Genomic DNA, 72,089 nt, shown 5'->3' with positions numbered 1-72,089 from the left:
AGCAACCGTAAGCAAACAGGTGCTGGACGTCGTTCTTGAAGCCAGAAGACCCAGTACAAAAAAAGGGTCTATATTATATATTTGAACTTTATAAACTTCGAATCCCATGTGTTCGACAACATATGATCGAAGTTTAAAAGTTTGAATATATAATTAAAAAAAAAAACTTACCTTAATGGTGCAGTTAGGGAGGCAAGCCCCTATGCTCCCCCCACACCCCCCTACTTAAATATACCAACTCCGAGATAGCAGTTAAGTGCAGAAAAGGGAAATTCTCCCATTCTGCACCGAACGGCGCTGTTAAATTTAACCTTCGAATGCTTGAAATTTCGATTATATGGTTTCGACCATATGCCGTTCGAAATTTCAAGTGTTCGTGGTTCTAATAGGAACACCAAGAAAATCCTATGCTGATAAGTGGAAAAGGTTCTGCTCATGGATTCATTCCAAAGGAGAGGACACACATCTGCCCTCCTGCCACTAATCCTGGATTACTTAGCAGATCTACTCCACAAAGGCCTGGCCTTTTCCTCCATTAAGATGCATGGCTCAGCCATTTCTGCTCACGACAACACTGAGCCACCTGCTTCTCACACCCTCTGATCAAGACAGTTCCTGAGAGGGGAAAACAACTTAAGGCCACCAAGGAGAGCACTCCCACCTCCTTGGGACCTTAACTTTATACTGGAAAAGTTTACGCTTCTCCCTTTTGAACCTAATGTGTCAGCAGAGTTAAAATTCCTCTATTGGAAAACAGCCTTGCTTCTAGCCATCACTTCAGCTAGAAGAGTGTTTGAGCTACAAGCACTGACGGCTGTGGAACCCTTCATTATTTTCCATGCTGACAGTGTTTCCCTCAGGACTAACCATTCTTTTATGCCTAAGGTGGTGTCCAGTGTGACTCTCAACCAATCCATTCATTTATGAACCTTCTTCCCCAATCCTCAAAATAAAGGGGAAAGGATCCTGCACTCCTTGGACGTGCACAGCGTAGATTCTACCTTGATGGGACTAAGCCCTTTGGAAAAATCTGACCAGTTATTAGTCAGCTTCACAACAGGGGCTGAGGGCAAGGCCATTTCAAAACAAACTATTTTCAAATGGATAGCACACTGCATCCATTTCTGCTACAAGCACCATGGGAAACCAACCCCTCACCTCTCCAGCATTTTTCGTCCCTACCAGGGACATCCTGGAAGCTGCTACCTGGAGTTCTGTACACACCTTCACCAAGCATTACCACCTGCCTATCTTTTCCAAATCCAGAGCTGGTTTTGCTACAGCAGTCCTGCAAGGCATACTAGCCACCTCTAACTCCTCTTGACTGCCTCCACCCTTCTTCAGCTTTGGGAATCCACCCAAGTTTGATGACTGCAACAGTGAAACATGAAGAACATAATACAGTTGTGTACACTTACCATAACTGTAGATGTTAGTGTGTATTCACTGTTGCAGTCCTAGTTTCCCTCCCTCCAGCCCCCTGGCTTTCTCGCTCACTCTCCTCTCTATGCCTATTGCTCACCCCTTCTGGGGTTTTGGTATTTACTTTTTACTGGTGGTGTTTTCCCTACCATAATTTAGCTCCCTATTTGGGGGTCTCCGAACATTTGGGGCAAGAAAAACTGATGTGATGGCATTGGTTGCCTGTTTTTATAACCCTGACGATCTGACATCAGTCCTGGAGCGACAGCATCCAACGCATAAATACTAAGTCTCTGGTATTTGGGCCTACTGAGGGCTTACCTGCAGGAGATAACCCAAGTGTGATGACTGCAACAGTGAATACACTCTAACATCTGCATTTATGGTAAGTGTACACTGTACTTTCTGGATGTTGTGGATGATGTCTTTATGGAATCCAGTCTAACTCCTGATACTTTACCTCCTGCTCCCAGGAAACCAGACCGGTATTAGAGTCCCTGACTTGCACAAATTTATTTTCAAGAATCCTACTGCTGACTCAAAAGTCATCTCCCAAGGGCCTAAAGGAGTAAAAGCAACCACAGCTAAGAATCCCACCACCTCGGACAGGGATTCCTTGAGCCTTAGACAAATGGGGTAAAAAGTATATACCTCTGCAACTCTTTCCATTAGAGCATTAAATTGTCAGTTTCACATGTTGAAATACCAGCAACTTACCATGGAACTCATTGAACAAAAGTTATCTACCTTCCCTGACTGTTCAGAAAATATTTACAGGAACATATGCATTCTGCAAGCCAAATCAGTAAGCAATACCCTGCAATGTAGGTTTGACACCCTAGAAGCATCCTGCAGGGCAGCAGTCACAGTTTCTGTACTTGGAAGGCATGCTTGGCTTCAGGAACAGACCTTGCCAGATCATGTCAAATCAAAATTATTGGACGCACCACTGAACAAAGGCAATCTGTTTGGCACCAGAGCAGAAGAGGTTTTAAAAAAGATGGAAGAAAAAGCTAAGTCTATGCAGACAGACTTTTTGCAAGTTCAGCCGCCAAGATTCAGTAGGCATTGCACCTCAAAACATTGGTCCTTTCCAGCCCCCTCAAAGCCACCTCAGACTAGACCTAGGGGAAAAAGACCCCCCTAGACAGCAGTATCAGGGTATGCAGAGATCTAAGCAATGGAGTCCCTCCGCTTCTAAACCAAGGGAGTACTAAGCCTTTACCCCTTTATGGAAGGAATTCACAATGACTTCTTAACTCCTCTCACCTTTGTCTATGTGCTCGTGCCTCTTGGAGGAAAACTTGCCTCCCATGCAAAAAACTGGGCCTCCATCACCAACATAGTGTCCCAGGGGTACAAATTTTATTTCCACACATCGTCAACACCAAAGGGATTCCCAGATCTTCCTCCAAACCAGTGGGCAGAGGCACAAAACCAGGTTCATTTCCATGAGGGCAATTCGGCCTGTTCCTGCATATCAGATAGGCCAAGGTTTCTATTCCAGACTTTTTCTGGTACCCAGAAAAGAGGGCAACTGGCGCCCAATCTTAGATATTAATTCTAAACACCTTCCTGGTGGTACCAAAATTCAAAATGCTCAGACTGCAGCACCTTCTCCCTATGCTGTCCAAAGATGCCTGGTTAGCCACCCTAGACCTCAGAGACCTATCTGCATATCCGAATCAGATATCCTTGCAGAACATATGTACGTTTCAGGGCAGGATCTATGCATTATCAATTCTCTGCATTTCCCTTTGGCTTATCCACTCTCCCAGAGTTTTCACAAAATGCCTGGCTCCAGCCATTGCTTTTTGCAGACAGAAATATTCAAATTTACCCTTACTTGGACGACTGCCTGATTCAGGCAGTCAGTCAGGAAAAGCTGTTACAGCACCTGACATTTGTTAAGGACCTACTAACCTCACTGGGGTAAACGAAAATAAATCCTAGCTAGTACCAGTCAAAAAATTGTATTCCTGGGAGCAAGCCTGGACACAGCATCCCAGATGGTATTTCTAACTCTGGAAAAATAAGCCTATCTGACAGGTTACCTCTCTCCACTGGCCATCAGAACCCAGTTATCTGCAAGGAAATTCCTGCAAGCTGTAGGGTTCATGGCCTCATGCATTCTACTAATTCCATATGCCAGACTGCATATGAGGAAACGTCAGTGGTACTTTAAAGAGCCTTTGGTGTCAACATTCTCAGGACCTGGAAACTATTATACCTGTGAGATACCTTGTCTAAGGAAAGATTTTCGTTGGTGGGCAGCAGCATGCAACCACAGCAAGGACTTCTGTTCACAACCCCACGCCACCCAGACCCTAACCACAGACTCATCAGACTATGGCAGGGTGTTCACCTGAACGGCAGTTGCATTCAGGGGTAATGGAGCCCAAACCAAATTCATCTGCACATCAACCAAAAAGAGATGCTAGTTTTTCAGCATGCTCTGACAGCTTTCAGATCCCTGCTCTCTCCGGGACCTCTACTAATCAAAACCGACACCACAGTAATGTCATCAACAAGCAGGGAGGAACCCACTCTTACCCACACTGCAGGCTAGCCATGACCATTTGGAACATGGCCTCAGCCATGCATATTCACCTGCAAGATCAATTCCTGCCAGGCAACCAAAACTCTCTGGCAGATAACCTAAGCAGAAGGCTCTTAGACCCACACGAGTGGCAATTGAACCACAACACCTTCAGCCTTGTGACCTAAAAATGGGGTACCCCGAAGGTGGACCTATTTGTCTCCCCCAACAACCACCAGCTCAGCAAATTCTGCACCAGGAAACCTCACAGCAAGGCCTGGAAAGTGAATGCCCTATCCTTCCAGTGGGTAAACATCTCAATCTATGCATTTCCCCTCTTCCTCCTTTTACCAGAGTATTACTCAAAATAAGGGCGGAAAGACCAAGGGCAATCCTGATTGCCCCAGACTGGCCACGCCAACACTGGTACCCACTACTGCGCATTCTGCCCCTGTTGCCTGGCACCTTCCCCAGATTCCAACTCTCCTGACTCAGCGGGAGGGAAAGTTCATGCATCCAAAGTTGCAGACCCTGAACCTAGCAACCTGGCTTATTCCTTGACTTCTCCTCCAGTGGCCAGCCTAAGCAAACAGGTCCTGGATGTCATACTTGAAGCCAGACGGCCTAGTACTAGAAACTTCCATGCTGACAAGTGGAAAAGGTATAGTTCCTGGATCTAGACTAAAGGAGGTGACCCAGCACAGCCCTCCTTACCTCTCATCCTGGATTACCTAACAGAACTACTTCACAGGGGCCTATCCTTCTCTTCCATTAAAATCCATGCCTGTGACATCTTTGCACATTACAGCACTGAGCCACCCCTCTTCTCACACCCTCTCATCAAATAGTTCCATATAGGGGCTAACAACTTAAGGCGACCAAGAGAAGAGCCCATACCCCTACTTGGGACCTTAACTCATACACTCTGGAGCAGCTGAGAAAAAGCTGCCGGCTTAATTCCACCATACGAAGAACAGTGCAGCCTGAGCTCATTTTCAGAAAATTAATTTGTAATACCGTACAGAAAACAAATGATCATAACTCTAACTATAAGAGCTAGACTAAAAATGTAAACGCGAAAGTTGTTCAGCGGACACTGACCTTTCCAACAGCGTAAATGTTGATAGTGCATATCAAAATCATTATTAAATATTTGGCAAGGACTGTTAATATTGTGCATATTTTTTACCTTTTTGGGAAAGTAAAGCACAATATCTTGGTCAGTGTACCATGTAGACCCATACAATTTGTATTTAATTTGTTAGTATGAATGTCAGCTTTAAAATACCTTAACCATTACTGTGTGATGCTCCTTTACAGAGATATTCACAGAAATATGATTAATATAATTCTCATAATTGATAAAGCATAATATCTCATCACCTGTAACAGACAGCGAGCCTACATATCAGTGTAGAAGTTGTGCGTCTCAATGTCAGCTTCAAAATGATGCATCATTTATGTCATCACCATGCTCCCTTGCAAAGATATGGGCATAATAATGAGAAGTTTTGGAAAAGTATAATTTTCATAATCCTACAAGACTAACTGTGATATCTGTACATGTGTACAGTGCATAGACAGTGTTTTTACCATGTTGTAAGGAGTAACACTGTCTTCAGAAACTGCGGTAGTGGCGTCGCCTCACAGTAAGACATCCTGTTCGATTCTCAGCTAGAGCATCTTCTGTGTGGAGACGTGTGTGAATGGGCGTACCTTCGTTGAAGGTTGCGCGTCAGGGCCGGCAACTCAGCATGTAAATATCTGCTGCCAATCATTAGCGGACCAGAATTCCGCTGTGGTGACCCCTAACCGGGAAAAGCCGAAAGACACACTGACATGCTCCCTTGCAAAGGTATTTACCAAAATATGAAAAAAAAATCATAATTTTCATAACCTAACTCCAAAACAAATTTTGATATCTCCACATATGTACAGCATACAGGCACAATTCTTTTACCAGGTTGGAGCTATGAATTATGTCTTCAATATGAGGTATTACTTGGCACACTGACTTGTTCCCTAGCAAAGTTATGTACCAAAATATGAAAAAAAATCATAATTTCTATAACCATAAGTCCGAAACAAACTTTGATATCTGTAAAGGTGTACAACCTAAAGGCACATTTTTTTACCATGTTGGAATTATGAATACTGTCTTCAAAATGAGGTTTTAGCACATTCAGATGCTCCTTTGCAAAGTTATGTACCAAAATATGAAAAAAAAATCATAATTTCTATAACCATAAGTACAAAACAAACTTTGATATCTGTACAGGTGTACAACCTAAAGGCACAGTTCTTTTACCATTTTGGAACTGTTAATCCTGTCTTCAAAATGAGGCATTACTTAGCACATTCAGATGCTCCCTTACAAAGATATTTACCAAAATATGAAAAAAAAATAATTTCCATAACCTAAGTCCTAAACAGACTGATGTCTGCACATGTGTACAGCATACAGACGCACTTCTTTTATCATGTAAGTACTAACACTGTCTTCAAAATGAGGTATCACTTGACACAATTGCATGCTCCCTAGCAAAGTTATTTACCAAAAATATGAAAAAAAATCATAAGTTCCATTACCCAAGTCCTAAACAAACTGTACATGTGAACAGCATGCAGACAGACAGTTTGACATCTTGTAAGTTATAATACTGTCTTCAAAATGAGGTATTGCTTAGCATGTTGAAATTTTTCCTAGCAAAGTTATTTACAAAACTATGAAAAAAAATGTCATAGTTTTCATAACCTAAGTCCTAAAAAGACTGTAATATTTCTACATGGGTAAAGCATACACACACTGTCTTCGTAATGAGGGATTACTTAGCACATTGGCATGTTCCCTAGCATAATGCAGTAAATTGTAAAATGAGAGAAAAAAACTAGTGTGTGGGGGTGCTAGAAATGACTCCACATAGACAGAAACACAAATACGGCTTGTGCATTCATCAGTGTGATATTGTCTTCTAGTTATGTGGAGAACAGTATCAGCTGCTGAGAGCTTTATCTGACAAGTGAGAAATGACTCAGTGTTGTACTGTAACTGCACCTATTGTTAATGTGGTAATGACCTGCATTTCATTACTAAAAGATTCTACATGCTCAGACACAGGTGATAATTGCTGCAAATAACCTTTGGAAGAACCCCACTGGCATTTGCCTGCCAAATATTTGCAAAACAACAAAGGGACATTTCAAAACATCATTGTTGGCCAGTCGAGAAGCAGATGACATTCCCATAAGAGGAAGCAGGCAAATAACTAAACCGGTCACCCTAACTGTCTGTGATAGAACAGTACTAAAACCCTGTCCCCATAAGTGGCCCTTTGCCTGACTGTCATACCTGGGATGTCTGTCTGTGATGGTTTGACAGCTGGGCTGACATGGAGCCTCATCTGAACATATAGAAGCACAAACCATCTGAAGACCATATCAGATGTGGTGGCACAGTGATGGAAAACCTGCTAAATGGGTACACTCTGAGTTGTGAAGTCCAAAACCTGGTGTGTGATGTTATGGCATTTACCTCGCTCACACCAGAACTACAAATACATAACAGTAACCACTGTGGCCAAAGTCTGTGACCAGACTACAGAAGGAGAAAGAGATGCATAAGTGGAAGGGGAACCACTGGGCAGACTAATGGAGAAGGTGCACACAACAATAAATAGTGCAGTAACATATGTTGGTACCCTACAATTGAAGGTCACACTGATGTCCATGGACTGCCTCACACAAGTACTAAATAAAACTTGCATTACTACATATAATGCATAACTTGGGACATGCCTAAGAAAAGCCCCTTCTCTAAGTGTATATATTATGTTGCCAAACAACTGGTATGCTATTTAGCTTCATTCATTTCAATGCAACATGTCAATAAAGCAACTACCATATTACAAGCTACTTGGAAAATAAATTTTAAGTCTGTGTACATGCATAATGAAAAATACATCAATTTCCAAGAGCTCCATAAACAGCATTTAAGAATCTGCAGTGTTGCAAGCCACATATATAACTAGCTGAAAAACTTTTAGCTACTTATAAAAGAAAATAAGACAGAACAGTGCAATTAGTTTTTCTTTGTCTCTTGCAAACAGTTTGCTTGGAAATAAAAACCTTGATTTGTCCTCACAAAGTAATTCATTACATATTACTTTATGTGAAGCACCCATACTCACAAACCATCCTCACATTGAAAAGAAAAAAACGGGGGTGTAATACAGGTCAAATGCTTACTGCAGTGTTTAAAATAATCTACTTTATATAGCCGTGATCAACAGCAGACCGGGATCCACAAGTACATTCAGTCTGTGCACTAGATTATTCTAGACTTGATTAAAGCCTCTTTCTGGTCACTATGTTTGCCTGGCATGCGAGAATCCCATTACTGTAAACTTGTCTTCCACCACCCCTCCTATGAATAAACACTTCCAAAACCACAGTCACTTATACCCCCATCCAGCCTCAGCATGGTTTGCATTCCTAAGGCTACTCTAGGCTGTTTATACAGTTCTGAAAGATAACTGTAACAGTCTGATCTTCTCCAAAATCATTTGGCTGCTGCCTTTCTAGAAAAAAAAAGCAACACTATACTAAAACTGTATCCAAAACCATGATTTAACATTTTTAACTATTTTAATGATTCAGGGAAATTAATGTAATTAGAAGCGATACACACATATATATTTTTAAACTTGGGAAGAGCATTTTTAAGAAAACTATGGATTTTAAATCAAAGAAGTTAGCTTTAAAAGTGTGGTGGAATACTATTTTTGGATTTTTTTAACAGCCTGCCTGCAGTTTATTTGGTGGTGTATTGAGGTGGTGGTTGGACCAACAAAGCATCTTTACATTTCGGGACCTGGATTTATTTGTACTTGGCAAAACAGCAGTTGTTTTTCATATCCAAAACCATACCTTCCCAAGCAAACTGTCAAGTTATTGTAACATTAAGTTTCTACTGCCTCACTGCCCAGTTGTCAAGACAAGGAAAACTTGCTAAGCCAAGAATGATGGGACAGAAACTAGACCTCTAAAAGCACTCCCTGGGGCTACAAAATTTGTTTATACCATAGAAGGAGAGACTTCAGGCTTCATAGTTGTTTCCATTAAGCTTTCTCAACACACCAGACAATTTGTTTATGTAATAAAACATGAAAGCCAAACCATCCTATTCAAGAAATTTTAAACAACTAGAATACTGAAAGGTAACACTTGAACCAGTTTACCTTCCCACCATATCCATTACTTTACTGCAATATCCCCCTCAAATCACTATTATGAAATCTAAACTCTAATACTCCTTTACCCAGCAATTTTTCTATACATGCTGAAATATTTGCTGTCCTCCCTGTAGGGAGGCTGAATATTTCTATTCCTATGTTGGCAGGGTGAGGGGCTTCAGTATATATCAAGTATAGAATCCATACTACCAACACAGAAAAGTCAAAACCAGAGTAAACCAACAACCATAAACACTGATAAAAATCTAATACGCTGTAAGCGCACATTCTTCAGGAGTCGCTTGTGTAAAAACAATTTTATTCCAAATGATAGTAAAATAACCTCTGGTTAAGCGCTTTCATCCAGATAGCAATGCACTTCATCAGAACATAAGCATTATACAATTGAATACTTAAATATCCACATTTTTGGCGCCAAAAATTTCTAATGAATTAAAAGCCTGTACTTTTAAAGGTATACACATTGAAATCATAACCATGAATATGTTAGGATGATACAATACATTAATCAACTTTCCCACTCCATATATGCTCTGTATAATAATATAACTGATTATAATAGTAATACTAAAAAACAAACAAATTAAAATAATTTTTCATTTTAAAATTTGTATATAAAATTCCTAATACATTACTCTAATGTGTTGTAAATACATGTCATAGTCACGTGTGTCATTAAACTGTGAGTTGTTTGTAAAACACAGTAACATAAAAGCCTAAATCTTGAGTTGTAAAATAGGCTTAATAATTATATAATCATTCAAACCCAGCTCACTACATGCGTCAGTTACCAGCTGCCATTTGACTTCTCTTTGCCCTAAAGTTGCCTATTAGCTCCCCGTACTTCCAAAGTCACTTGTTCCACTATGGCAAATTTAAATGTGTGCAAGTCCCCATGCCTGTCTATATTTCTGTATAAGGCGCTATTTTTGTCTTTCCGTCTTGTGCAATAGAGGTGATCGTGAATTCTTTTTTTGAAGAACTTCTCTGTTTTTCCTATGTAGAAGCTAGGACATGTCATATACTTGGCTAGATATATGATTTTTCTGGAGTTGCAGTTCCCATGTTGAAAATTTAATAATAATTTTTGTAATTTTGGTTTTATTAATGTTAGCTAGCATGACACCATCTGCTTCCCAAATTGAGCTACACTGACTACAACTCCCACAATGTCTTTTACTTTTATTCTGCTTCTTCATATTCCCACTAATGTCATTTTTTTCAAGTAGAGACTTCAAATTGCAACCCATCTTGTATACAAATACTAGATGATCTCCAACTATATCACCAATTCCTTTATCAACCTTAAACGCGTTCCAATTTCTACTAAGAATTTGTTTGATGTCACTGGCTGGAGAATTATATTCCAAAACACATGCCCTCTTATATTGAACTTCATTGCAAAAACTACTCTCCTTATTGTTCCTGAATTCATTCCCTGAAATGGGTGGGTATTTTTTTACCCCATTCTCCTATAACATACCCACTAGCTTCTTTCAACAAGTGCATGGGATAACCCCTAGAACTAAATAGGGAAGTGATAAAGTCTATCTCTTCATGGTAACTAGAGGTCATTCTTACCGCACTTATACATTGTCCCTTGAATATGTTCTTCAACATTTTCTGGGGTGGTCACTAGTGAATTCCAAATAACTGTTGGAAAAGATATTCTTTCTATATATATGTGAAGTGAACCCACTAAGAGTGATGGAAATGTAGGTGTCCAAATATGCTATACCATCCAGACTCCAAGAATGGGTAAATTTCAAAAAGCTGCTAGTACCATTCAAGTATGAAATTAATTTGTCTATCATATAACTGGGACCATCCCATAAAATAAAGATAGTATCTGATGTATTGAAAGTAATAACACTTAAATGGGTAGATTCCCAGTCCAACATAACTAGGTTGGCATAAATGGGGGCACACGCAGCCCCTATTGCCACCCCTCTGGTTTGTCGATAGTATTCTTCAAAGAAGATGTAGTTGTGGTCAAAGTACTATAGACATAAGTTCCATAATCATACTAATGTGATCCCAGTTTAGGTCTGAATACTGTCTGATACTGTTACAAAATGCTTCCAATCCAGGTACTTTTGGAATACATGTAAATAAATCTATTATGTCAACAGTGATGTATATCAGTCCCTTCTTTCACCCCTGGTGTAAGGTTACTTAAAAATATCCAGGAATCCTTAATTAAGTGTGGGATCTTAGCATATGTATGTTTTAACCATTTATCAATGGTGGTACCCAAAGGAAAAGTTTTAGAATAACTGCCCGACACAATAGGACGGAATGGTGGATCCGTAATACTTTTATGTACTTTGGGAATTCCCACTATTGTAGCCATTAAGGGATGTTCAACCCTTAAAAACGGTATATATCACTAGATATGCGATTGTCTAGCAAAAACTCTTCAGGGTACATGTTCATACGTCTGTATCCATTGTTTATTTCTTTGATGGACACACTCATAATTCCCAGAGTCATGTAAGATCTTAAACCTCTTATTAATATAATCCATGTTTTCACAAAGCACTACTCCCCCCCCCCCCCCGGTCCGGCTTCATAATTCTAATGTTGAGATCTGTTCTAATGTTTTTATCTCTTCCATCGATAAGTTACCAGAAAATTTTTTGTCTTGCATCATTCTTACTTGTAGATCTCCTTAGTAACCGATTTCTCATATAAAGCCACACTAGGGTGGGTAGGTGGCGTATAACTGCTTCTTTTCCTTAAACCATCATTACTACTTGATGTAGCCTTATTTTGAAAAATAAGATCCAAGTTGATTTTCCTTAAAAATAATTTAATCTTCGTTAGACAGTCTACCACCCGAAATTTCCCCTTTGGTATATATTTCATTCCTTTGGAAAATAGTCCAAAATGGCCTTTGTTAATAGCCAAACTTGTATAGTTATAAATGTTAAAATTATCTAAACAATATACTATACCATCAGATGTAATAGTGGGTTCATCCAAAGACTCTACATGTTCTAATATCTCGTGTCCACTTTCCAGTTCTGACCTGTATTCTGTCCCTTTCCCCAAGGTTGTCCGTTCCCTTTCCATCTCCTGTCCTCCTTCCATCCTATTTTCTGTTTCCAATTCCAGTAAAAATGTGAATTGTAACTAGCTTGTGCTTCATGAACTTATCTGCTACCCATGTCTCTATCATCACTCTTATACCCCTTATTCCCTTCATCCTTCCACAAATAGACTGAATTCCGTTTATAATGTTCTAAATCCCTTTTTAGTTTTTTACATTTTTTAAAATAAATATTTTCTGCTTATTTGCCATAGTATATTGCTTACTCTACAGTTTATCTCACTGCATAAATAAGTCATTAACAATTCTATTAAGATTCTCCACTTCATTCATTAAAATACATAATTTCTCATTTTTCTTTATCAAGAGCTTCATAAACTCAAACCTAATTGGTTGAAAAGTGCATTAAATTCACCACATGATGATTCATTCAATGTTATCCCCATAGGTACTTTAAAAAAAATGTAACCCCATGTCAAGCATTTGTTTAAATAGGCATTATCTATTTGTACACCTTTTATTGCATTGTTTTTTTTCCAGACGGATAAATTAATTATTTTAAAGTCCCATTAGTTGGTATATCATCATTCCGTACAGCACTTGCATCAATGTTAATACTATTGATGTTAAAATTGTACCCATCATTATTTTTTAAATAATTGTCTAAATTAATGATGTTCTCTTTAGTTGCCTCCTTTTGATTTTCATTACAATTAACACTAGCTCTAAAACTAGAGCTGTGTGTTATAGTACCATTATTGATGGGATTCACAGAATTAGCCATTAGTTGCTGCCGAGTATGTCCTTCCAGACACAATTCATTTTGGTTTGGCGCCCAAGCGGCGATATTCCTCGTCAAGATAGTGGAGTGAAAAATCAAACATAAAATCGTTGTCCTGCTGCTAGTTATGTTACTAGCAGCCGATGTCCCCAGCAAGTCTCCGGTTCCCTGGGTAGTAGGTAAACCATTATCAACTCCCTGACCATTGGGCAGTTCAAAGTCTAAGATACTTTCAGCTGATGACGTGGTAATGGTGTACGTATACCATACTGAACGTTGGATCCACACTGAGTAAGCAATTCAATGAGGTGGGTAACTTCCCCCTTCAAAATAGAAACGTCGGAATGAAGCTTTTGCAACTCCTCTCATTGAACGGGGGAGTTATGAGTAAGCAAATCCCCATGTGGAATCCATACTGCCAACAAAGAAAAGTCAAAACCAGCATAAACCAATGACCATAAGCACTGTTACATTGAATTGAAATGTTGAATAAAATTGTGTTTTTACATGAGCGACTCCTGAGGAATTCATGCTTACAGCGTATTAGATTTTTATCAGTGTTTATATGTCAAGTATGCCTCTCAGCTGATGAATGCTTCAACACACACACAGTAGAAAATATTTTAATTAGTGTTATCTAATAACGAAAGCCACCAGTATAAAACCTAGCATTTCTGCAAATTATAAACGGTCTGCCTAATAATCTGAGACACAAGCTTGAGCATGTTAGCCAACCTTTTGTGCTTACCTGTGGCCTTAATGAGGCCAGAGCCAACTGCCCGTTTATCAGGTGTATGCTGCTGGGATTGAGTGTTTTCCATATTTAGATAACTGGCTTCTCACCACTTCAGCCAGGTATCTCTTAGAACGGTCCAGGGACCATTTGCTTCAGCTTTGTCACAGGCTGGGCATTTCAGTCAACATCTCTAAATCCAAACTAGAACCAGTACAGAGCCTGGAGTTCAATGGTGTGCTGTTGAACACAGTAACAGAGTCCCACTCTTCTTACACTGTGTGGATACAATCAAGTTCCAGGTACAGCAAATTCTTGTTCATCCTACTCCTCCCACCAGACTTATTCTGTAGCTCTAGGTTCAAAGGCAGCAGCCATAACCTTAACTCCTTTAGCATGTTGCTGTGTGTGTGCTCCTCTGGATTCTAGCTGTTCAGTGGTCTGTTCTACACCATCATCTGTCCTTCCCAGTCAAACTCCAGTGAATATGCAAACATAATTTTTGTTGGTGGATTCTGCTGGATGAAATTTACCTGGGCCTTCCTTTTATTCTACCCCATACTGTGGTCACGTGGACTACAGATACCTCCCAGTTCGGGGGGGGGGCATTTCTTGGGACAGATGGTCCAAGTCCCTCCAAGAGTCCAATTCGTATATCAGTATCCTAGAGAAGAGAGCCGTTATTTCAGCATTGCAGGCCTTTCAAGATGTTCTCCTTGTAGGAACTATTACAATTCAAGCTGCCAATGTCTGTGGTCTGGCACATCAACAGACAAGGGGGAACCCAATCTTACCCCCTCTGTTTAGAAGCAATATGTGTGTGTAGCAGTGGGCAGTCTTCTCCAACTGCTTTCTTGTGACAGCACATGTTCCAGAGAAATCCAGCTTACTAACGGACAAATTCAGCAGGTCCTTTGTTTCCTCACAAGTGGTCTCAGTGAGTGGCGAAGATTTTCCATCATTCGGGCCAGCCTTGCTACAGTTTCTTTGCATCTCCCCACAACAAGTGCAGCAAGTATTTTGCTCTAATCCCTCCCTCAGGGGGGAGTCAGAGTGAGATGCTGTTATGTTTGGCCCTCCAGTCTTCTTTATGCCCATCCCCAGTTACCTCTGATTCCAAAATTCTTTCAGGAAGCATGCCAGTTGAGCTCAGTTATCCTCATTTCCCCTTTCTGGCCTCACCAAATGTTCCTCTTCCTTTGATCTCCTTTCTCTTATTCTCTATGAATACGGGACTCCAGGGAGCCTGTCACATTGGTCAAACGCAACATGTCCTTCACAGCAAATAATCTAGTGGTGATCAACATTTAAATGGCTGTTGCAGTAGCCTAAGCTATATGAGTAATTGTTTTGCTTTAGAGTATGGTAACTGGCCAGCTTTCAAATTTAGGGCACCTTCCACATGTCCAAATAGCAAGTGGCTGGAGCAGAGCCAAATAAAATGGAAGTTGGGCACCATAATGCTTCAGAACTGTCTTGCCACTGGAGTGTTTTTCCTCCATGGAATTCATAGAACTGTCAGTTTGTGATCCTTTCAAGACTGGGCAGATGGGTTCCGCCTTTAAGGGGGGCTTGTTTTGTCACTTTTCTCTGAAAAAAAAATCCTGTTTAATTAGTCCATCCTATCTGACTGGTATTGAGCTGCTCTGGTGCCTTCAGCTCCTGCCGATTACCCATGATCCCTTGTGGACCTTCCTGTCAGGTTTCATTTGACACCGTATCAAAACAATTGCTGCCACCATAGCTAACTACTCTGCATAAAGCTTTTTTTCTATTTGTTGGGTTTTTGGCATCACTTGCCTTCCTTAATAGATTTATATATTAATGGACCTATATTGTAGTTTTCTTTCTGTAACTTCTCTATTTAATTTAGTACCTTAGTATCTCAGCACCTGATGGCTAACTGGCACATCTGATGTCCATTTCATTATGCATTACAAATGGGTATTTGGATCCATCCTCAGATCTATTCTGCCATTTCTTTCAGACATGATCCAAGCCTCAAACTCCTCCCTCTCCCGTAATGCCTCACTCCTCTTCAAACCCTTAGATCTCGTTTGCTGCCTTCCAGCACACACTCGATTTCTGAGCAATTTTTCTCTTTTTTTTTTTTTTCACAAGTTTCTTAAATCTTTATCTTAATTTATAGTTTTTCTGCATTTATAATGTTAACCTCCCCTCCCATTTTAGGTTCTTTTCTGTCAGTAGTTTTCACTGGCATTAGGGACTTTGTCCCACCTTGCCCATTCTTTCTATATCTCCCGATGTTTTTCATGTTTCACTGTTGCAGTCATTACGTTTGGGTTATTTGCCTGCAGGTAGCCCTCAGCTGGCCTGAATATCAAAGACTTGGATTCCTGCGTCAGATGCTGTCTCTTCTTCCATGACGTCAGGGCATCAGGGGTATAAAACATGCAGCCGATGCCATTACATCAGTCTTTCTTGTCGCGCGGTGCCCAAAGCAGAAGCTATTTGTAAGTGCCGGTCGGCCGACTCATGAAATTTTTGTTTTCGAGTTTCAGAACCAAAGTCTTTGAAAAAAGCTAAGTACCCCATTGGGGATCCTTTTTCTTGCTCTTAACTGATGTCAGTAAAAGTTAACAATTGGCTTACCTGTGGAAAGGAAATACCTCATAAAGATTTTCGTTTGTACTGCATTCCTTGCTTAGGTCCAGACCATGATGTCCCTTGCTGTCGGTTTTGTGCCTTATTCAACCCCCGAATTATTCGTCTGTCTATTTTCGCAGCAAATTATTTTGGTACTCTGTTTAACTATCCAAAAATGGTTTTGGTAAGCCATCTGACTACCGATATTCTGACAAAACGTAAGGATAAAGACAGAGACCGCATAGGTCCAAAACTGCCGATGCTTTCGTTAAGCTAGACGCCAGTGTGACGGCACTCTGAGTCACTTTCGCAGCCCCGATACCCGCTACTTCAGATTCGCAGGCCTCTACTGAGACCCATTTGGAGTCCGGTATGCCACGAGATGCTTCTTCGACTGTAGAACCTGCGGATGTGCCTACCTTGGATGGATCCGGAGCCGCTGTGCAGGCACCAGCTTCTGAGGGTGTATTCAGGCCTACAGATTTGCATTTTAAACCAACGCCATCTTTTTCATCAAGGCCTAAAACTTGACCCATGCCTAGAAAACGGCATCCAAATTGCATGGTCAGGCCCATATGCCTTAAAAACAATGCTTGGAATGGCTGAAGACCATATTACTTTAAATAGGGGAACCTTCCCCCTCTAAGAAACCTAGAACTGATTTTCCTTCTAATGCTTCTCATCAGGATTCTGAAATTTCTGTTTTTTCTGTTTACCAGGATTTGCCCTTATCTACCTATGAGGATTCTGATGCAGAGGATTCCATTCCCTCCTCTTCCCCTCCAGAAGATTTTTCTTTTGGTGAAACCTTGCACACTCTTAGGGAGAAAACAGGATTACTCTGACTCCAAAAAGAGGCTTAGGGAATTCTCCCTCAAAACAGGTCTTTAGCTATCCCTCCTGTTCTGGACATTGTAGATGATGCCGCCTTGGAATCTAGCCTGGCCCCAGACACTTTACCTCCAGCTCCCAGAAAACCTGACAGGTATTACAGAGTACCTGTCTCTCACAAGTTCCTCTTCAAGAATCCTACTGTGGATCCAGAGACAATTTCCCAAAGACCAAAGGGCATTAAGGCTACTGCTGCCAAAAACCCCTACCCCCTCTGATAGAGATTCCAGGGCCTTGGACAGACGGGGTAAGAAGGTATGCACTTCTACTTTGGCCATTAGGGCTTTAAATTGATAGTTTCATATGTTAAAGTAGCAGCATGTTTTGGGACTACTTAAACAGAAAATGATGTTGATTCCTGACTGTACTGAATATAAATAATTACAGGATTTAATGCATTCTGAAAAACAAGTTGGTAAACATACTTTGCAATGTGGTTTTGACTCTTTAGAAGCATCTTGCAGGGCTGCTGTCACTGGGTCTGTACTTAGAAGGCATGCTTGGCTTAAGGAGCAAAACTTGCCAGATCATGTTAAAGCTAAATTACTGGATGCTCCCTTAAACCAAGACAGCCTGTTTGGCAACAAAGCAGAAGTCGTCCTTAAAAAGATGGAGGAAAAAGCTAAATCTGTGCAAACTGTTAAAGATTTCCTGCAAGTACAGCCTCCCAGATTTAGTAGGCATTGGTCTTCTAAGAATTGGTCCTTTCCGGTCCTTCTCAGTCCAAACCCAGTAACAGCAGACCACCTAGGTTACAGTCTCAGGCTACACACAGGCCTAAGCAGTGGGGGGGCTCCCGCTTCCAAAGCTGGTAGTAGTACGACACCCCCTTATGGAAAAATGTCACAATGACTTAACCTTAACCCTTCCAAGCCCTGCTTAACTGCTTGCTCCCTTAGGAGGAAAGCTCGCCCTTCATGCAAAAAACTGGGAACTCATTACCCAGGAGAAATGGGTTTTAAATATAGTTTTCCAAGCATGCAGATTCCACTTCCACACCTTACCAACCCCAAATGGTTGGCCAGACCTACCCCCAAATCAGTGGGCAGAGGCTCAACAGCAGGTACTCTCTCTTCTAAGTGTCAGGGCAGAAGAAAGGGGACAGTGTTTTTATTCAAGACTTTTCCTGGTACTCAGAAAAGACAGATCCTGGCGTCCTATCCTGGACCTCTCTATTCTAAACACCTTTTTGGTAATCCCAAATTTCAGAATGCTAACACTTCAACAGCTGCTCCCTATGCTGGGCAAAGATGCCTGGCTGGCAACCGCAGACTTGAAGCTTACCTGCACATTCCAATAAGGGAATCTTGCAGGAAATACATATGCTTCAGAGCAGGCTCCATGCACTTTCAGTTTTCTGCACTTCCCTTTGGTTTATCTACTGCACCCAGGGTATTCACAAAGTGTCTAGCTCCTGCGATTGCATTTTGCAGGCAGAGAAATATTCAAATATACCCATACCTGGATGATTGTCTGATTCAGGCAGAAAGACAGGACTTGCTATTAAAACATCTGGCATTTATAAAGAAACTTCTAACCTTGCTGGGGTACACCATAAACAAAAGGAAATCTCACCTAGTACCCCTGCCAGTAGATTGTATTCCTGGGAGCAAGCTTGAACACAACTTCCTAGATAGCTTTCCTTACGTCAGAGAAACAATTTTGACAGCCTACTTCAAACTACTGGCCACAAAGACCCAGCTATCTGCAAGGAAAATTCTGCAAACCCTGGGGTTCATGGCTTCTTGCATTCTACTAATTCCATATGAAAGACTGCATATGAGGAAATTACAATGGTATCTAAAAAGCCTATGGTGCCAGCATTCTCAGGACCTGGAAACAATGATTCCTATCATTACTTGTATAAAGACAGAGTTCCTTTGGTGGGCAGAGGCCTGCCACCTCAACAAGGGGCTCCAGTTCAATCTACCCCCTACCGTCCAAACCTTAACAGACGTATCCGACTATGCATGGGGGGCTCACTTGGCAGGGCAGTGCATTCAGGACAAATGGAACCCGAGTCGGATGCACCTGCATATCAACCAGAAAGAAATGTTAGCTGTACAGAATTCCCTGATACCCTTCAAGGACCACATCCTTCCAGGGCAATTATTGGTAAAGACAGACAACACCACAGTTATGTGGTACATAAGCAGGGGGAACCCACTCATACACTCTCTGCAGACTAGCCATGACTCTGTGGAACACAGCCTTGAGCTACCAAGTGCACCTGCAAGCTCAATTCCTACCAGGCAGGCTAAATTCACTGGCAGACAGCCTAAGCAGAAATCTCATGGACCCACACGAATGGAAACTGGAACCAAAAATATTCAACCTCTTGAGGAACAAATGGGGGACTCCAGAAAAAGATCTGTTTGCCTCCCCCCAGAACTACCAATTGGACAAATTCTGCACAAGGACTCCCCACAGTCTAGCTTGGAAAGTGGCTGCCCTGTCCTTTACCTAGGCAAGCCTCTCGGTTTATGCGTTTCCCCCTCTGCCTCTCCTCTCGAAGGTTCTGGAAAAACCAAGGACAGTACTGATTGCACCAGACTGGCCATGCCAGCATTGGTATCCCCTCTTGCACTGTATGATACTGCTGGAGCCATGGCACCTACCTAAGACACCTACCCTACTGTCCCAGCAGGCGGACCAGATGCTGCACCTTCAGCTTCAAACCCTGAACCTTGCAGCCTGGCTAATCCCTTGAGCTCGCCAATACCATACCTCAGTAAGCAGGTGTTTGATGTTATTCTGGAAGCAAGGAGTCCTAGCACTAGAAAATCTTATGCTGAAAAGTGGAAAAGATACTGTTCCTGGAGCCACTCTCTGGATGGGCACAACAGTGCCCAGCTTACCACATATTCTTCAGTACATAACAGAAATGCTTCACAAGGGTTTATCCTTCTCATCAATTACAATTCACTCCTCTGCCATTTCAGCACATTATAATACTGAACCACCCCTCTTCTCTCAGCCCCTGCTTAAAGCAGTTCCTCAGAGGGGCCAAAAATTTAATACCCCTCCCCCCAGGCGAGCCCCTCCTCCAGCCTGGGACCTTGACTTTGTATTGGAAAAGCTCACACTCCTTCCATTTGAACCAGCTGCGACTGCAGAGTTGAAATTCCTTTCTTGGAAAACAGCCTTCCTTCTAGCCATCACTTCAGCAAGAAGAGTATCTGAATTACAGGCCCTCATGACAGTGGAGCCCTTCATTATCTTCCATGCAAACAGAGTTTCCCTCAGGACCAATCCTTCCTTTGTGTCTAGTGTGGCCCTAAATCAGTTCATTCATCTGCCTTTTTTCCCGAATCCACAAAACAAAGGTGAAAGAATACTGCATTATTTGGACGTGCACAGACAACTTAGATTTTATTTGGACAGGACCAAACTTCTCAGAAAATCTGAACAGCTGCTAGTTGGCTTTGCTGCAGGGGCAGAGGGGAAAGCCATTTCAAAGCAAACCATAATTTCTGCTATAAGCACCATGGAAAAACTACCCCACAGGGGATAAGAACGCATTCCACCAGGACTGCATCTACCTCTACAACCTTCCTCAGAGGAGACCCTACCAGGGACATCCTAGACGCTGCTACCTGGAGCTCTGTACATACCTTCACCAAGCATTACCACATGCCTATTTTTTCTAAATCCAGAGCTGTTATTTCCACTGCAGTCTTGCAGGGCTTAATAGCTGGTCCTAATGCTCTCTAAATTCCTCCTCCCTTCCTTAGCTTTGGGAATCAACCCAAATGTAATGACTGCAGCAGTGAAACATGAAGAACATGGTACAGTTGTGTACACTTACATAAATGTAGATGTTCGATTGTATTTACTGTTGCAGTCCTGGTTACACTCCCTCCAGCCCCCTGACTTCTCTTGGCTTTACCTTCCTTCTTGTTTGGTGTATTTAAGCTTTCTAGTGTATTTGCTTTTTGTTGGAGGTGTAACCTAACATAGAATTGCTTCCTATTATGGGGGCACCTGACATCTGGGGCAAGAAAAACTGAAGTAATGGCGTTGGCTGCATGTTTTATACCCCTGACAACCTGACGTCATGGAAGAAAAGACAGCATCTGATGCAGGAATCCAAGACTTTGATATTCAGGCTGGCTGAGGGCTACCTGCAGGCAGATAACCCAAATGTAATGACTACAACAGTGAATACACTTGAACATCTACATTTATGGTAAGTGTACACAACTGTACTTTTCTCTTTCACTGTCTATAATAAAAAAAAAATTCCCTGTATCTTTTAGTTTTAGTGTTTTTATAGTTTATAGTGTGTATGTGGCGCTTGTGTGCGCTAGCTTCTATCATGTCTGACAAACTAGATAAGACCTCTGTTTTTGAAAGGTGTGCCTCTTGTGGGCGTAAGATTCCCCAGTGCCCAAAAGAGGTGCGTGTATTGCTGGGTCTGTGGCACTTGGAGATGCCATGTGACATCTGCTTGCCTTCAATACGTGGGCCTTTGCTGATCATTGCAGTAGGCTTATTTTGCAAGGGCTTCTCCTGGCTTCTGGAGCCCAGCCCCCTGTTCTGAAGAAGCGTGCCCCCTCTGTTGCTGTGGAGGCCACATCTTCTTCTCCTGAGAAGAGAAGGAGATGGTTGGATCCATCTTCCTCTTGCTTTTCTTGTATCCAGTGGAGCTGGTGTTGACGGTAAGTCAGCATCTCTGCAGGACCTTCTTAGCACTCAGAGCCAGTGGAGGCTATATGGGTCCACAGCTCTTCTCCAGAGTGGACTTTGAGTCAGATTCACCCAGATTGGAGGTCTCAGAGGTATACTCAGAGGAGGAGTAAATCTCCCTCCCCTATCCAGACTGTCCAGTCCAGAATGTCACATGTTAGATCGAGCCACTCATCTGTTTCCTCGATCTTCTCAGCAGTCCCATACCGATATGGATCGAATGATAAGTTTTCTCAATGCCCAGAACCAGCTGGGGATCGTGCCTTCTCCGACCCATGCTGAATCTGTGAGAACTCCGACCCGCATACTGCAGCCGCCTCCTCCTCCGATCCGATCTTCGATTTCGGAGCTGCAGGGTCTGACACTCCTGAGTGGACCAGCATGAGGGCATGGAATATCTTTTTCCTCTACCATAAGTGTCCCTGACCAGCTCTGCTCCAATTCCTTCGGAGCGGGTCCTGGATCCAAAATGTTGCCTAGTCCTCTGGATTGGTGTCAGCTCTGACACTTTTGGAGCCATCCCTTCCCCTGCGGGACCTTGATCTTTAACAGCTCGGTGCTGGTGCCTTCTGGAGGTGTCAAATTTGGGATGATCTCATTCTTTTCTGCCTTAGCATCTTCTGCCCCTGGGGTGGGGGGGCAGGGTCTATCAGCATCGTCTGACTTCCAGGCGGCAAAGAGGGCATTCTCTACACCTAGAGACATGGTTCCTCTTCTGCCATGCCCTAACCAATCCCCTGCAGATCAGGGCTTTGCTACCATTCGTCCAATCCATGGTCTACCTCTCCCAGAGAGCCTCCAGCCTACCCCTTCTGCCAGGGATTCCCCTGTCTTCCAATTCCTAGCCTGAGTACCCACGGAGGAGGTCACTCAGAAGCACTGGTGCAAGAGGAAGCACCTAGACTACCCTTTGGAGTCTTGGACAGAGGACACTGATTTTGACAAAGGAGAAGGTCCCCCCTTGTCTTTGCCTGGTGATATCACCTTCGGAGATATCTTAGAAGGTCTGAGGCAAAAGGTTAGGTGGTCTTCCCAACCACTTTCCTCTGAGGAGTCAGTGTTCCTGGAGGCATTCAGCACGGACCTGTCTCCATCCTGGGTGACAACCCCCAGTGGACGAGCTCATTGACCTTATCACCTGCCAGGCTTGGAAGGAGCCTGACACGAGAGCCACTTCCCAATCTTGCGGACAAATGTATGTCCTCCCAGTGACTGCCCCTTTTGGAGTAAAGGTGGCCCAGTTGATGCCATTGTGGTGTTGGCAGCTACCAAAAAGGAGCTCACGGAACAGAGCTCCTCTGTTCATTCACCGAACAAGGGCTTTGAACAGGCATGCGAAACGTGTGTATCCATCATCCACCTTTACACTGAGGACATTAAATTACTTGGCACACTTCATACGCCTTCAGAAAGATTTGATTAAGGAAATTTCTACCTCTCCAATTCAGTCCCTGTTAAAGGAAGATTTTAAAAAGCTTTCTCCCCAGCTGACTACTATGTCATCCATAGCTAACTCCTCGATGAGGTTAATCTCCCATGCTGCGGAAGATACCACACGGATGGCTGGTTCAGGTATAGCACTTAGGAAACATGCCTGGATGAGACTGTGCAGGTTTGCAGAACCCTTTAAGGCATTGTTCATTAACGCTCCAGTTGACGGATCCAGCTTGATTGGGCCATCAGTAAAAGAGACTCTTAACTGCAGCAGACAAAAAGGCAAGACCTTATCTGCCATAGGGATAAAGTCCCCCCCCCCCCAAACGGACCTTCTCCATGAACCAACGGAGTGGTAAGAAGATGAGGTTCCTTAAGTCCCAGGGGCATGTTCCTGATTCTCAGGATAAATCCTCTTCTAGAAGCAGAGGGAGGGGATTCAATGGTTGACACTGCCCCAGAGTGTGAGGGGGTCCACAAAAGCAGGGCTTCAGGAAACCTTTCTCTGACAGCCCCTTCCACCGCTCTTGAAGCGCTGTCCTACTCTGGAGGCAGTCGGGGGCAGACTTTTGTTACACCCAGAAGCCTGGACAAACCTAAAACAAATGACGCCTGGGTGTTAAATATAGATGATGTTCATCGTGCATACAGCTGCAGTCATAACAGCCGACGCCATTTTCTTCAGTCTTTCTTGCTGCGCGGTGCCCGAAGCAGAAGCAGTTTGCAAGTGCCGGTCGGCCAGCTCCTGAGATTACAAAAATTTGGAAACCGAAGTCGTCTTAAAAGCTAAGTACCCCGTTGGGGAAACTTTTCTTGCCTCAGACTGATGTCAGACAAAGTTAATAATTGTATTTCTTGTGGGAAGCAAATACCGCATAAGGATTTCCATTCCCTCTGTATACCTTGTTTAGGCCCAGACCACGACGTCTCGGGCTGTCGCTTTTGTGCTACATTCAACAAACGCACTATTAAACGTCGGGCGGAGTTCGCCCATCATTATTTTGGGAAAGCATTTAACTATACTGTTGTCGGATACTCCGACTCCGGTTTTGTCTAAAAAACGCAAAGACAAGGACCGACACATGAGATCCGCGGCCTCTACCGACACCACGCCAAAGCCGACTACACGTGGTCCGGTTCTCAGCGAGGCGCCTACGCAGCCCCTGGCTACCGACGACCTGTCTTTGATGGTGTCTCCTGTGCCCAAGGTCGCAGGCTCCTCGACCCACACCCCGACTACAGATACCGAAGCCACCCTTGGCGTTGAAACTCAGAATGTGGACAGGTCCACCTCCACTCAAGGTGTCTTCAGACCTTCCTCTTCTTTCTCCATCAAGGCTTTCACAAAGTCTAAAGCAACCATGCACTCCAGCTACAAAGGGCCCATCTCCAGGCCCCATGCCTAAGAAACAGATGCTTAAAATGGCTGAGGATTTAATTACGCTTATCAGAGGTTCTCAGCCCCCTCCGGACAAAAGGCCTAGAGTGGAGGAAGATCCCCCCTCCTGTGATCAGGGCTCCATTATTTCAGAGCACTCTGGTGATCAGGAACTTTCTTACTCCCCTTTTGAAGACTCTGATGCGGAGTCGTCCATCCCTTCTGTATCCCCCCCTGAGGATTACTCATTTGGGGAAACTTTGCATACCTTAAGGGAACACTTCCACTGGGAAGGCCAGGATTATTCAGATTCCAAGAAAAGGCTCAGGGAATTTCTCTTGCTTCCTCAGCACAGGCCTCTGGCTATACCTCCTGTCTTGGACATCCTAGATGATGTTTACTCGGAGGCCTGCCTTAACCCAGACTCTGTACCTCCAGCTCCAGTTAAGCCTGACAGGTACTACAGGGTCCCTGACTCACACCAATTTCTATACAAAAGCCATGCTGCTGACCCAGAAACCATCTCACAGGGCCCCAAGGGAGTTAAGGCCTCCATTGCTAAAAATCCATTGCCTTCCGAGAGAGATTCCAGATCCTTAGAAAGGTGGGGGAAAAAGGTATATACCTCGGCTACCTTATCCAGGAGGGCCTTAAACTGTCAGTTTCATATGCTAAAATACCAACAGTTTTTGTTATCACAGTTGAAAAGTAAAATGTCACAACCTGAACAACCAGACTTGAAGGAGTTGCAGGATTTGATGCATAGTGCAGAACAAGTGGATAAGCATACCTTACAATGTGGTTTTGATGCTCTAGAGGCCTCATGTAGAGCTGCTGTTACAGGATCAGTCATACGTAGGCATGCCTGGCTCAAGGAACAAGCCTTGCCTGATCATGTCAAAGCTAAATTACTAGACTCCCCTCTTCAAAAGGATGTACTATTTGATGCTAATGCTGAGGAGGTATTAAGGAAAATGGAGGAAAAGGCTAAATCAATGCAAACTGTGAAAGAATTTCTACAGGTTCAAACCCCACGTTTTAGTAGTAATTGGCCCTCCAAAAACTGGTCCTTTCCTGCCACAGACAGACCCCAAAGAGGCAGATACAGGCGCCCGAGGGGCAGAGGACAATCCCAAGGATCGTATAGAGGCAGACAATGGCAAGCTCCTACACAAAGAGGTGGTGAGGACAACTCGCAATCTTTCAGAAAGCAAACCCAATGACTTTACCCTTTGCATGCCAACCAGGTCTCAAATGGCAGCCCCCTTAGGAGGAAAGCTGGCATTATTTTCAAAAAATTGGCATATTGTCACAAAGGACAAATGGATCCTGGACATTATAAACAGAGGCTACAAATTCCATTTCACACCCTTCCAAAATGAGAGGCATGCCAAACCTGCCACACAATCAAAGGGCAGAGGCACAAAGGCAAATTACAGATCTCATAAACATGAAAGCTATTCAAGAGGTACCTACGCACGAACAAGGTCAAGGTTTTTATTCCAGGCTATTTCTGGTGCCAAGGAAGGGAAAAGATTGGAGACCTATTTTGAATCTATCCATCCTAAACACATTTCTACTCGTACCAAAATTCAAGATGCTCACTCTACAGCAACTCCTTCCCATGCTGGGCAAGGAGTCTTGGCTGGTAACATTGGACCCAATCATTGTCCCAATCGGACAAAATTGCAGAAGGTACCTCAGATTTCTTGCAGGTTCAACCCATTATCAATTCTCTGCATTGCCCTTTGGCTTATCTACTGCGCCCAGAGTATTCACGAAATGCCTGGCATCAGTAATTGCCTACTGCAGACTTCAAGGGATACAAATATATCCCTATTTAGACGACTGCCTGATCCCAGCGGACAGCAAGCACATTCTTCTGAAACATCTGGCTTATGTAATAATGTTATTGAACTCTCTGGGATACGCAGTCAACAAAAAGAAATCAAGGCTAATACCCTCTCAGAAGATAATTTTCCTGGGTGCCAATTTGGACACAAACATCCAGATGGCCTACCTCACGCCAGAGAAGCAGGGGCAACTAATTCAATACTTCAGAGCACTAGCAAATTGCACCAGGCTGACTGCAAGGAAAATCCTGCAGGCTCTGGGATTCATGGCATCTTGCATCTTACTAATCCCATGTGCAAAGCTGCATATGAGGAAACTACAATGGTACCTGAAAAACATATGGTCTCAACACAGCCACAGTTTGGAAACAATAATACCACTAATTCCATGTCTGCAAAAGGAATTTCTGTGGTGGGCTCAAGCATGTCAAACAAACACAGATCTTCCATTCAGCAAGCCTCAAGCAAATCAAGTCATCACAACAGACGCTTCGGACTACGCCTGGGGCACATGACAGATCGGTGCATTCAGGGCAAATGGTCCCAAAAAGAAAAGCACCTTCACATCAATCAAAAAGAAATGCTAGCAGTAATAAATGCTATTATAGCTTTCAAGGACCTTCTACAACCAGGTCAGCTATTGATAACGGACAACACCACAGTTATGTGGTACATAAACAAGCAGGGAGGAACACATTCTTACCCCCTATGCAGACTGGCCATGTCACTTTGGAACATGGCCATGGACTCTAAATGGAACTACAAGCACAGTACTTGCCAGGCAAGGAAAACACGCTGGCAGACAACCTAAGCAGGAATATGACAGATCCACATGAATGGAAGGTGCATCCAAAAGTTTGTACAGAAATAATCCAAGAATGGGGAAGGCCAGACATAGATCTCTTTGCCTCCCACAAAAATCATCAATTGACAAAATTCTGCTCAAGGATCTTCCATCCAAAGGCCTGGAGAGTGGACGCTCTCTCTTTCGGTTGGACATCAATGACAGTTTATGCCTTCCCACCTCTTCCTATGCTGCCCCAAAGATGATCCTCATTCTCCAGACTGGCCAAGGCAGCACTAGTACCCACTCCTGAGGAGCCTGACGCATTCCCCACCATGGACCCAGCCTCTAATGCCTCTTCTGACTCAGCACAGCTTCAAAACTCTTCACAGTCAGCTAAAAACACTCAATCTAGCCACATGGAAGATTCCTTAGCATCACAGCAGGCCCTACTCTCCAAGGAGGTGCAGGATGTCCTTTTGGAGGCCAGAAGGCCATCAACAAGAAAAGCTTACTCTGCAAAATGGAAACGTTTTTGTGTCTGGAATGAGAAAAAGGGTCAGTATCCTGGAAAACTGAATTTACCTCAAATACTACAATATTTGGCTGAACTGCTAAGCAGTGGACTTTCTCCTCCATCAAAATCCATGCCTCAGCCATTTCTGCAGAATACAGCACTGATCCACCTTTATTCTCTCACCCTCTCTTAAGACAGTTCCTCAGAGGGGCTAAGAATTTAAGACCTCCAAGGAAACAACCAGTACCTGCTTGGGATCTTAATTTCATTCTGGAAAAACTGACCTTGCCTCCCTTTGAGCCAGCTGCCTCATCAGATTTGCAATATTTGTCCTGGAAAACAGCTTTCCTTCTGGCTATCACCTCAGCTCGTAGAGTTTCAGAACTACAGGCTCTCATGGCTGTCCAGCCTTTTATCATCTTCCATCAGGACAGAGTTTCCTTACGAACCAACCCGTCCTTTATGCCTAAAGTGGTATCCAGGGTAGCTTTAAATCAGGCCATACATTTACCTACTTTTTATCCTAATCCTCAAAACAAAGGGAGAGATTACTACATTCCTTGGACATCCACAGACAACTGCGTTATTATTTGGACAGAACAAAGCCTTTCAGAAAATCAGAACAGCTCTTTGTGGCCTATGCGGTAGGAGCTCAAGGAAAGCCAATTTCCAAACAGACAATCTCAAAATGGATAGCCCACTGCATACACTTTTGCTATTCCTTTCATGGCAAAACTGTACCTACAGGCATTAGAACTCATTCCACCAGGGCCTCAGCCACCTCTGCAGCCTTCCTCAGAGGAGTTCCTACCAAGGATATTTTGGAAGCAGCCACTTGGAGTTCTGTGCATACCTTCTCCAAGCACTACAACCTACCATTATACTCCAACTCTAGAGCAGGCTTTGTCACTGCAGTCTTGCAGGGCATTTTGGCTCCTCCTAGTTCCACTTAGTGCCTACCACCCCTTTCTTAGCTTTGGGATTCTACCCATCTGTTATGACTGCAGCTGTATGCACGATGAACATAGTACAGTTTTGTACCTACCATAACTGTAGATGTTCAAGTGCTAATACAGCTGCAGTCCAGGTTTCCCTCCCTCCTTCCCCTCTTGGGACAGGCCTATAGGCTAGCACATCCTCATACAACCTGATTGGGGTATTCATTTATGATGTATTTGCTTGCAACTACTGTATTTTGATTATATTGCACTGCATTATTACACAAATTTATGTATTGCCTTCCTTCTGGGGGCACCTGACATCTGGGGCAAGAAAAACTGAAGAAAATGGCGTCGGCTGGTTCCTTTATACCCCTGTCGCTCTGACGTCAGGGAAGAAGCGACGACAACCGACACGGGACCTAGACTTTGGAATTTGGCTGACCGAGGACCCGCCTGACGGCAGGAGAACCCATCTGTTATGACTGCAGCTGTATTAGCACTCGAACATCTACATTTATGGTAGGTACAAAACTGTACTTTCTTCGTGTTTCACTGTTGCAGTCATCACACTTGGGTTATCCTGCTAGGGGTAGCCTTCAGTCAGCCTGAAAGAGCTTAGTATTTCTGCGTCGTTTGCTGTCGCTCCAGGACTGACTTCAGGTCGTCAGAGGTATAAAATCAGGCAGCCGATGCCATTACACCAGTCTTTCTTGCCGAGGAGCCTGAAGCAGAAGCAGTTCGCACAAGTGCCGGTTTGGCCGCTACCTGAGTTTTCATTTCCGAATTGAAGTTGAAGTCTTCTAAAGCTAAGTACCCCGTTGGGGATCCTTTTTTCTTGCTTGTGGAAAACAAATACCACACCGAAATTTCCATTCTTACTGCATCACCTGTTTAGGCCCAGACCATGACATCCCTCAATGTCAGTTTTGTGTTTTGTTCAACACCAGAACAGAACATCATCGGGCCCTTATTGTAGCTAAATATTTTCGCGCCCAGCCCTCATATTCCAGTATGGCTTCAGTAAGCCATCCGACTACCGATCTTCCAAAAAAAACATAAGGATAAAGACATAGCAAGACCGCACAGGTCGAAAACTGCCACCGACGCTACCGTTAAGCTAGTCATCAGTTCTCCAGTCCTCAGTGAGGCGCTTTCGCAACCCCTGATGCCCGCTTATGTGGATTCGCAGGCCGCTACCAAGACCCATTTGGAGTCAGGTATGCCGCGAGACTCTTCTTCGACTAAGGATCCTGCGAGACTCTTCTTCGACTAAGAATCCTGCTGATGACTCTACCTTGGATGGGTCCGGAGCCACTGGGCAGGCACCGGCTTCGGAGGAAGGTCTTTGCAATTCTTCTCCTAGAAGGAAGTCGTTTACAGGACAGGCCATAACTTCAGGTAAACGGAAGAATGAGAGCCCTTTAGGACAGGACAAAGTAAGTCGGAAGTGACTAAAGGTATTCTGAATCTCTCAGTTTTTGATTTGCAACCTGCTCACTGTTCAATATTATATAAGGGTCTTAATTTTATACCAACAGCAAATGATGACTTAGTGACTGCTCTTACAGACCTCAAGATGTTTGTAAGGAGTGTGAACTTGAAAGTTTTGTTTGGGGACTCTATTTCTGTGGGGTCTTGCTGCAAAAACGGCGCAGCATATTTATACCCACTAGTATGCCTGTATTAACAGCATTCCATGATTTGTGTGAAATGGAATTGAGGAGATTATATGCAGATTCCTCGAGGTTAAGATCTTATAATTTAACGTAACACCAAGCACTAAAAAGTTTACAAACTAATAATGACATAGTAATTAAACAAGCGGATAAAGGGGGTGCAGTGGTCCTTATGGACCGGCCCAGATATATGCATTTGGTTTCTGTTTTACTTGATATTAATGCTTTTAAATGCATTACACCTCTGGATGTTAAAAGGTGCATTAGTTATGTTAATATGGTTATTTATGACTTGCAAATCAATGGTGATATTAGTTTAGAATTGTTTCATTTTTTTTACTGTTTCCTGTCCTGTGATTCCATGCCTATATGGTTTACCAAGATTCATAAATCAATGTTGGACCCCCCCCCATGAGACCTATTGTGTCGGGTGGGGGTTGGATCACCGAACCAATATCTATATATTTGCAGACACAATTACAACCTTATTTGTTAAAATGCACTACTGTTTTACGTGACACAACAGATTTTCTTTGTAAGTTATGTATTTGGTTTAATAGTATAGGTGGTTATTTTAGACAGGGTGATTATCTATTTGTAACATTGGACATCACATCTCTATTTACTGTAATACCCAATGATTTTGGTGTTGATTCTATAAGAGAATTTTTGATTTCACAATCCTCTTTTGTGACTAAGCATGTTGAGAATATTTGTTCTCTTCTAGATGTAGTCCTGAAAAATAATATTTTTTTGTTTGATGAATGTTTATATCTACAACTTACTGGTGTGGCTATGGGTACCTCGGTAGCTAACACCTATGCAAATTTGGTGTTATATCAGTGGGAGAAAACCCATATGTATAGTGAGAAGAATCCTTTTATTAGTAACATGTTTTTATCATTTTGTTGATTGTTTTATGGTTTGGAAGGGCTCGTTGCAGTTGAATGAATATATTTATTATTTAAATACAACTACAAATTTTTTGAAATTCAAGATGGATGTTTCTGATAGCATGATTGGGTTTTTGGATGTTAGAATACAACTTATAGAAGGGCTTATTCACACCAGTATTTATAAAAAGGAAGTATATTCTGGGAGATATGTTAATTATACCAGTATGCATGCTCCACATGTTTTTAAGGGTATTATGACCTCACAGTTTAGTAGAGTGAGTAGATTGAACACTGATGATGCTCTCTTTGGTTTACAGTTGGATGAAATGTCTAAAGACTTTATAGATAGTGGTTATGATACTGATTTGGTATTAGATATAAAAACTAAAACTGTAACTAATAGAGGGACAACACTGAGACCTACTTTTCTTGAGGGTGAGTGTAGTTCTATTACCTCAAAATGTTGTAGATATAGATATGTTACTAGTTACAATGCCAAGACACATTTTGTCAAGCAGATTATGCAGAAGAACTGGATTGTATTGATGGCATCCAATGAGGTTACGGATATTTTGGGTGATGGACCCTTTTTTCATATAGAAATATGAAGACTTCAAAGCATGTTATGCTACAAAGATCTGAGAAGACCAGCAGATAGGACTGTTTCTACTAAACCTGGTACCTATAGATGTTTAAATTGTTCATGCTGTCCTGATATTAATGCTGATAATACTGATAAATTCAGACATCCGGTTAGTGGCAGAACCTACAGCTTTAATTTGTCAACTACTTGTATTACGTCTAATGTGGTGTATTTGGCAACTTGTGTCAAATGCACCTCATTCTATGTGGAGAAGACCACTAGAAAATTAAAGGAACACATTATTGAACATAAATCAGAGATTAGAAGGGCTGTAGATAGCAATGCTCTTTATAAACATATTGCTAAATCTGGCATTGAGCATGGGTTTTGTTTTAGAATCATAGATGTTATGCAACCTACTGCCAGAGGTGGAGACAATAATAACTTACTTGAGTTAAAAGAGTATGAATGGATCCTCAGGCTTGACTCTGATCATTTTCCAGGTTTGAATAATATGATTACATTAAAACCTGTTCTTACTAAATTACAACATACTAGATTACGTTAATAGATATTATAATTTTATTTATTTTATGTTAGTATGTTTTATTCTTTGTGTGGTCACATGACCTTTGGACTGCTGGTCATGTGATTTTATTGACCTGTATATAAACCAGTATGTTTTTTTAGAAATGTTTGTAATAAGTATTGAGGAAGGGCTTTACCCGAAAGCTTTGCTGTCGTTATTCATATAAAGTGTTTTTTCTCAACGTATCTGGTGATTTTATTATACTTTCGCTGCAGCCTGTAGTTTTAAGGTACTAGAGTGTCCCTGACGCTCACTAATTCCTTTTCAAAAATCCTACTGCTGACCCAGAGGTCATATCCCAAGGACCTAAAGGAATTAAGGCAACCTCAGCTAAGAATCCCATCCCCTCAGACAGGGATTCCCAAGCTTTAGACAGATGGGGTATAAAAGTATACACCTCTGCAACTCTTGCTATTAGAGCACTAATTTGTCAGTTCCACATGCTGAAATATCAGCAGCATACCATGGAACTCCTCAAACAAAAATATCTTCCTTTCTTGCTTGTGCAGAAAATAAAGAATTACAAGAGCTTATGCATTCTGTAAGCCAAGTTACTAAGCACACATTCCATTGTGGCTTTGATGCTCTAGAAGCATCTTGGAGGGCAGCAGTCACTGGTTCTGTCCTTAGAAGGCATGTTTGGCTTAAGGAACAGACCTTGCCAGACCATGTCAAATCAAAATTATTGGACGCCACCATTGAACAAAGACAATGTTTGGCACCAAGGCAGAAGAGCTCTTAAAAAAGATGGAAGAAAAAGCTAAATCTATGCAGACAGTTATAGACGTTTTACATGTCCAGCCTCCGAGGTTCAGTAGGCATTGCCCCTCCAAACACTGGCCCTTTCCGGCCCCCTCCAGGCCAGCTCATTCCAGACCCAGTGGAAGCAGACCCCCCCCCCCAGACCGTAGTCCCAGGGAATGCAGAGATCAAAGCAATGGAGCTCCTCTTCTTCAAAAACAGGGAGTGCTAAGCCACCCCCTTATGGTAAGAACTCTCAGTGACTTTACACCTCCACCCCTTACCTCTGCCCAACTGCTTGTGCCCCTAGGAGGAAAACTTTCCTTCCATGCAAACAATTGGGCCTCTATTACTAACGACTGATGGATCCCCAACATAGGGTCCCAGGGATACAAAGTTTATTTCCACACTCTGCCAACCCCAAAAGGGTTCCCAGATCTTCCTCCAAACCAGTGGGCAGAGGCCACAAAGCAAGTCCTTTCCCTGCTCTCCATGAGGAAAATACAGCATGTTCCTGCAGACCAGATAGGCCAAGGTTTCTATTCCAGACTCTTCCTAGTACCCAGAAAAGAGGACATCTGGCGCCCAATCCTCAATCTATCCATTCTAAACACCTTTCTGGTGATACCAAAATTCAAAATGCTCACCCTCCAGCAGCTTCTTCCTATGCTTTCCAAGGATGCTTGGTTAGCCACCCTAGTCCTAAAAGAGGCCTACCTACACATCCCAATCAGGGAATCTTGCAGGAAATGTCTATGCTTCAGGGCAGGATCTATTGACATTCAGTTCTCTGTGATTCCCTTTGGCTTATCCAGTGCTCGCAGAGTTTTCACAAAATGCTTGGCTCTAGCCATTGCTTTTTGCAAAGAAATATTCAAATTTACCCCTACTTAGACGATTGCTTGATTCAAGCAGACAGGAAAAGCTGTTACAGCACTTGACCTTTGTAAAGGGCCTACTGGCCTCCCTGTGGTATACTATCAACGAAAATAAATCAAAACTAGTCCCCACACAACAAATTTTATTCCTGGGAGCAAGCCTGGACACAGCATCCCAGATGGCATTCCTTACTCCAGAAAAACAAGCCTACCTGACAGGCTACTTCTCTCAACTAGCCACCAGAACCCAGTTATCCACAAGGAAAATCCTGCAAGCTCTAGGGTTCTTGGCCTCATGCATTCTACTCATTCCATATGCCAGACTGCATATGAGGAAACTACAGTGGTACCTAAAAAGCCTTTGATGTCAACACTCTCAAGACCTGGAAACTATTATACCTATGATACCCTGTCTAAGGAAAGATTTTCTTTGGTGGGCAGCAGCATGCAACCACAACAAGGAACTTCCCTTCTCACAACCCCACACCACCTAGACCCTAACCACAGATGCTTCAGACTATGCCTGGGGTGCACGCCTGGACGGCAGGTGCATTCAGGGCCATTGGAGCCCAAGTCAAATACATCTCCACATCAACCAAAAAGAGATGCTAGCTGTTCAGCACGCCCTGACAATTTTCAGATCCCTACTGTCCCCGGGGCCTCTAGTGATCAAAACAGATAACACCACAGTGATGTGATATATCAACAAGCAGGGAGGGGCCCACACTTATCCTCTCTGCAGGCTCGCCATGACCTTTTGACACACAGCCTCAGCTATGCAAATACACCTACTAACTTAATTCCTGCCAGGCTCCATAAACTCTCTGGCAGACGACTTAAGCAGAAGCCTTCTAGACCTACATGAGTGGCAGCTAGACCACAGAACCTTCAACCTTGTAATCCAGAAATGGGGCAGCCCGAAGTTGGACCTATTTGCCTCCCACTCCAGTCATCAGCTCGGCAAATTCTGCACCAGGGAACCTCACACCAAGGCCTGGAAAGTGGGTGCTCTATCCTTCCAATGGGTAAACCTCTCAATCTATGCATTTCTCCCTCTACCACTCATTTCAAGTGTACTGCTCAAAATAAGGGAAGAAAAACCAAGGGCAATCTTGATTGCCCCAGACTGGCCACGCCAGTACTGGTATCCACTGCTGCGCAGCCCATCTCCCCTGCCACCATGCCATTTACCTCAGATCCCAACACTCTTGACCTAGAAGAATGGAGAATTCATGCATCCACAATTGCAGACCCTTAATCTGGCAGCCTGGCTTATTCCTTGACCTCTCCTCAAACTGCCAGCCTAAGCAAAAGTCCTGGATGTTATACTTAAGGCCAGACACCCCAGTACTAGAAAATACTGTGCTGACAAGTGGAAAAGGTTTTGCACCTGGATCCAGGCTAAGGGAGCTGAAACAGCGCAGCCTTCCCTACCTCTCATCCTGGATTACCTAGCAGACCTACTACACAGGGGTCTATCCTTCTCTTTTATTAAAATTCATGCCTCTGACATCTCTGCCCATTATAGCACAGATCCACTTCTCTTCTCACACCCTCTCATCAAACAGTCCCTAAGAGGGGCTAACAACTTAAGGCTCACACAGAAAAGCTCCTACCCCAGTTTAGGACCTTAACTTTGTGTTGGAAAAACTCACTCTGCCCCCTTTGAGCCTGCAGCTTCAGCAGAGTTAAAATTCCTCTCTTGGAAAACAGCCTTGCTTCTGGCCATTACTTCAGCTAGAAGAGTTTCAGAGCTACAAGCACTCATGGCTGTAGAGCCCTTCATCATTTTCCATGTTGACAGGGTCTCCCTCAGGACTAACCCATCCTTCATGCCTAAAGTGGTGTCCAGTGTGGCTGTCAACCAGTCCATTCATTTGCCCTTGCCCACCTTTTTCCGTAACCCACAAAACAAGGGGGAAAGGATTATGCACTCTCTAGATGTACACAGACAGCTCAGATTATATCTTGATAGGACTAAATCTTTTAGAAAAACTGACAAATTGCTAGTCAGCTTCGCAGCAGGGGCAGAGGGCAAGACCATATCCAGACAATCTCCAAATGGATAGCACACTGCATCCATTTCTGGTAAAACAGCATGGGAAACCACCCCTAAAGGGGGGTCAGGACGCATTCCACCAGGGCAACCTCCACCTCTACAGCTTTTCTCAGAGGGGTCCCCACCAGGGACATCCTGGAGGCTGCAACATGGACTTCTATTCATACAGTCACCAAGTATTACCACCTGCCTATCTTATCCAAATCCATGGCAGGCTTTGCCACTGCAGTCTTGCAGGGCATCCTAGCCAGCCCCCAGTCTTCTTAACTGCCTCCACTCTTTTCTTCAGCTTTGGGAATTAACCCAAGTGTGATGACTGCAACAGTGAAACACGAAGAACATAGTGTAGTTGTGTACACTCACCATAAATGTAAATGTTCGAGTGTATTCATTGTTGCAGTCCTGGTTTCCCACCCTCCATCCCCCTTATGTGTGTGTCTCTCTCTCTCTTCCTCACTCCTTACAGTGGATTTTTGGTATTTACTTTCTACTGGTGATGTTCTTCCACCATAAGCTAGCTCCCTATTTGGGGGCTCCTGACAGTTGGGGCAAGAAAAACTGATGTAATGGCATTGGCTGCCTGATTTTATACCACTGATGACCTGATGTCAGTCCTGGAGTGACAGCAACCGAAGCAGAAATACTAAGCCTCTGGTATTCGGGCCAACTGAGGACTACCCCTGGCAGGATAACCCAAGTGTGATGACTGCAACAGTGAATACACTCGAACATCTACATTCATGGTAAGTGTACACAAGTGTACTTTTCCAAAGGTACTATATTCCCTTTTCCCTTTCTCCTCCCAGTTTCGACAAGCATCTCCCTGACATGCCACCCAGTCAGGTGGGCAGTGCCCTTCTAGAAGTTTAAAAACTTTTAGACAAGAGGGTCATCCAGCAGGTCCCCACCAAACAATTTGGATGCAGAGCTTGCTCATGCTTCTTTTTAGTGCCAAAGAAGACAGGGGACCTTCAACCCATCTTGGATTTAAGCAGTATAAATTTATTCATAAAGAAGTCGAAGTTTTGCATGGTTACAGTACAGTCCATTCTGCCGCTTCTGCGCAAGGACTGGATGTGCTCTGTAGATCTCCAGGATGCATGCTGTCATATCAAAATAGAAAGGCACTCCAGGAGATATTTGCGCTTTTGGCTGAGGGCCAATCATTACCAGTTTGGAGCACTGTCCCTTAGCTTCACCACTGCCACCCCAGGTGATCACCAAATGCATGACAGTAGTTGCAGCTCACCTCTGCTTGCACGGATTCCAGGTGTTCCCTTACTTTGACAATTGGCTCCTTATGGCACCCACAAGGCATCAACTTATTGGGGCTACTCAGGTGATGTTGCACCTGTTCCATCTCCTGGGAGTCGCAATGAACACAGCAAAATCCAAAATAACTTTGGACAGGATATTGAATTCATAGGGACACAGTCAAACACAGTCACACAGATAGCAGCCCTACCCCTCCAAAGAATTATATCCTTGAGACAGCAGGTTATTAGACACCCTGACTCCACAATCTCAACTTGTCCTCATGGCCGTAGGATCATTGTCAGCTGCCATTCTTCTAGTGCCTCTAGCCAAGTTCTTTATGCGGCTTCGCCAGTGGACCCCAGCAGTACAGTGGTCTGTTCGGTGTCACCCATTGTCAACTCAAGACTCGCTCTGATTTGCAGGCATCATCTACAGTAGTGGATCCTTACAGACTTCCATTTCTGACGACTTTTCATTTTTCCCCTTCCTATGGTCACAGTGACCAAGGACGCCTCCCTGTTGGGATGGGTGTGCAGGCCATTTTCAGGGAAAGATGGTCCAAGGCACATGTTCCTTGACACAGACGAAATTACACATAAATGTTCTGGAGATGAGGCCAGTCCTCCTCACATTGCAGGCCTTTCAGGACTGCCTTCCTCTGTGGACAATTGCAATTCTGACAGACAATATGTCGGGGGTTTGGTACATCAAGAAGCAGGGGAGAAACTGTTCTTAGTCGTTCTGCAGGGAGGGCATGAGGTTTTGGAAATGGGCGATTTTTTTCAGAGCTCTTTCTCATAGCAACAGATCTTGGTGGAATCCAGCATTCTAGCAGACAGACTGAGCAGATCAATCTCAAGTCCACACGAGTGGTCCCAGAACCGCTTGGTAGCGAATCAAATATTCAGCTGTTGGGGCCAGCCTTGCGACCTTGTGCCTCTCCCCTTAACAAGGGCAGCAAGTATTTCGCTATGAATCCCTCCTTTGGGGGAGTCACCCAGGGATACTGTAGTCCATGATTTAGCCCTGGGTCTCCTCTGTGCTTACCCTCCTATTCCCTTGGTACCCAAAGTTCTACAGATAGCCAACAGGTTGGAGACCAGTCTAATCCTCATTGCCCTTACTGGCCTTGTCAGATATGGTTCCCCTTCCTGCAGTCTCACAACAAATTTCCTCGATTGATACTGTATCCCAGACAGGATCTGATCTCCTATCTGTGGTAATGCCATTTCCCCAGTCGTCTGTCCCTCAAACTGACTGCTTGGTTTCTCCACTTCAGTGATTTTACAAAAGACCAGGCTAATGAAAGAAATGTTCTATATAGGCTTCACAGAGGAATAGTGACCCCTTTTCTGCTTCAGTCCCAGACGTCCTGATGATATTCTTCATTTTTCACTGTTGGGTTATCTGCCTACAGGTAGCCCTCAGCCAGCCTGAATACCAGAGTCTTCAGATTTCTGTGTCGGATGCTGTTGCTTCTTCCATGACGTCAGGTCGCCAGGGCTATAAAACATGCAGCCGATGCCATTACATCAGTCTTTGTTGTCGTGCGGTGCCCAAAGCAGAACCAGTTCCCAAGTGCCGGTCGGCCAACTCCTGAAATTTTTGTTTTTGAGTTTCAGATCTGAAATCTTCAAAAAAATAAGTACCCCATTGGGGATCCTTTTTTCTTGTTCTAACCGATGTCAGAAAAAATTAACAATTGTCTTGCCTGTGGAAAGCAAATACCTCATAGAGATTTTCATTCTTACTGCATTACCTGTCTAGGCCACGAAGTCCCCCGCTGGCAGTTTTGTGCCTTGTTCAGTGCCCGTACTATTTGTCATCGGGCTAGTTTTGTAGCTACATACTTTTGTTCTCGATCTCCGTACTGGCTTCGTTAAGCCATCCGACTACCGATCTTCCAAAAGAAGTAAGGATAAAGACAGAGACAGACGATATAGGTCCAAAACTGCCGATGACGCTTCCGTTAAGCTAGTCGCCAGTCCGCCGGTACTCAGTGAGGCGCTTTCGCAGCCCCTGATACCCGCTACTACAGATTAGCAGGCCTCTACTGAAACCCATTCTGAGTCCGGTATGCCGCGAGATGCTTCTTCGACTACAGAACGTGCGGATTTCTCTACCTTGGATGGGTCCAGAGCTGCTGTGTCAGGCACTGGCTTCTGAGGGTGTATTCAGGCCTACCGACTTTCATATTAAACCGACTTCATTTCCAGCGTGAAATACCGAACTCACTCAGGTCTAAAGCTTGCACTACGCCTAGAAAACCGACAACCAAGCCGCATACTCAGGCCCATATGCCTCAAAAACAAATTATTAGAATGGCTGATGACCTTATTACCTTAATTAGAGGAAGTCAGCCTTCCCTCCTCTAAGAGACCTAGGACTGTTCTGATCAGGAATCTGATATCTCTGTTCCTTCTGACTACCAGGATTTACCCTTATCTACTTATGTGGATTCTGATGCAGAGGATTCCATTCCCTCTGCTTCCCCTACAAAAGATTTTTCTTTTGGTGAAACCTTGCATACCCTTAGAGAGCATTTCCACTGGGAAAGCCAGGACTTCTCTTAGTCCAAAAAGAGACTTAAGGAATTCTTACCCCTACCTCAACACAGGCCTCTAGCTATCCCTCCTGTTCTGGAGATTGTAGATGTTTTCTTGGAATCAAGCCTTACCCCAGACACTTTGCCTCCAGCTCCCAGGAAACCTGACCGGTACTACAGAGTACCTGACTTACAAATTCCTTTTCAAAAATCCCACGGTGGATCCAGAGACCATTTCCCAACGACCCAAAGGCGTAAAGGCTACTACTGCCAAAAATCCTACCCCTTCTGATAGGGACTCTAGAGCTTTAGACAGATTGGGTAAGAATATATACACTTCTCTACTTTGGCCATTAGGGCTTTAAATTGCCAGTTTCATATGTTAAAGTATCAGCAGCATATTATGTGACTATTAAAATAGAAAATGATGATTCCTGACTGCTGAACATAAAGAGTTGCAAGAGTTAATGCATTCTGCTGAACAGGTTGATAAACATACTTTGCAATGTGGCTTTGATGCTTTGGAAGCATCTTGCAGGGCTGCTGTCACTGGATCTGTACTTAGAAGGCATGCTTGACTTAAGGAACAAAACTTGCCAGATCATGTTAAGCTAAATTACTGGATGCACCCTTAAACCAAGACCTCTTTTTTGGCAACAAAGCAGAAATCGTCCTCAAAAGGATGGTGGAAAAAGCTAAATCTATGCAAACAAAGATTTATTACAAGTGCAGCCTCCTAGATTCAGTAGGCATTGGCCTTCAAAGAACTGGTCTTTTCCAGGCCTTCTCAGTCCAAACCCAGGAGCCACAGACCACCAAGACTTCAGTCTCAGGCTATACACAGATCTAAGCAGTGGGAGGCTCCCACTTCCAAATCAGGGAGTAGTAAGCCACTCTCCTTTGAAAAAATGGCACAATGACTTATCCTGGACTCTTCCAAGCCCTGCTCAATTACTGGCTCCCATAGGAGGAAAGCTCGCCCTGCATGCAAAAAACTGGGAGCTCATTACCCAGGACAAATGGGTTTTAAACAGAGTTTCCCTAGGATACAGATTCCACTTCCATTCATTACCAACCTCAAGTGGACAGCCAGACCTCCCCCCAAGTCAGTGGGCGGAGGCCCAAAAATAAGTGCTCTCTCTCCTCAGTATCAGGGCTATTCAACTGGTCCCAGCAGAGCAAAAGGGACAAGGTTTTTATTCAAGACTGTTCCTGGTTCCCAGAAAAGAAAACACCTGGCATCCTATCCTGGACGTGTCTATTCTCATCACCTTTCTGGTGGTTCCAAAATTCAAAATGCTAACTCTTCAACAACTTCCTATACTAGCCAAGGATGCCTGGCTGGCAACCCTAAACTTAAAGGAAGCTTACCTGCACATCCCAATAAGGGAATCCTGCAGACAATACCTACAATTCAGGGTGGGCTCCATGCACTGTCAGTTCTCTGCACTTCCCTTTGGCTTATCTACTGCACCCAGGATATTCACAAAGTGTCTAGCTCCAACCATTGCATTTTGCAGGCAGAGAAATATTCAGATTTACCCATACTTGGACAATTGCCTGATCCAGGCAGAAAGTCTGGACTTGCTATTACAACATCTGGCATTTGTAAAGAGACTTCTAACCTCAGTGGGGTACACCATCAATGGGAAGAAATCACACCTAGTAGCCTGCCAACAGATTGTATTCCTGGGAGCAAGCTTGAACACAACTTCCCAGATGGCATTCCTCACTCCAGAAAAACAAGTTTACTTGACAACCTACTGACCACAAAAACCCAGCTGTCGGCAAGGAAAATCCTGCAGGCCCTACGGTTCATGGCCTCTTGCATTCTGTTATTTCCATGTGCAAGACTGCATATGAGGAAACTTCAATGGTATATGAAAAGTCTATGGTGTCAACATTCTCAGGACTTGGAAGCAATGATTCCTATCATTCCTTGTCTAAGGACAGAGTTCCTTTGGTGGGCAGAGACCTGCTACCACAACAAGGGGCTCCCTTTCACTCCACCCCCTGCTGCCCAAACCTTCAGACTATACATAGAGGGCTCACAGGGCAGTGCATTCTGGGCAAATGGACCCCAAAACAGATGCACCTGCATATCAATCAAAAATAAATGTTAGCTGTACAGAATTCTCTGACAGCCTTCAAAGACCTTATCCTTCCAGGGCAACTACTGGCAAAGACAGACAATACCACAGTTATGTGGTACATAAACAAGCAGGGGGGGAGCCTATTCCTACTGACTCTGCAGACTAACCATGGCTTTGTGGAACACAGCCTTGAACTACCAAGTGAACCTGCAAGCTCAATTCCTGCCAGGCAAACTAAACTCACTGGCAGACGACTTAAGCAGAAATCTCATAGACCCACAAGAATAGAAATTGGAACCCAAAATATTCATGCTCTTGAGGAACGAATGGGGGGACACCAGAGGTAGACCTATTTGCCTCCCCTCAGAACTACCAATTGAATAAATTCTGCACCAGAACTCCCCACAGTCAAGCTTGGAAAGTGGATGCCCTGTCCTTTTCCTGGAGAAGCCTCTCAATTTATGCTTTTCCCCCCTGCCTCTCCTCTTGAAGTTTCTGCTAAAAATCAAACAGGACAAGCCGAGGACAATACTTATTGCCCCAGACTGGCCATGCCAGCACTGGTATCCCCTTTTGCGCAGTCTGACAGGGCTACAACCATGGCACCTGCCACTGACCGCCTTCCTACTGTCCCAGCAGGCAGGCCGGATTCTGCACCCTCAGCTTCAAACCCTGAACCTTGCAGCCTGGCTAACTCCCTGAGCTCATCCCTAGCAACCCTCAGCAAGCAGGTGTTGGATATCATTCTTGAGGCAAGGAGGCCTAGTACTAGAAAATCCTATTCAGAAAAGTGGAAAAGATACTGTTCCTGGAGCCAGGCTCAGGGGAGGGGTCAGCGGTGCCCAGCGTACCCCATATTATAGATTATTTAACAGAAATGTTGCTCAAGGTCCTGTCTTTCTTTTCAATTAAAATTCATGCTTTTGCCATTTCAGCTCATTATAATACTGAGCCACCCCTCTTCTCCCATCCCCTGCTAGAGCAATTCCTTAGAGGGGACAAAAATTTAAGGCCCCCCCAGGAGAGCTCCCACTCCAGTCTGGGACCTTAACTTTGTATTGGAAAAACTCACGCTTCCACCCTTTGAACCAGCTGCTACAGCAGAACTGAAATTCCTTTCCTGGAAAACAGCCTTACTTCTAGACATCACTTCAGCAAGAAGAGTGTCTGAACTGCTGGCCATCATGGCAATGGAACCCTTCATTATCTTCCATGCGGACAGGGTTTCCCTCAGGAGTAATCCATCCTTTATGTCCAAGGTAGTGTCTAGTGTGGCTCTAAACCAGTCCATTCATTTGCCTACCTTTTTCCGTAAACCTCAAAATAAGGGGAAAAGGATACTGCATTCTCTGGATGTACACAGACAGCTTAGATTCTACTTGGACAGAACTAAGCCTCTCAGAAAGTCTGACTAGCTGCTATTTTGCTGCAGGGGCAGAGGGGAAGGCCATTTCAAAGCAAACCATTTCCAAATGGATAGCCCATTGCATCCATTTCTGCTACAATCACCATGGAAAACCTACCCATAAGGGGATAAGATCACATTCCACCGGGGCTGCATCTACCTCTACAGCATGTCTCAGAGGAATCCCTAGCAGGGACATTCTGGAAGCTGACACTTGGAGCTTAGTATATACTTTCACCAAGCATTACCACCTGCCTATCTTTTCCAAATCCAGAGCTGGAGTTCCCACAGCAGTCTTACAGGGCCTGATTGCTAGCCCCAATGCTCTTTAACTACCTCCACCCTTCCGTAGCTTTGGGAATCAACCCAAATGTGATGACTGCAACAGTGAAACATGAAGAACATAGTACAGTTGTGTACAGTTAACCATAAATGAAGATGCTCGAATGTATTCACTGTTGCAGTCCTGGTTACCCTTCCTCCCTCCAACCCCCAGACTTCTCTTGGCTCTACCTCTCCTTTTTGTTTGTTGTATATTATATCTTGTGTATTTGCTTTTTTGCTGGGGGTGTTCCATACCATATAATTGCTTCCCATTATGGGGCTGGGACAAGAAAAACTGATGTAATGGTGTTGGCTGCATGTTTTATACCCCTGATGACCTGACGTCATGGAAGAAGCGACAGCATCCGACTCAGAAATCCGAAGACACTGGTATTCAAGCCGGCTGAGGACTACCTGCAGGAAGATAACCCAAATGTGATAACTGCAACAGTGAATACACTCGAACATTTATATTACGTGTACACAACTGTACGTTTCTTTCCTCAGTTTTTCAGTACAGAGCTAGTTTTTCCACTATTAAGTTGCAACTTGCTGCTATCAACAATATCCATGTAGAGAAAGACGCTGGCTTTTCCTCTTCTCTTTCCACTTCTAAGTTATGTTGGGCTTTTGTGAAAGGGTTTTTTTTTTTTTTTTTTAATATATCTTCGCCTCTGATTAAGGACCCTTCTCCTCCTTGGGATCTTACCTTGGTGCTTCAGGGGCTTGCTCAGAAGCCTTTTGAACCTGCTAGCTCATGAGTTAAAATTTTTTGTCCTGGAAAACTGCTTTTCTAGTGGCCATTACTTCAGCCAGAAGGGTGTCAGACTTCCAAGCTCTATCTTCCCAGCTACCATATATAACTTTCTTTAGCGATAGTCTTGTTTAGAACAAATTCTTCATTCATCCCAAATATAGCTTCAGAGGCAATCAGACTATTCACTTGCCCATATTTTTTCCTAAGTACTCCAATAAGGGCAGGTACGTGCTACATTCCTTGGATGTACAGACAGTTGTGTTTTTACCTACACAGAATTAGTTCTCACAGGATATCTGAACAGTTGATGTGTTGTTGTCAATCTCGCCTTTATTCTTACTAATGGGTTGGATCTGATATATCGGGTCTGTCTTGGCCTTAGAAAAGCTCGTGGACACCCTTCCCTACCCACACTGCATTTCCCAACTTCCCCAGATCTCTCTTGCCATGCTGTGAGAAGGATCTTCTAGAAAGCTCTAGGCTAAGTTTTTTGATATCTCTTTTCTATCACCTTTTACTATTGTTATAATTAGTATTTTTGGCTACGTGTAGCTAAAAGTTCTTTACCCGTTTATACCTTCCCTTGTTTAGCATTAGTTTTACTCTTAGCCTTTTCCTTTTGTTAGCGTCCATTTAGTTAGAGGGCATCTAACTTGCACCTTTTTAAGTTAGAGGGTATTCCTTTACCTTTTCCCTTTTTTCTGCTGGTAGTGTTGATAGTTTTTACTTCCTCTTCTTTTCCGATCAACTGCCCATTTTAGTTAGAGGGTAGTTAATCAAGTCCGTTTAAGTTAGAGGACTTCTCCCCCCCACCCTCCCTTCCCCTCATAGTTGTTCTTGTGGTTGCCCTTTTTCACAAAAAAAAAATTAAAAAGCAACTGAGCTTCTTCTTGTATATCTTTAGCTAGTTAAGTGGTTTGTTTCTGTTAGTATGTCCCAGGAAGACAGCAAGCCTTTGGGATTTAAAAAATCCACAAAATGTTGCAAAAAGATGCCCCTCAGTGATTTTCGCACTTTGAGTATACTATTTATGGCATCTCCATTTGCAGGAGTCATGTTCCATATGCCATGCCTTTAACCAGAAGACACTTATGGAACAGAAAAACAAATTGATTTTGAAGGGGTTACTGAAAACCCCATATGTTCTTCGTGTTAAACTGTTGCAGTCATCACTTGTGGGTTATCCCTGCTGGGCCGAATACCAGAGTCGAGCTTTTCCCCTGCGCCGGCTGCTGTCACCTGTGGACTGATGTCAGGTCTGTGGTATAAAGGAGAGCAGCCAGCGCAATTGCATCATACTTTCTTGCTGTGGAGCCCGAAGAAAAAACAGATATTCTTTGTGTTTCACTGTTGCAGTTATCACATTTGAGTTATCCCTGCCAGGGTAGCCCTTGGTCGGCCCGAATACCAGAGGCTCAGTATTTCTGTGTCAGTTGCTGTCGCTTGAGGACTGACGTCAGGTTGTTAGTAGTATAAAGTAAGGCAACCAATGCAATTACACCAGTCTTTCTTGCCATGGAGCCCGAAGCAGTTTGCAAAAGTGCCGGTCAGCCGCTATCTGAGTTTTCATCTCCGAATTGAAGTTGAAGTCTTCTAAAGCTAAGTACCCCGTTGCGGATTCTGTTTTCTTGCACTTACCGATGTCAGAAAAAGTTGACACTTGTCTCGCCTGTGCAAAGCAAATACCACACTGAGACTTTTTGGGGTTTTTTTTGGGGGTTTTTTTGGGGGTTGGGAGGGTGGCCTAATGGTTAAGGTGTTTGCCTTACAAACACAAGGTACAGGGTTTGAATCTCACAGGGGATAATTGGCTAGGCTTAAAATGGCTTGCAAAGGCAGTTAGCCTAGTATGAACCTATGAAACTATGAAACTTCCAGTCTTACTGCGTCGCTTGTTTAGGCCCAGACCACGACGTCCCACGTTGTCGCTTCTGTGCTTTGCCAGAAATATGAGTCGTCGAGCCCTTATTGTAGCCAGATAATTTAGTTTACAGACTTCAAATTCTGATATGGCTTCGGTAAGCCATCCGACAGCAGATCTTTGAAAAAACATAAAGACAGAGACAGATTGCACAGGTCCAAACCTACCGAAGACGCTTCCGTTAAGCTAGTAGTCTGTTCTCTGGTACTCATTGAGGTGCTTTTGCAGCCCCTGATGCCCGCTTTTGTGGATTCGCAGGCTGCGACCGAGACCATTTTGGAATCCAGTATGCCGCAAAACTCTTCTTCGATTAAGGCTCCTGCGGTCGTCTCTACCTTGGATCGGTCCAGAGCCGCTAAGCCGGCGACTACTGTTCTTTCAAAAACAACTGAGTTTCCTAGGCCCAGGGCTTGAACCACACCCAAGAAACCGAAGACCCACTCTATATCTTAAAAAAATCGGCGCACGAGCCACGTGCCCAGGTCCCTATGCCTAAAAAAACAAATGATTAAAATGGCTGAGGATTTAATTACCGTGATCAGGGGTTCCCAACCCTCCCCCCCCACCTAAGAGGCCTAGGCAAGGCACTGATTATGAATCTTCAGATCAGGTTTCCATTTCTTCTGTTTCCTCTTCTGATCAGGAATTTTCTATTCCACCTTATGAGGACTCTGATGCAGAGGAATCCATCCCTACTGCTTCTCCTCCTGAGGATTACTCTTTTGGAGAGACTTTGCATACTTTAAGGGAACATTTTCACTGGGAGAGTCAGGACTTCTCAGAATCAAAAAAAGAGGCTTAGGGATTTTCTTCTTCTTCCTCAGCATAGGCCTTTGGCAATACCTCCTGTATTAGACATTGATGATGTGTTCTCGGAATCAAGCATGGCTCCTGCTTCCCTTCCTCCAGCTCCTAGTAAGCCAGACAGATATTACAGGGTTCCTGACTCCCACAAATTTCTTTTCAAAAATCCTGCTGCTGACCCTGAGACTATTTCTCAGGGTCCCAAGGGTGTTAAGGCTTCCACAGCCAAAAATCCTACCCTTTCTGATAGAGATTCCAGGGCGCTGGATAGATGCGGTAAGAAGGTTTATACGTCTGCAACCTTGGCTTTAAACTGCCAGTTTCATATGCTTAAATATCAACAGCATGTTATGGACTTACTGAAACAGAAAATGATGTTGATTTCTGATTGTGTGGAAAATAGAGTTACAGGATTTATTGCATTCAGCAGAACTGGTTGGAAAGCATATTTTGCAATGTGGTTTTGATTCCTTGGAGGCCTCTTGCAGGGCCGCCGTAACTGGATCTGTGATAAGAAAGCATGCCTGGCTCAAGCAGCAAAATCTGCCTGATCATGTTAAAGTTAAATTGTTGGATGCCCCTTTACAGCATGACAGTCTGTTTGGTAATAAGGCAGAAGAGGTTTTAAAAAAATTGGAAGACAAAGCTAAATCAATGCAAACTGTAAAAGATTTCTTGCAAGTGCAGCCACCCAGGTTCAGTAGGCACTGGCCCACTAAGAATTGGTCCTTTCCTGTGTCCAACATAGCCGCTCGGGGCAAACCTAGGCACTCCAAAGGCTCCAGATATCAATCACAAGGCTCTTACAGGTCAAAGCAATGGGGTGCTTCCACCTCCAAATCAGGAGGTAACAAAGCACAACCCTACAGTAAACAGTCTCAATGACTTTCCTCTGCCATCTCCAAGCACTTATCTTTTGGCAGCCCCCTTGGGGGGAAACTAGCACTTCATGTTCAAAATTGGCATTTAATTACCCAGGACAAGTGGGTATTAAACATAGTATCCCATGGGTACAGATTTTATTTCCACACGTTTCTAATTCCAAACGGATGGCCAGATCTGCCACCAAACCAGTGGGCAGAGACCCATAAATAAGTCATGTCCCTCATGGATATGGGGGCTATTCAACCAGTACCAGAAAAGGAAAAAGGATAAGGATTTTATTCACTTTTCCTGGTAACCAGAAAAGTCAAATCATGGTGTCCAATTGACTTATCAATTCTAAACACGTTCCTGGACATTCCAAAATTCAAAATGCTGACTTACAGCAGCTACTGCCTATGCTAGGCCTGGTTGGTAACTCTAGACTTAAGAGGCATACCTGCATATCCCAATAAGGGAATCTTGCAGAAGATACCTCCACTTCAAAGCAGGTTTTTTGCATTACCAATTCTCTGCACTGCCCTTTGGCTTATCTACTGCGCCCAGGGTTTTTGCAAAGTGCCTGGCACCAGTAATTTCATTTTGCAGACAAAGAAACATTCAAATTTATCCTTATCTGGATGATTGTCTCATTCAGGCAGAGGACAAGGACACTCTTCTTCAACATCTGGCATTTGTAAAAAGGCTTCTAGCATGTCTAGGGTACACCATAAACAAAATAAATCACAACTGGTACCCTCTCAAATAATTACATTCCTGGGTGCAAGCTTGAATACAACTGCCCAGATGGCTTACCTCACGCCAGACAAACAAATTCAGTTGACAACATACTTCAAACAAGTGGCAACAAAAATCCAGCTATCTGCAAGACAAATTCTGTAGGCTTTGGGGTTCATGGCATCCTGCATTCTACTAATTCTATATGCGAGACTGCACATGAGGAAACTTCAATGGTATCTAAAAAGCTTATGGAGTCAACACTGTCACAGCCTGGAAACAATGATTCCTCTCATTCCCTGTCTGCAACAGGAGTTTCTTTGGTGGGCAGAGACATGTCACCAAAATAAGGGACTGTCATTCATTCTACCCCCTGTCACCCAAACCCTAACTACAGATGCATCAGACTATGCTTGGGGGGCCCACCTGGCAGGGAGATGTATTCAGGGCAAATGGAGCCCAATCCAAATGCATCTACATATCAACCAGAAAGAAATGCTAGCTGTTCAGAATGCTCTGACAGCCTTATAGAACTTCCTTCATCCAGGACAACTACTGATAGACGGACAACACCAAAGTTATGTGGTACATAAACAAGCAGGGGTACCCACTCCTACCCCCTTTGCAGACTAGCCATGGCCTTGTGGAACACAGCCCTGACTTACCAAATACATCTTCAAGCTCAATTCCTGCCAGGAAAGCAAAATACTCTGGCAGACGACCTAAGCAGAAATCTTATGGACCCACACAAATGGAAACTGGATCCACAAATCTTCATGTTAACACAAAAATGGGGGAGCCCAGATATAGATCTATTTGCCTCTCCCCAAAACTATCAGTTGGACAAATTCTGCACAAGAACTCATCATAAAAAAAAAAACATGGAAAGTGGATGCTCTATCCTTCAGCTGGAAAAACCTATCAGTCTATGCCTCTCCCCCTCTACCTCTACTCTCCAAGGTCTTACTAAAAGTCAAAGACAGGAAAAAACTAAAATGATTCTAATTGCTCCAGACTGGCCTCGCCAACATTGGTACCCGTTTCTAAGGAATATGTCACACCTTCCTCTGTGGTACTTGCCTCAAACACCTCACCTATTGTCTCAGCAGAATTATCAGATTCTGCACACTCCAAACTCTGTCTTGCAGCATGGCTATTCAACTAATTTCACCAACCACATCTCTCAGTAAACCTGTGATGCATGTCATTTTGGAGGCCAGAAGGCCTAGTACTAGAAAATCTTATGCTGATAAAAGGAAGAGATTCTGTCATTGGAACCAAGCACAAGGAATAGAAACAGCAAAGCCCAATATTCCTCAGATTTTGCAATACCTTACTGAGATGCTTCACAAGGGCCTATCTTTTTCTTCAATAAAAATCCATGCCTCTGCCATCTCGGCTCATTACAACACAGAGCCTCCCCTCTTTTCTCATCACCTGCTAAAACAGTACCTCAGAGAGGCCTAAAATTTAAGGCCTCCCAGGAGAGCGCCAACTCCTGCATGGGACCTCAGTTTTGTGCTGGAAAAACTCACCCTACCTCCTTTTGAACCAGCAGCTACTGCGGATATAAAATTTCTTTCTTGGAAGACGGCCTTTCTTTTGGCAGTCACTTCAGCTAGAAGGGTTTCAGAACTACAGGCTCTCTCATGGCAGTGGAGCCTTTCATTATTTTTTACCCGCATTCATTGGATGTACACAGACAACTAAGATTCTACTTAAATAGGACAAAATCTCTAAGAAAGTCTGAGCAACTACTGGTGGCATTTGCTGCAGGATCAGAGGGGAAGGCTATATCAGAGCAGACTATTTCTGAATGGATAAGCCATTGCATTCGTTTCTGCTACTTGCACCATGGTAAACCTGTGCCCAAGGGGATCAGATCCCATTCCACCAGGGCTGCCTCTACTTCAGCAGCTTTTCTCAGAGGGGTCCCTACCAGAGACATTCTAGAAGCTGCTACTTGGAGCTCAGTTCATACGTTCCCAAAGCATTAATTACCATTTACCTCTCTTTTCTAAATCCAGGGCAGGCTTTGCCACTGCAGTCCTGCAGGGCCTTATAGGTGCTCCTAAAGCTGTTTAGTTCCATCCTCCCATCCATAGCTTTGGGATTCTACCCAAATGTAATGACTGCAACAGTGAAACATGAAGAACATAGTACAGTTGTGCACACTTACCACAAATGTAGATGTTCGAGTGTATTCACTGTTGCAGTCTGGATTACCCACCTGCCAGCCCCCTTTCTTTACCTTTTCTTTCCTTCACTATACTCAAAATCCTTTGTGGTGTATCTGCTTTTAGTTGAAGGTAAATTTTGTGTGTTCTAAAGTGCATTTATATATTTATAGTTTTATATATTTTTTTTTTTTTTTTGCTCCCCATTTGGGGGGCACCTGACATCTGGGGCAAGAAAAACTGATTAAAATGGTGCAGGCTGCATGTTTTATACCCCTGAAGACCTGACGTCATGGAAGAGGAGACAGCAACCGACGCAGGACCCAAGTCTTTGTTATTCAGGCTGACTGAGGGCAACCTGCCAGCAGATTACCCAAATGTAATGACTGCAACAGTGAATACACTAGAACATCTACATTTATGGTAAGTGTACACAACTGTACTTTCTCTGTGATTCCATTTGGTTTATCTACTGCTCCCAGAGTTTTTACAAAATGTCTGGTTCTGACCATTGCCTTTTGCAGACAAAGAAATATTCAGATTTACCCATACTTAGATGACTGCCTTATTCAGGCACAGCCAGGAAAAGCTGCTCAAGCACCTGGCCTTTATAAAGACACTACTAACCTCCCTAGGGTACACAGTCAACGAAAAGAAATCCAAACAGGTGCCCACCCAAAGAATAATCTTCATGGGAGCAAGTCTGGACACAGCATCCCTGATGGCATTCCTTACATCAGAGAAATTTTCCTGACAACTTACTTCTCTCAACTAGCCACCAGGCCCCAGCTATCTGCAAAGAAGATCCTGCAAGCTCTGGGGTTCATGGCATCTTGCATACTACTCATTCCAAGTGCCAGATTTCACATGAGGAAACTTCAGTGGTACCTAAAGAGCCTTTGGTATGAATAATCTCAAGACCTGGAAACTCTTCTACCTATAATTCCTTGCCTCAGAAAGGAATTTCTTTGATGGGCAACTGCATGCTCCCACAACAAGGGACTGCCATTCTCCCCACCCCCTGCCTCCTAGACCCTCACCACAGATGCATTAGACTACATTTGGGGTGCACACCTGGGATGGCAGGTGCATACAGGGTCAATGCAGCCCTCAGGAAATCCCTCTGCAAATCAGTCAAAAAGCGATGATGGCTGTGCAGCACACCTTAATAGCTTTCAAACCCCTTCTCTCTCCAGGGATTCTCCTGATCAAAACAGCACCACTGTGATGTGGAACATCAACAAGCAGGGAGGGACTCGCTCTTACCGTCTATGCAGGCTGTCCATGACCCTTTGGCTCCCAGCCTGTTCCATGCAACTACACCTGTTAGCACAATTCCTACCAGGCTCTCTCAACTCTCTGGCAGACCAATTTAGCAGAAACCTTCTGGACCCACACAAGTGGCAATTCAACAGAAGTACCTTCACCCTAATAGCTCAGAAATGGGAACCCCGAAGGTCGACCTCTTTGCCTCCCACACCAACCATTAGCTCAGAAAATTCTGCGCCAGGGATCATCACTGCATGGCTTGGAAAAGTGGATGTCCTGTCCTTCCCCTGGGTCAGTCTATTGGTTTGTGCCTTTCCACTCCTATCTCTCATCCCTAGGGTACTGCTCAAAATAATGGAGGAAAAACCAAGGACCATTCTTATAGCTCCAGACTGGCCCTGACAACACTGGTACTCCTTGCTGCTCAGCCTGTCCCTGCTGCCTCCATGGCATCTTTCTCAAATTCCAAACCTCCTGACCCAGAGGGAAGGGGAATTCATGTATCCCAAATTGCCGACACTCAGTTTGGCAGCTTGGCTTATTCTGTAACCCCGAACCAATCTGCCATTCTAAGTAAACAGGTTTTGGATGTTATCCATGAAGCCAGACGTCCTAGCACCAGAAAGTCTTATGCAGTTAAATGGAAAAGGTTCTGCACCTGGATCCAGGCTAAAGGAGCTAATACAGCACAGCCCTCCATCCTGGATTACTTAGCTGACCTACTATACAGTGGTCTCTCTTTCTCCTCTGTAAAAATTCATGCCTCTGCTATTTCTTCTCATTTTTCCAACTGAGCAGCCCCTTTTCTCGCACCCTTTGATCAAATAGTTCCTCATTGGGGCTAGAAACTTGAGGCCCCCTAGAAGGACACCAACGCCACCTTGGGACCTTAACTTTGTCTTGGAAAAGCTCACCTTGCCCCCTTTCGAACCAGCTTCTGCAGAGCTAAAATTTCTCTCCTGGAAGACAGTTTTCCTTCTGGCCATCACTTCAGCCAGAAGAGTCTCTGAGCTACAAGCACTCGTGGCTGTGGAGCCCTTCATCATCTTCCGTGCAGACAGGGTATCCCCTCAGAACTAACCCATCCTTCATGCCCAAGGTGGTGTCCAGTGTAGCTCTCAACCAATCCATTCATCTGCCCACCTTCTTTCCTAATACCCAGAACAAGGGGGGAAAGATTCTTCACTCTCTAGATGTGCACAGACAGCTCATATTATATCTGGACAGGACTCAATACTTCAGAAAGTCTGATCAGTTGCTGGTTAGCTTTGCTACAGGGACAGAAGGCAAAGCCATCTCCAAGCAAACGATTTCCAAGTGGATAGCACACTGCATCCATTCTGCTACAAACAGCATGGAAAGCCTCCCCCAAGGGGGTCAGGACACACTAAACCAGAGCAGCCTCCACCTCTGCAGCTTTCCTAAGCAGTCCCCACCAGGGACATCTTTGAGGCTGCCACCTGGGCACCTGTTCACACTTTTACCAAGTATTACCACATGCTTCTCTTCTCCAAATCCAGGACAGGGTTTGCTTCTGCAGTCTTGCATGGCATCCTAGCCAGCCCCTAGTGTCCTTGACTGCTTCCACCCATTTCCTCAACTTTGGGAATCTACCCAAATGTGATGACTCCAACAGTAAAACATGAAGAACATAGTACATTTGTGTACACTTACCATAAATGTAGATGTTTGAGTGTATTCACTGTTGCAGTCCTGGATGTTCTTCGTGTTTCACTGTTGCAGTCATCACATTTTTGTTATCTGCTTGCAGTAGTCCTCAGTCGGCCTGATTAACAAAGTCTTGGGTCCTACGTCGGTTGCTGTCTCCTCTTCCGTGACGTCAGGGGTATAAAACATGCAGCCGACGTCATTACATCAGTTTTTCTTGCCCCAGATGTCAGGTGCTCCCCTAATGGGAAGCAATTAAATCTATAAATATACAAGGTTATACCTCCAACAAAAAAGCAAATACACCAAAAAGCTTTTAAGCATTGTAAAGGAGAGAAGCGGTACAGCCAAAAGAAGTCAGGGGGTGGAGGGAGGGTAACCAGGACTGCAACAGTGAATACACTCGAACATCTACATTTATGGTAAGTGTACACAACTGTACTATGTTCTTTGTGTTTCACTGTTGCAGTCATCACATTTGGGTAGATTCCCAAAGCTAAGGATGGGAGGAGTTATTTAGATAGCATTAGGAACAGCTATATGGCCCTGCAAGACTGCATTGACAAATCCATCTCTGCATTTAGAGAAAATTGGCAAATGGTAATGCTTGGTGAAAGTATGTACAGAACTCCAGGTAGCAGCTTCTAGGATGTCCCTGGTAGGTATGCCTCTGAGAAAGGCTGTAGAGGTAGATGCAGCCTTGGTTGCATGGAGTCTGATCCCCTGTGGGATAGGTTTTACATGGTGCTTATAGCAGAAATGAATGCAATGGCCTATCCATTTGGAGATGGTTTGCTTTGAAATAGCCTTCTCCTAGCGGTTGTTCAGATTTCCTTTGAGGTTTAGTCCTGTTCAAGTAGTCTGTCCACATCTAAGGAACGCAGTATCCGCTCCCCTTTGTTTTGTGGATTAGGAAAGAAGGTTGGCAAATGAATGGTCTGATTAAGGGCCACACTGGATACCACCTTTGGCATGAAAGAGGGATTGGTCCTGAGGGACACCATATATATGTGTGTGTGTGTCGGTGGGTGGTCATTTTATCTGTAGGGTCACTCTGGTCAAGTGGAGAGAGGTTGATGCATGTAGGATCCGTATGTGTTTGTGTAGTGTCCATGTATGCACATATGTGATTGTGGGGTTGTTCATGCAGGAGTACTTCCCTTTGAGATCGTGCAGTACTTGGACATGGACTGACACATGACACACCAGGAATACTTGTCATATATGTAATCACAGGACAGCTGATAGTATAATAAGGTCTGTAGCATGGATCATGCATAGTATAATAAGGTCTGTAGCATGGATCATGCGTTGGGAGGGAAGGTAGATACCAGGTATATCCTTGTTATCGCATTCAGCAGAGAGGTGACCGACAATCCACGTATGCAGCACTACAGATGCATTGAGGAATTACTAGACAACACCAGGGAGTGTATCCATATATTACAGTTGTCACATGATAGGTTGACTGAGCAGCATATCTGGCATGTACTGAGCAATACTTACACATGACACTCCAGTGCGTGAAATTATGGAGTGAACATAGTAGCCCCTCCCGATGTCCAGACGTACACAGGATGAACACTGAATGACAGCAGTGAGGCCATGTAAAAGCACTCCACTCAGGTCAGGGAGGTAATGGAGTAACAGGTCTTGTGTTGTGATCACTTGTCTAGGCATTTAGAGGAATGATACGTTTATGAGTGATATTAATGAGTGCATATTACCAAGTGTGATGGAGAATGCATGGGAGTAAACGTGGGACTGTCTGTAAAGTCAAGGACAAGTAGATGATAAGGTGGGATGTGTGTGTATATGTATGTGTGTACTGTTATGCAATGCTGTACTGGTCTTAAAGTGCGTTTCTTGTTTTCCCGCACAGATGCCGAGGTGGGTTAGGGTCCCTGCTGCATGCAATCTGATGCTGGTGTCCATACAGATAACGAAGATGATATAGTACTGTTGAGGCACAGGTGGGGTTGTCAGGGGCTGAAACAGCGCCATCATTTGACATCCCCCTTTTAGCCACCCAACCCTGCACACAGTTTCAGTGCCTGTACATACCCCATCACCAGTGGCCATAGCGGAGGGACAGCTGGCGGTTGGTGGCAGTACACAGGAAAGTGTGGTATCCATGCATACTTTGGTCACAGCAGGCATAGCTGGAAGTCTGGCAAGGCACCACATAGGCAGATATCCCAGGGTGCTCATGGTAGGGCCGCTGGTCATCATGCCCCTGGCAGATGCTCCACAACTGGTACCACCAGGCGCATGTTTTTAGGCTGTCATGGTGGCGCAGGCACATATGGAACTGTACACCAGATAGGGCCTGAGGCTGCAGAGGGCTGCTCTTACTTCTGCAACGGACAACTTCCATGAACTGTCTGGTGCCATCCGTGCTTATACCGAGCTCATGGAAGATGGTTTGGTGAGATGATGGGCCTCATCAACTGTGGTTTGTCCGTGCTTGAGCATGTGGTGGAAGTGCGGCGATGGCCGCGTGGATGAAGTCCAGCAACAGCTGGCAGTCAACGTGGACGTGCAAGGACACAAAGGCGTTCCCATAGTGGCAGTACCAACCCCAGCCTGTGGGAGGTGCTGTCCACACCACAGCAGGCCATGAGCACATGGTCCTGGTCAGTCCCAGGAGGGAACTGGTTCCATGAGACATCTGTCATCATCAGGGAAGAGTAGCACATAGAGGCCTGTACCTCTACGTGCCCATGGAACCCCTGGCAGGCACAGTCCATATGCCCATGGGCGGAGGCAGTGAACTGCACAGCCTGCCAGGAATGAGCTGCAGCTGTCCATATACACCTGTATAGGGCAGCCACATGCCAGAACTGTGTGCATGCATACCCACACACTATACTAACACACCTTGGGCAACCCCATACCTACATACACCACATCGCCACACCCAGTTCAATTCATTACACCCCTCACCCACACACATGGTGTCAAATGTATGGCCCACCCTCGGCCTCTGGCAAGCCAACACACCCTTTGCAAGTGATGATACCTGTGCCACATCCCTGTCATCCATAACATTGATGCAGGGACAGGTTAATATCATTCTGTTGCACACTGTGACTGTACTACAGTGTACCAATGTACTGCAGTGTAACATGTCAGGAGTAATGTTTAATGCATATATGTCAGGTAATGTAGCCATCCAGCAATGATGCATTATAGCTGTTAGTACCACTGGTTGATTGTGGTCTCCATAATGTTTAATGTTAGCCATTTGTGTTGTAGGTGTACATGTGTCAGCAGGAGGATGGTCTGCAGTCATATTCTACAAGGGGTATGGCATTGTGGTGACACCATGGCTGTGACATATCTGGGGTACAGTTGAACACGTCACAGGTTTGTATAACAGTTGTTGCCTGTGCCACATGGGCAGGTGACCCACTGGGACGTGTATAATCTGCAACCTGATGTAGACCCATCCACACAGTGTTTAGGGTGAGGTGTGTTCCAGGTTACATGTTACATGCAGAAAATCCCCAGACATATACAGTATGCTAATGGGGGATGTAATTGTATATGGACAATGCATAGTGTGACATACTATCATATACACATTAACAGACACATAACAGGCATACACACATCCAAGAGATCTGGGCCTATCACTGCTAACTAACTTGACCGTATGTCCAATGTGTTACAGGTAGGCTGCACACAGCACATGCATAACTGGGCAGGATTGTGGTATCAGTTACCTGTATGGTTGATGATGACAGTGTTCACCATAAAGTGGTACATGGGCCATATACTGGATGTACCTTGGTGTAATGACAGTGTACACAGCATACACATCCCCCAGTGGATATTGTACTCCCTGAAACCCATGATGACATTCTGACATACCCACCATCACGCATTGCCCACGACTGAGATACAACCCACTGTATATCCCAACGGGGCGGGTGGATGGTCTAATGGTTAAGGTGTTTGCCTTACAAACACAAGGTGCAGGGTTTGAGTCTCACAAGGGATAATTGGCTAGGCTTAAAATGGCCCACAAGGCAATTAGCCTAGTACTAATCTATGAACCTATGAACCAACAGTGGTACTACAGGGATATGCATCTAATGCACATGCCATAGGCATAGTAGGGTGTTGCATTGTTATGCCTTGCCTATTGGGCAGCAACAGCACTATCTTTACTACTGTGTGGCAATGGGCATTATAATGTGAGTATGTGGCCTCGGAATGCTGTACCCCGCAAATATATGGACATGCACACACACACTTGCCAGAACTCAATGGGTATCCCATGCCTGTTGACCCATTTGTACAACACTGTTGTGCTGGTACTGCAAGGCTTATGTAGCCGGTAGGGAGAGGAGCGTAACAGGGTACATGTAATATCCCATACAGCAGCACCCACAACTGACTATGGCAATGGGTGTTGCGGTGGTCGTGAAGGCCCTCATGGAATTCTCAAGTACAGGAATACTAATACATAGACACTGCTATCTTCAGTAATGCACACTTACTCTTGGTCAGTACTGGGCTGCATTGCTGCAGGTGGTCATAGCTGTGTACCTAGCTGTTGTCCATGGAGAGATGGGTTGTTTAGGGGATGTGTGTACTGTGGTATCCTACCACCTGCCATGTGCCAACAGACAATCTGACAGACACCACTGTGGTGACCATCAGGGTGAGAGTGACATGCATCAGCCAATCGTCTGGGTGCTTCCTGCACATGGCTACTGAGGTGATCAAGTTGACATATATGCAACATGTATTGCAACACATGGTTAATGTCTGTGATGGAGACCTGTACCCAAGCACATTCTGTTGACTGTGGTAGTGTACTGGAGGTACCCGTGGCATGTGGTGCATACAGGGTGTTGTCTCCTCTATGTGCCATTTCTTACACAGCTGGGCAGATATGTCAGTGTCAATCAAGCATAGGTTGCCTGTACATATACCAGCTGGATACCTGCTATCTGCACATCTGTACAGGGACTGACAGTCGTCAGCTTGGCAAGTAGCTATGCAGTAAGATGAATGTGTTGACAGACATTTGACAATATGTATGCCATAACTACATGTAATCCCTCACTAACGTGCTGTACAGACGGTAGTCTACAGTTACATTCCACATGTCAGATCATTATCCAGTAGGGGATATATACTGTGACACAGCTCACACAACAGGGACACAATAGGGAGGCCTCAGAGTCCAGCTATGCCTGCAGGTGTGCTTGTTGTCAGTACTACATTTAGCACTCTACTCTTGCCTGGGAAAGCACTGTCAACAGTAGTACCACCATGATACACTACATGCCAGTGTGACAGCACGTACCCTGAGTTACTTCCCCTGTATGTAACACATTCACATGGATAACAGTGCTACTGGACTCGTATACTTGTGTGTCCTAGACATGACACTCATACCCCTTGCTACTGTAATGACAGCACATAGGTGCATGTATTGTACATGGCATTACATACACTTATTACAGATGTCATTACCCTGCTATGTTATCAGACTGGGTGGTGAGAACTGGTTACCAGGGCTAAGCCATGCTTAGCAGGTATCAACATTGCTCCAATATAACAGCTAAGCTGATTTGTGCACTGGTAAGCGAAGCCTACACAGTGTAAGCGCCCATACGTTTACCCGTACCTTAGCTCCGCTTAGCTTCCTGCAAACCCGTGCAAATGCGCTTAAAGCTGCTCAAAACAGCCTTAACCACTCTATATCCGACAGCCCTTGTTCTGCCCAGCAACAAAACAAGCAGCCCTTGCAGGTCTTGAACCCAGGACCCTGTACACTGTAGTCAAAACACTTAATCACTATGCCATGACCACTGTGCAGACAGCTGTTGTTTTTCCAAAATATCTGTCAATACACATATTGATTAGTATTGAACAGTCGCATTTACTTCCACAGTTGTGTAGTACTTGTTATTGATATTATTGTTGCATCACATATGTTATTATATCATAATGTACACATATCAGATACATACGGTGAGATACATCTGGGAAGGTATACACAACCGTGATGTTTACACATGACAGGAATATGGATATATACATATACATATGCTGATATGTCTACATGTACATACACATGTATATTCATACATATGTCTGTCTACACATCTGTATAGTGCATCATATCTATGGCCATGTGTAGAAATCTTTGTATACACACACACACACACATATATATATATATATATATATATATATATATATATATATAGCTATATATGTATGCACATCCTATGTGTACAGATATGCCTATTTATGTAGATATCTATAACTGTGTGCATACATATCTATTCAGATATACCTATTACTGTCGATATATATGTAGATATCCATAAGTATATGCGCATATGTATCTATATCTGTATATGTGCAGATATATATTGCTGTGTATATGTATATATTTGAGTGTTTATATTTTATATATATATATATATAGTGTTTCACTGTTGCAATCATTACACTTGGGTTATCCTGCTGGCAGGCTACCCAAGTTCAAAGTAGGTCCGCGGTTGGTTGCTGTCGCCTCTTCCCCTGACACCATTTTCTTCAGTCTTTCTTGCCGCGTGGTGCCCGAAGCAAAAGCAGTTCGCAAGTGCCTTTCGGCCGACTTCTGAGATTTTTAAAATAGAATTTCAGAACTGAAGTCTTCAATAAAGCTAAGTACCCCATTGGGGAAACTTTTTCTTGCTCCAGACTGATGTCAGTAAAAGTTAACAATTGTATTTCTTGTGGGAAGCAAATACCTCATAAGGGCTTTCACTCTTACTGTATTCCTTGCCTAGGCCCTGACCACGACGTTACTAGTTGTCGGTTTTGTGCTAGATTCAACAAACGCACTATTAAGCATCAGTTTGATTTTGCTTTACATTACTTTGGCCGAAGGTTTAACTACATAATGCCGTCGGAACAACCGATGACCAGAATTCATAAAAAATGCAAAGACAAGGAAAAGGACAGGCATCCAAGGTCCAAAACTGACGACGAAGCCTCTTCTAGGCTATTCGCCAGTTTGCCGGTTCTCAGTGAGGCACTTTTGCAGCCCCTGACACCCGCTACCTCAGAGCCACAGGCCGTATCCGACTCCCACGTGGAGACAACTAGGCCTCTGGATACTCAAGGTATTGGGCCTACGGAAACTATTCCCTCAGATGGGTCTGGAGCCACTGAGCAGGCATCGGCTTCTGAGGGTGTTTTCAGACCTTCACAGCTTACTATTAAGTCCACTGCAGCAGCCAAGGCACAGTCAAAAACACCATTAAAGACAAGAAACAAGTACAGCATTCTCCTGGACAGTCATCCATGCCAAAGAAACAGATGCTTAAAATGGCCGAAGACTTAATTACTTTGATCAGGGGTTCCCATCCCCCTCCTGATAAAAGGCCTAGGCAAGACACACTGACTGTGATTCCTCTGACCAGGTTTCTGTTTCCTCTTTCCTCTGATTCCTCTTCAGATCAGGGATCTTCTCTCCCTCCCTATGAGGACTCTGATGCTGAAGAATCTATACCTTCAGCCTCTCCACCTGAGGAGTATTCTTTTGGGGAAACTCTGCACACCATGAGTGAGCATTTCCATTGGGAGAGCCAGGATTATTCAGAATCCAAGAAAAGGCTCAGAGACTTTCTTTTACTGCCTCAGCACAGGCCCCTGGCTATCCCCCTGTGCTTGATATTATTGATGATGTTTTCTCTGAATCCAGTCTGTCTCCTGATTCTTTACCCCCTGCACCAGTCATTCCAGACCGGTATTACATGGTCCCTGACTCTCATAAATTTCTTTATAAAAGCCCTGCTGCTGACCCAGAAACCATTTCTCAGGGTCCCAAAGGGGTTAAGGTTTCCACTGCAAAAACCCTGTCCCCTCTGATAGGGATTCTAGAGCTTTGGATAGATAGGGGAAAAAGTTTACACTTCTGCTACTTTAGCTGTAAGGGCTTTAAACTGCCAGTTTCACATGCTTAAATATCAACAGTACCTCATGTCTTTGTTAAAGCAGAAAATGCTTACAAACTCAGAAAGCCCTGACAATAAGGAAATGCAGGATTTATTGCATGCAGCTGAACAAGTGGGAAAGCATACTCTGCAATGTGGTTTTGATTCATTAGAGACTTCTTGCAGAGCTGCAGTTACAGGCTCTGTCATTCAAAGGCATGCTTGGTTGAAAGAACAAAGTTTACCTGAACATGTTAAAGTAAAATTATTGGATGCTCCACTACAGCAAGATACTTTCTTTGGTGTTAAGGCAGAAGAGGTGCTAAAGAAAATGGAGGATAAAGCAAAATCAATGCAGACAGTAAAGGATTTCTTACAGATTCAGCCACCTAGGTTTAGCAGAAACTGGCCTTCAAAAAATTGGTCCTTTCCGGTGTCAGACAGGCCACAAAGAGGCATATACAGATGCCCAAGAGGCAGATCTCAACCCCAAGGCTCCTACAGACCTAAACAATGGGGTGCTTCTGCCCCCAAAGGAGGAGAAGACAAATCACAACCTTATAGGAAACAGTCCCAATGACTTCCTCTACAAAGGCCAAGCACTTACCTTTTGGCAGCACCCCCAGGGGGAAAGCTAGCACTTTTCTCACAAAATTGGCACATAATCACCCAGGACAAATGGGTACCGAATATAGTTTCTCAGGGTTACAGATTCCACTTTCACACCCTTCCAAAATCAAAAGGTATGCCGGACCTGCCACAAAACCAATGGGCAGAGGCACAAAAAGAAATTGCTGCTCTCATGGACATGGGAGATATTCAAAGAGTGCCACAGCAAGAACAGGGACAAGGATTTTACTCAAGACTTTTCCTGGTACCCAGAAAGGACAAAGCCTGGAGACCAATACTGGACTTGTCCATCCTGAATACTTTCCTGGATGTTCCAAAATTCAAAATGTTAACACTGCAACAATTTCTACCCATGCCGGGCAAGAAGGCTTGGCTAGTTACTTTGGACCTCAAGGAGGCATACCTGCATATCCCAATCAGACAATATTGCAGAAGATACCTCTGATTCATAGCTGGCTCAATGCATTACCAATTCTCTGCACTGCCCTTTGGCTTATCTACTGTGCCCAGGGTCTTCACAAAATGCCTGGCACCAGTAATTGCATTTTGCAGACAGAGGAATTTAAATATATCCCTACTTGGACGACTGCCTTATTCAAGCAGAGAGCAAGGAGATTCTACTAAAACATCTGGTGTTTGCAAAAAGATTATTAATTTGCCTAGGGTACACAGTAAACGAAAAGAAATCAAAACTAGTGCCCTCTCAAAAGATAATATTCCTGGGTGCAAGCTTAAATACAATTGCCCAGATGGCTTATCTCACGCCAGACAAACAAAGGCAACTGACTCATTACTTTCAAATGATGGCAACAAAGACCCTGCTCCCTGCAAGAAAAATTCTGCAGGCCCTGGGCTTCATGGCATCCTCCATTCTACTAATTCCATATGCAAGACTGCATATGAGGAAACTACAATGGTATCTAAAAAGTGTTTGGACTCAACATTGCCACAGCCTGGAAACAATAATAACTATAATTCCCTGCCTACAACAGGAGTTTCGATGGTGGTCCCGGGCCTGTCACCACAACAAGGGACAGCCTTTCACCTTATCCATAGCCAGGCAGACAGTAACAATGGATGCATCGGATTATGCCTGGGGGGCACACATGGCAGGAAAATGTATTCAGGGTATGTGGCCCAAGGAACAAATGCATCTTCACATCAATCATAAAGAGATGCTAGCTGTACAGAATGCCCTAACAGCCTTCAAGCATCTACTACATCCAGGACTACTATTACTAAAGACGGACAACACCACAGTTATGTGGTACATAAACAAGCAAGGAGGCACACATTCCTACCCCCTCTGCAGGCAAGCCATGACTTTGTGGAACACAGCACTGACCTATCAAGTACATCTGCTGGCACAATTCCTGCCAGGAATGAAAAATACACTGGCAGACGAACTAAGCAGAAATCTCATGGATCCGCATGAATGGAAACTAAAAGTCAGACAAGAGAAGCCAAACATGATCCTGATTGCTCCAGACTGGCCACGCCAGCACTGGTACCCAATCCTAAAGAGCTTGTCTCAAGGCCCAGCCTGGCCTTTACCTCAAATTCCTCATCTTCTGACTCAACACCACAAGCAGATTCTACACAGTCAACTCAGAATCTTAAATCTGGCTGCATGACAGATAATATAGTCACTCAGACCACACCCCTCTCTAAAGCTGTTATGGATGTTATTTTAGAAGCCAGGAGGCCCAGCACTAGGAAATCTTATGCAGAAAAATGGAAGAGATTTTGTGCTTGGAACCAGGCACAAGGACTCGAACCACTTGTTCCAAATATACCTCAGATTTTACAATACCTAACTGAGATGCTGGACAAAGGCCTATCCTTCTCATCTATTAAGATCCATGCCTCTGCCATTTCAGCTCATTACAATACGGAACTTCCTATTTTTTCACATCCACTGCTAAGGCAGTACCTCAGAGAGGCAAAAAACATAAGACCCCCAAGTAGAGCACCAATACCTACTTGGGACCTCAATTTTGTTTTAGAAAAGCTCACACTGCCTCCTTTTGAGCCAGCCAACACAGCTGATATAAAATTCTTATCATGGAAAACTGCTCTGCTCCTAGCAATAACTTCAGCAAGAAGAGTCTCAGAGTTACACGCATTAATGGCAGTGGAACCTTTCATCATTTTTCATCAGGACAGGGTCTCTCTAAGGACAAACCCAACATTTATGCCAAAGGCGGTTTCCAGTGTGGGTCTTAACCAAACCATTCATTTGCCAACTTTCTATCCAAATCCCCAGAATAAAGGGGAGAGACTTCTGCACGCTTTGGACATACACAGACCGCTACGATTCTACTAGGACAAAACAAAAGCTTTCAGAAAACTGAGCAACTGTTTGTAGCTTATGCTGCAGGATCACAAGGAAAGCCTATCTCAAAGCAGACAGTTTCAAAATGGATAGGACACTGCATTCGCTTCTGCTATGCACAACATGGCAAATCAGTGCCTAAGGGCATTAGGCCACATTCTACCAGAGCAGCAGCCACTTCAGCAGCCTTTCTCAGAGGAGTACCAACCAAAGACATTTTAGAAGCTGCAACCTGGAGTTCAGTGCACACTTTCACCAAGCACTACCACTTACCTTTCTACTCTACATCCAGAGCAGGCTTTGCCACTGCAGTTCTGCAGGGCCTGGTAGCCTCTCCTAATCCTATTTAGGCCCAGCCACCCAACCTCAGCTTTGGGATTCAACCCAAGTGTAATGACTGCAACAGTGAAACACAATGAACATAGTACAGTTGTGTACCTACCATAAATGTAGATGTTCGAGTGTATTCACTGTTGCAGTCCAGGTTACCCACCCACCATCCCCCTTTTCATTGCTGGGACTCTTCTGTACTTCTCAACTCTATACAACCTATGTGGTGTATTTGCTTGTAGATGAAGGAAATGTTTAGTTTAGTACATGCATGTTTTTTGGCATACCTTTTTCCAGCCTTCCTATTTGGGGGGCACCTGACATCTGGGCAAGAAAAACTGAAGAAAATGGCGTTGGTTGCATCTTTTATACCCCTGGCGCACTGACATCAGGGAAGAGGCGACAGCAACCGACACCGGACCTAGACTTTGGAACTCGGGCCGACTGCGGGTAGCCTGCCAGCAGGTTAACCCAAGTGTAATGACTGCAACAGTGAATACACTCGAACATCTACATTTATGTTAGGTACACAACTCTACTATATATATATATATATATATATATATATATATATATATATATATATATATATATCCATCTATGTGTGTCGATATGTATATAACGGTATAGATAAATGTATATACATATATGTTCACCATATGTCCAGGACATGGAGTGAATTCCTACTCAGCCCCAATAGTCCCACCCTCTTAGTGCAAGGGGATGTCATGTATGTATTGCAGGTATATATGTAGACTGTTGCTACTGTAATGGGGGTTTTCTTAACAGACATGTGTGGGACCACATCCCTTGGCCCCCTTTTAAGGCATTGTGCCCCCCCAAAATTGGCCCCAACTTTACCAAGGGGGGGCCCCCCTTTTTTAAGGGACCCCCCCCCCCCCCCCCCCCCCCCCCCCCCCAAAAAAAAAAAAAAAAAAAAAAAAAAAAAAAAAAAAAAACCCCCCTTTTTAAAAAATTTTTTTCCAGACCCCAAAAATGGCTTTAGGTAATGGAATTTCCCCTGGCCTAAAACCCCCGGGCAGGAAAAGGGAATGACCAAAATAAAATTTAAAAGTGGACTTGGTTTTGGCCAAAATTTTGTTTTTTGGTCCCCGGTCCAGGAAGGTGTTTAAAAAAAAGAAAAAACCAAAATTTTTAATTTTTAACCCTTTGCAACATTTTGGAAAATACCCATAAACATCTACCAAATTTTTAAGGGGTTAATTTCAAAACCCCTTTAAATAATATTATAATTTAAAAAATTATTTATTAAATAAATTTATTTTTATTATTTAATTTTTTTTTTTTTTTTTTTTTTTCTTTTTTTTTTTTTTTTTTTTTTTTTTTTTTTTTTTTTTTTTTTAAAAAAAAAAAAAAAAAAAAAAAAAAAAAAAAAAAAAAAAAAAAAAAAAAAAAAAAAAATTAATATAAATAAAAATAAATTAATTTTTTTAAAAATCCTTTTTTTTTTTTTTTTTCCTTTGTGTGTCATTTTAAATATAAAAATGATAAAATATATTTTCACCATATGTCCAGGACATGGAGTAAAACCTACCCCAATAGTCCCACCTCTTAGTGAAAGGGGGATGTCATGTTTATTGCAGGTATATGTGACTGTTGCTACTGTAATGGGGTTTTCAAAACATGTGTGGGACCAGTTTTAAATGTGCCCCATTGGCTACTGACAGACTTTCTAAGGACATCATAGTACAGTACCACTGCTGGGTAATGACTTGGCCTACAGCAGAGATATGACCAGTTTTGTGGACGTCTGGCACTCTGTGGTCAGTCCAGAGGTGACACTTTCCCTTCAGGGAGACAGGGGACCATGCCTCCCAATGGGATGTTAATAGTGTACAGGGGTATAAAAGTAAATACTGACTACATATCCCCACACAGTTTATGCATCCACCAGCCGTCCTGACACATTGGTGGTGGGGTCAATAAAACACCCAGTAGTTGGGGATACATCTGTACAGTAATCCCACTGCTTTTTTTGGAAATACACCCAGTTATGGGGGGGCCTGGCAGAAGCCTTGCAAATAACTGGACATAGTACCCCGGGTAATTACACTGCTGCTAGGCATTACAAACACTGTGAAAACCGGGCAGACTGCCCAACACTGGTACATTTTATGGGGATACATGTACCTGCAATTATAGGGCTCTACACCATGTCACAGCAGGGGTAACAGACACCTGTGTGAAAGTGAAACCCACAACCAATGTAAACACAGCCACATATGGTACATCTGCTTAATATGACACTATATGGACTGTCTGATAAACACCATCCTCATATGTGCCACTCACATGACCCTAAAACCTGGACATGGCACTGTGTGGTCCATGGCTGTTTTTTAGGGGAAATGTTTTCGGGCCCCTGACATGTGACCCACTAGGGTACCATTCACGGGAGCTATGTCACATCAGAACAGGACCGAAAAAATGGCATCTACCACAGTCTGTGCACAGCCCAAGGTATGTGCAATACACATACTGTCGACAATCACCCAAGTACACAGACCTCAGTACTGTACACAAACCCACAGAATGGCCAAGCTGTGTGAAAAAACCCTGTTATACATAGTGCCTAGCAGTCTGATATCTGACTTTGTCATATGATGTCAATAAATGGTGTAAACATATGCACCTTTTACTGCAGGACATATGTAAAAAGGTTGACAGATTTTGTGGCTGGAGCTAAACACCCCCGAAATTTTTCTGTGATTTAAACATTTATTTGCAGGGTTTGTTGTGACATATGTCCTATGAGGGATATGAAGTCAGTAACTCTCATGGCTGTCACCATGTACTGACTGCAGTCCTACCCCTTTTCTGCAGTTCTCAGATAGATGTTCGGGAGTAACACAAAAAAAAAAGGCTCCACACACTGCACAGTCTGCAGATGACCCTACAGAGGGGGGTTTTCCCCAAAACATAGCACTGTCATGACAGGTTTTAAAAACATATAGCCCAAATATCCACACACACCCTGTTAAACCGACATTACTCCAAATACAGAATAGCAACACTTACATTCTTTTGTAGGGCATAGGTTCAATAAGCTATCTGCCCTTTGGGCATTTATAAGCCTAGCCAGAATGTGTTTGGCTTTGCCACCCATTTTTAAAATTTTTTTTTTCTATGCCCTTTTTATTGGGATACTGTGCCTCTGTCTAACAGTGACACAGAAGTGATACCGGGGAAACCTACGATCTCCCATCCCCTAAAATTCCTCTTGAAGAGAGTCAAAGGGGCTCTGCCTAAACTCGGCTGGGGTTTTTTTCCAGAGTGAAGGGGGGCCCTGGGGTATGAAACTGTCCCCCCAGCATGTCCTATTTATTTCAGTGTTTAGGTTCAAGTCTCTCGGGGTGCTCGATGGGATTTTGGGTTTTTTAGGTGCAACATGTCCATTAATTTTGGGGTTGGGCATGGCTTTATTCAGGCACAGATCTCTGAACAGGAGGGTCACTGAGTAGAGCTGGAGTTTCTTTAACCGGGGAGCATATGGCATCTGTTTGAGGCGTTTGATCCTCTTGGTGAGGTACTTTTGGGGTCTTTCCAGTTGCTGCAGGTGTCTGGTAAAGGGACATCCCAAAAGGGGGATTGTACTCAATTATGGGCCTGATGAGGGATGAGTAAAGAGGCACGATGACCTCCCTGATCTAGATGTGAATCCCTTCATGATTAGGTGGGTATATAAATTTTTTTCTAACCACTTTGGCCCCTGGTTGTCAAATGAGAGATTGCTATCAACTTGGGTCCCCAGGTCCCTTTTTCTTCTTCTTAATGGATTACCACCTATGTGGTAATTTGTGGCACTTTTTTTTGCCAAAGGGATGACTATACACTTTTGGCATTTAGCTTGAGGCCATGGCTCTGGCACCAGTTGTCTGTTTCTATGAGGCCCTTTTGAGGATGCTTGTGTCGGCTGGAGAGTCAATTATGGGCCCCTTTGCAGTCATCTGCGGGGGCAGCCACAGTCCTTCCGTGTTGGCCTGTACCTAGAAATATATACCGAACAAAGAGGTCCCAGGACTGAGCCTTGTGGGACGCCACTTGTAACTGGTTTGGAATCTGACATGGCTCCAGGAATTCTAACCATGTGGGTTCTGTCCTTGAGCCAGTTTGCAACCATCTAGTGACATAGGGGGTTTTTATTTAAGCTGGTGAGCTTATCTATAATGCCCTGGGTATTGTAAGGCTTTTTGGGTCCAGGTAGGCTGTGTGGAATTCCCTTCCCAAAGGCCTTGGTGACTGTTTCAAAGAAATCAACCAGGTTTAAAAGGCAGGATCTGCCCTTAACAATCACCAACTGGGTAGGATCCAGTGTCTGTAGGCGCCCAATATCTTTATGTATGAGGTCCATGATGATCCTTTCCATAGCTTTGCAGACCAAGCTAGTCAGGCTTATGGGGGATAGTTTCCCGGATCCTTTAGGCACCACCTTTTGGAGAGGGACCACTGTTTTGTAAAACCCCTCTTTGGGCACATATCCTGTAGTAAGGCTGAGATTGAACAGTAGTTTTATGTTTGGGTTTAGCTCTTCTTGGGGTTCATGTAGGGAAAGGGGGCACCGCCCGGGCCCATTGATGCTGTGTTTTGCTTTGGGGAGGGCGGCTCTTACCTGAGCATCTGAGATGTCAGGGGGGCAGCACTCTGCTGGGATAAATATTTGCCCTTTTTGGGGGGGGGGGGGAAGTTTGTGCTGAACCTGTCAGCTAGGATGTTGGCAATGTCTGTGGGTTCGTGTATTTTTGTCATTTTGGACTAATTCTGAGCATATCTGGGAATTACCCAGGTTCCTAACATAACTAAAAAAACCTTGTGATTATCCTTTGTGTCCTGTGCAATTTTTTCTCCCCCAACAAAGGGGGGCAAAGACTGATGTTTTTGGGGTTTTGCCCAAAACCCCTTTTTATTTTTTTGGAAGACAGGACCCCCCTTTGGAGGATTGGGTCTTGGTTTTATTTGGGATTATGATCCATGATTCCTGAAGGTGTTCATAGAATGCGTTTATAAAAGGGTTCTGCAGTCCTATTTTCCACAGGCCGGGGGTTTGAAGGATTCCACCTGGGTTTTTAGGAGGGGAAATTTGCTTTAAAAAGTTTTTTACTGTGGTTTTCTGGGCAGGGGTGGGGGGATGTGAATATCCAGTGAGATTGGGTTTTTGGTCTGATCTTACCAGTGAGGGATACACTTCTGGTCTGGAGCATAGAGTCCCCATGTTGGTGATGATCAGGTCCAGTATTTTTCCCCCCTTGTGGGAGTGGTAACAAGTTGTTCCATAGCATTTGAGTTTATAAATTCTAGGAACCTTTGGGCTAGGGGGTTGGAGCTAGAGTAATGCTCCCAGTCTATGTTTGGGTAGTTGAAAATATAATGGTGTTTGGAGAGACCTTCATATTTTCCAGTGTTCTCAGGAAAAGGGCCCGTGGGGTTCCTGGGTTTGGGGGGGTGGTCTGTAGCAGGCTATAAACTGGGGCAGTTTTACCCACTGTTAGTTGCACATGGATAGTCTCTGATGCTTGTTTTTGCCACCAACCTGGAGGTGTGGGTATCTTTGATGAATTTTACTCTCCTTTGGGGTTTCCCAATTTTTGGGGGCCCAAAAGCATGGTATGAGGTATAACCTGGTAGTCTGGGGTGCTCTGGGGAGCCCTGAACCAGGTTTCTGTTACTACAGATTCGATGTTCTCCATGCTAAGGAGAGTTTGGGGTTTTTGAGGTTTAGACTTCTGGCATTGATAGCATTACTTTTAGTTTCTTATCCCTTGTGATACCTATGGAGGTGGGTTTGTCTTTGAGCCTTGCCTAAAAAGGCACTATGGGGTAGCAAGAGCCTTTGCCAATATCCAAAAGCCCAGGGTGACAGGTGCAAGCTGTCCCTGGGAAGCATGGGGTTTGTCCATATCATCCCAAGCTGACAGGCTTTGGGATCCCCTTTGAATGACACCAGTACTTAAGCCAATTGTTGAAATTGATCATCTTGTCTTCATATTGTGGCATCATTCTTGGTGAGGGTAAGATGCTACTCAAGGTCAGGGTCATCCCGCCTGGGCTACATGCTCAGAACCCCTTTTATGTCTTTTTCATGTAGTCCAGGGAATCTCAGGTCATTCACACCAGCATGGACAATGACTGAGTCATATTTGTACTTGCCTTGGAGTGACCTGAGTGCTTGTGTTATGTGGGATCCTCCCCCGACAGGCTGCTCACCGTGACCCTCCCTTGTTCAGCCTGGGGGGGCGCAGTGTGCCTGACGATAAGTCACCTATTACAAGTGTATCAGGTGTGTTGTTTAGTCTTAAGGGCTGTGACTGTTGCACACTGGCTTTGTGAGATTGTGTTTGTTTTTTTTTGGGTGTTGTTTGGGGTGTCTGCTTTGGAGGTCTCTGCTGCTTAGGCAGATTTTTATTTAGAGCCCCGGTATGTTTTTGTGTGATTATGTGTTTGGTTTGCTGGGGTAGGTCTATGTGAGACTGGAATTGTAGTGAGTGGGGTTTTCCCTTCCCCTTTGACTGGTTATCCCAGTACTGAGTTAAAGGGGCTTAGCCCCCGTTTGGCTATATGGTTGCATCTCCATGTGTTGGAATTTGTTGGGAGGAGGAGATTGTTTTTACATGAGGCAGTTGTAACATTGCCTCAAGTTTCCCCAGATTCACCAGCTGGACCGAGGAGATTGACAATGACCTTTTGGGCAAGAAAAATTATTCCTTAATAAT

The sequence above is a fragment of the Protopterus annectens genome, chromosome 8.part0 (genome assembly GCF_019279795.1).
Source record: "Protopterus annectens isolate FY-2018-M chromosome 8.part0, PAN1.0, whole genome shotgun sequence".
In the NCBI taxonomy this organism is placed as follows: domain Eukaryota; kingdom Metazoa; phylum Chordata; order Ceratodontiformes; family Protopteridae; genus Protopterus; species Protopterus annectens.
Note: the sequence above shows the minus strand (reverse complement) of the source record.